Source organism: Argiope bruennichi, chromosome 3 (genome assembly GCF_947563725.1).
Source record: "Argiope bruennichi chromosome 3, qqArgBrue1.1, whole genome shotgun sequence".
NCBI classification, from domain to species: Eukaryota; Metazoa; Arthropoda; class Arachnida; order Araneae; family Araneidae; genus Argiope; species Argiope bruennichi.
Genome location: NC_079153.1, coordinates 16,809,147 through 16,881,235, shown reverse-complemented (window position 1 = coordinate 16,881,235; position 72,089 = coordinate 16,809,147). Strand labels below are relative to the sequence as shown.

At 29.3% G+C, this 72,089-nt stretch overlaps 1 protein-coding gene across 1 annotated transcript; it reads left to right on the top strand.

Annotated features, from left to right (window-relative positions):
• Positions 1–17,190: 17,190 nt before the first annotated feature.
• On the top strand, positions 17,191–58,598 carry LOC129962548 (leucine-rich repeats and immunoglobulin-like domains protein 1). The gene is made up of 5 exons (XM_056076308.1): positions 17,191–17,350; positions 36,089–36,363; positions 47,339–47,721; positions 51,032–51,180; positions 58,407–58,598. The coding sequence occupies exons 2-5, from the start codon at positions 36,094–36,096 to the stop codon at positions 58,547–58,549; spliced, it is 945 nt and encodes a 314-aa protein (XP_055932283.1). The 5' UTR covers positions 17,191–17,350; positions 36,089–36,093; the 3' UTR covers positions 58,550–58,598.
• The last annotated feature ends 13,491 nt before the right edge of the window (positions 58,599–72,089 follow it).

Genomic DNA, 72,089 nt, shown 5'->3' with positions numbered 1-72,089 from the left:
ATCGATACATCACAGCAAATCGATTAAACAAACATGGTAATTAACACTCGTCTTTCACAAGCGGCCGCCATATCTCTCTTTATTGTTTTTTCCCGCTGTTTTTACGGTTTCTTGATTAAATTTGGAACTTTTGCGGGGATTCCGTGACCGTTTCTCAAGAAGAATTCTCATCCAGTTTTGCTTTTTGATGTGTCAGTTGCATAGTTTCGCGTGCGATTGAGCTGTTACTTGATGACATAATTAACTTCAAATGCTTTCGACTTAAGTGCTTTTTTTTCCCTCTTTCATGTTTTAGAAATATAAAATTAGGTTAAGAGAAGGATGGAATGCAAATATTTATTAACTTTGTTTGAATGATGATATTATCTCAAGAAGGTAATAAATGACAAAAAATGTTAAGCATGCATTAATTGAATTTAATTGATGTAATTAGACGTTGGGAGTTTTTTTTTTGTATGATTTGGATGTCTTAACTTACAGACGATAAGAATTAATAATTGAATTACAAAGCTACTTAAATAATGACATTAAATTGTTTTTAAATGAAAAATTTAAAGCTGTACAGATAGTACTATAAATGTAAAGTTAGGTGTTTCTTTATTCATTATTTTGACCATTTTATCGTATTTAATATCGATATCGTATACACAACATAATGTTTTTTTGAGTAATGATGGCTGGCATTTGCAATAACAGATAAAGAAATGTACCACCTTCTAATTTAGCGTGGCTTGAAATATCAATCTATTAGATTTTTGGAAGAAAAAAAGAGAAATATTTATACCTTCAGCTGATTTAAAATGATATTTTAAGTTTCAGTAAAATTTACCAAAATATAACCTTTTACCTTTACAACCTTTTACAAATTATTCCTGATAATATCTATGTAGAATAAATGTGCATTTGAACTCGAGCAGCGCGGGGTAGTATTAGTCATTCCAGACTTTAAATTGCAGCGGAAACACTCCCTTGGAAAAAGTTGCAATATTCATTCCAGGATTCGGACATTTTTCGCGATTTTGCGCATGTGCCATAAACAGAGACATATTTATTAGTTTATTATTATTAGTTTATTTCGTCAAGAAAAGTGAGAGGAAAGAAGAAAGGAAAAGGTGTTTACATCCAGCAATAGGGTGAATTCAGATTATTCACGGAATTAAGAAGCGTAATAACCACTCATATATCTGCGTATCACACCTTAGCGAAGTACAAGAGCCAAAAAGTGCTAATCTCAGGATCTTAAAAAGGAAAATAGGTATCAACATTTTAGAATATCAATAAATAATGATATTTCTTTTATATTTATATATTACTAGCTTATATAATTGCAAAACATTTAGCATAAAATTAATAAATTATTAGCATTGTAGCACTTAAACAAGGAATAATCGATTTGATTATTAAAAGAAAATTTCGTAAAGCTTATTTTAGCGTGAATGCCTCATCATTTGAAAGTGATAGCAACTTTGTATGTATGTATATAGTATGGGAATATTTTATGTTACTAAAATTTTTGTCATAGTTTATATTAAAAACTCAGCCGGCACTAATGAAGATGTACTGTATATGCACTTCGGTCTCAAAGCTTGTTTGTGTTTTCATCCCATCTCGCCTAACCATAGAAGGATAGAATCAGAGCTAATCCAAACATCCTATTTATAGAATGAAATACATGAAAGATTCTGATAAATTCCATAATACTAATTAATATTCTACCTTGGTTTTAATTTTTCTAAATTGGAATTTTTGTTATTAATTAATTAGTTTTGTGAATCATACGCACTTAATTAATTAATTTCTTATTAGATTACCTTTGGTTCTCTAAAAATGCACTGATTTATATACTACTCATTAATTATACTAGATATAAATGTTAACTAATAATAAATGTTAAATTAAGAATAGATGAATGTGACGCGGAGAATAAAGACGGAAAATCGATAAAGTCAGATGTTATATCTTTTACTAGTTAATATATTCACAAAATTTATCTGCTATTGCTTGTGTGGCCGTGGAGATAAATATTTAAAAAAAAGATTCCAAGTTTTAGTCTGAATCATGGTAGCATTATAAATTTTAAGGCTTGACGCTCTTGAATATATTCCAAAAATAAAGACAATGAAAAGTATAATTGTAAAATAAAAATAAAGTTACAATTTGATTAAAATGAAGTAAAAATAATACTGAAAAAAAAAAAGAATTGGTGTGACTGATAAATTTATATATTTTTTTTAGCTTCTTTTTTCTCAAATTTTAAAATAGTTAATTTTTTAGCAATATTATGATCTGAAGTTTTTGGAAAATTTTAAAAAAAATGCTTTATTAATTTTTATTTAAAAATGCAATTAAAATTCTAAAAACTTCTTTGTTAGTGAGAACTTATTACGTAGTAAATTATTAAGAATCAAATTTGGCAGCCTTTGGTCTAACTATTACAATTATTTTACAATGAATAACAATTCAAAGGCATAGTTATATAAATACCAAATATAAAGTTCAGCAACCTGTTACACGAATAATAATTTATTTATCACCTGTTATATGCTTAACAGTTAAGTGAATGATTTTCTTTCTACATGCGTATCTCATAATGCAATTTACAGATAATCTAGTCGATAAACAATGTTATCAACGGCCCTTATGATTGCAAAGTCCCCTGAAATTATTTGAAAAGGTAATTTCCTTATTTTTTTTATCCCGTTTGTTTATTTATTTCACAATGACAGAATGATGAACAATAAAAAGGGAAATAATAATAATAAACATAAAGAAGAAAGGCGAAAATGGTTTAATAAGTAAGAAATGCAACTTCAGGTTGCTCAGATATCTGCCCCATAGCACATGAAAATTCGTTCTCGATGCAATAGCGGAAGGCGAAAACCAAAGAGTCCCATTGAGGAATCTTTGAGTGATGGTTGGACTACTGTGTCCGCAGACCAGATTCGGTGCAAGGTTGACCAACCGTGTAATGTTTCTTTTTTCTTCCTCACGTGTAAGGCTCACTTTTGCTTTCGTGATTTGTTTTTCTTCGATTTTAATTATTAGCCATTGTAAAGTTCTGGTTTCGCTTTTATGTTGCCTCAAAAGAAGCTCCTCTGCTTTTACATTCGCTTCATTTCATAGAAAGTCACATATCGGATCAAGCTATACATATTAAACTGTATTCAGATAATAACAATATTTGCAACGTTGCTCCTTTCTGAACTGATAGCTGTCCCTGATTGCCATATCAATATTTTGGTGTAATTTTGACCGTGTAGCATAAAGTCGTCTGAAGAATATTTAAATGTTTCATAACAGGAAAAAGAAAAGACCGGGATTTAGATTTGATAAATATTCAATTGTGTCATAGTGAAATACGGGAGTAGATATAAGATACTGTTCATCCCAGTCTTCACTCTCACTTAACGGCAATTTAAATAAAGAAATCTAATTTAGAAATTTTAATTTAAAAAAAAAGATATCCATTTATGTGACATTATTACATAGTATTATTTAATACGGCTTCGATCAAGTAATTATGAAAGTATTCCTATTTTCTAAAAGAAATTTATTTAAAATTAGAAAACGGAGCTGATTCATGATGATGGGAAACATAACATACTAAAACATACTACGTAACATAATTTTGAACTCCTTTGCTCTTTTTATTAAAGAAACGTAACAAGTTACAGCTCATAGTAATAAAATATGTGGTTAGATACTATGCACAATTTCGATTATCGCATGTCTGTGACGAATTGTAAATTGATAATATTTGAATTTATATTGTATATACGGAAAATTAATCTAGCTTGCAAATGTAAGGATAAGTGATGTGCAAGTTACTATTCATATAACTCTTTATTAAATGCAAAAATAATAAAAGAAAATCTTAACGTTAAATGAATTCGTGATTTTTCAAGTGAAAGTTTTTATATTCCATATAAATTAATGAGAAATTATATATATATGTTAATGAAAAATATAATAAATATCATTTACTGATAAAACACGGAAAATAAAAATCAAGAGATGCTTTTTAGACAAATATTATTTAATTTTGGTGCTTTTATTAATTTAAAAGATGAAATTTTTATTTTCTTCACGCCGCTTGAAATATGTCAATTTTTCGTATTCATTATTATTATAAATATAAAAATGGCTGCCATCCTGTATGTTTTAGAAAAATTCGCTCTTTTTCATCTGTTCATATTTCATTAATATATAACAGCTTAAAATATTTTTTTTTTTATTTCGGAAATGTATGCTTCATTTTTTTCATTTTACCATCTGTGGAGTTTCTACCCATCAATTTTTTTCTTTGAAAGTTTTTGACAGCTGTGTTATTGTCAATTTTTTCAAACTATTCAAGAAAGAGAATTTACAACACATATTCTTAGTGAAGTAATATTCAAAACAATTTTTAATTTTAAGCATTAAATTTTTTTTTTTTTACTTTATGAAAAATCAAGTCTTTTTTTAAAAAAAATCGGGACATTCCATAATATAGTGAAATCTGTATATAATGATATTTATTATAGGGAGCTAAAGAACGTAGGTTATTATTATGTGCAGTTTAAATATATAAAGTTCTACACTTCTAAAATTTTTATATGAGCTTCAAAATGAAAGAATCACTAAAGAAATAAGCCATATTTTCATACATTTCTATTCCTTATTTTGCGAAACTTTGCAACTGATGGACTATATCTAACTGCGACAGTTATAGAAATAAGCGCTTGTTCTACTTTTTTGGGATGCCCTGATATTGACATTGATATGAAATTTTGTATATTTCTTGAAATTGCAAAAGTTTTTAGCTTCTTGAAATTGTTATTTTGACAAAAATTTGGTAGTTTAACCACATTAGAAATAAATAGTAATGAGAAAAAGGAACCAAAAAGAAAGTATTAATGAATCCGGCCTGAAGACTTTTTTAAGAGTGACCCTTGAAAAAGCCTTCAAGCCGGATTCATTAATTCTTTCTTTTTGATTCCTTTTTCGCATTTAAACTGAATATTTATTTCTAATTTGGTAATGATTCATAATGATTGTCTTTTTATTGATAGTCTCTTATTGTTTAACCATTTAATTTTGAAACTTCTGTAAAACATACTATTTGTTGGAATTTAAAACCGTTAAGAAGGAAAGAAAAATACAAGGAATTTGTTTTAAATTTAAATATATAAATCAGTTACTTCGCGCTCAGCGATCTCATATATATTCAAATATAGTTTTGTTTATTATGAATTAAAAACAGAATTTAATTAAAGTAAAATAAGACTTGCAATTTAGTAAAGAATAAATAATAATTACTTGAGAAGAATTCAGTCCAATATAGAAAAATGAAATTTTCTACATATTGTGGAAGTTTTTATTAATAATAAAACAATCTCATAACATATTAGTAAAACACGTTACAAAAAATTGTACAACAAACTCTGTTTTTGTTCATAATTTATTTTATTCATATATTAATTTTCGTATTTATTCATATATTTTTTAATATTTATTTTTTATTCATAAAAAACCTTTTTATGAATAAAATAAACGAAAATAGCAATTGCTGAAATAGCTTCGTTATTCACGTGAAATCACTAAATATAATAAAAGAAAATAAACAAATTTAATAAATGCGCCAGTGCTTCTATAATGAAACATTTTTTTATATAAAAAAGAAGAGATAATTAATTAATCTTACAAAAATTATACAATTGTATTGAATTAAAATTGCGAAATGGATTTAATTCAATCCGTTATATTTAGAAATTCAAATTAATTTGGATGATTATTCAAATGATCATTTGAAAAAAAAAAAAAAAAAAAAAAAAAAAAAAAACATGATTAATTCCGAAATTGTAATTTGAAGTTATTTTAATTTTAATAACATTAGTATCAAGTTATCTATAAAAGTATTATAATGTTTTGAGAGATGAGAACGCTTGAGTTACATTGTATTTTAATGAACGTTTTTTTTTTTATATGTACTGAAAATCGATAATTTATTTTTCAGTGAATTATAAAATCCTATTTTCCTCTTACTAAGAAATTGTTCACTACATCTTTCTGGCAAATATACACATTTTGTGTTCTTTCAAAACACAGTGAGGAAGATTCGGAAATACCTATACATCCTATACAAACGTAGTTATGTAAAATATACAATCCTTATTTCAATTAAAAGTCTTTTATTCAATTGTCAATGATTTTAAAATCGAATCATTAGTTTTTATGGTGTCCGTTTCTGAAATTTTCTTTAAAATTTGTAAATTTGATTTTTATAAAATTAATGCCATCTTTGCTGACATTGGATTTAAAACCAGTCATAGCTTTTGAAGTTTACATAACATTAAAGAAAAATTGAGATATATAGTGTTACGAAATTTCCGGGTTCGTTTGGATAGTGGGAGTTGTATGGTGTAGAGAACACTCAATCACCAAGCGGCAGTAGAAAATAAAACAACGACGTTTATTTACACGAAGACACACAGGACAGCACAAAGACGAAAACTATATACAGCACAGAAGACGATTATCTTCAGCCGAGACGTGAAGCAACAACAGCAGCATATAACAAAATTCTCTACTGCAGACAGTAGCGCACAGCTTAGTTCAGCACTAGCTTGATTCCGTCCCTGGAAGACCAGTTCTTCACCGTCGCTTTCGACTACTCTTCGACTCCACTGGTCCACGACTACGACTACTCTTTCGCTTCCGATTACTCTTCGACTCCGCTGGCTCGTGACTGCCCAGCAGAAATAGCAGAAATAGCACAGATTTGTGGAGTACCCGCCCGATGTGGGCTACCTCCAACATAGCAAATAGAGATGGCCTAGCTTGACATAAGTTTCCATAGACTGTGACGTCTCCAGTGATGGTTGAAGGAGAAATGAAGCAATATCGACTGATGAAAAGTCGCATGGCAGGTGAGGGAGAGAGGGTGAGATGTCTCAGCCAATAGCAAAGCAGACGGTCAAGGGAGTAGGAGAGGGTGAAGTAGGAGCACTTTTGGTCTTGAAGTGGGGCCGGAGCCGGATAATCCATTGTACCTGGGGGACCAATCAGAAAGCTGGGTTATTGTAGTGGGATTTCTTGAATTCTGAGAGGACTTAGCCGATCAGCGCGTTAAGGATGATAAGCTTTTTCTCTTCTTTGTCATTTGTTTTTCTTGCGAGTTTCACTGCCTCCATTAATTTGGGGAATTCCTGGAGTATTTCTTTGAGTTCTCTTATAATTTGCAGGGTTTCTTGGAATGATGTTATTTCTTCATTAGCCATTGAAGTGGGCACCGTGTTCTGTTTCCTGGGTGTTGAGATGGGCTTTGGGTCTTGTCTTGGTTGATTTTTCTTGGTTATTTCAGCGTATGTAGTTTTCCCGTTGGAGGTTATAAGTTTGGGGAATTTTGAGCATCCTTTCCAGGCAGCTGTATGGCCAGTTTCTCCGCAGTTTACACAGACTGGATCTTTAATTTTTTCCTTGATGTTACAGTCCCTGGTGACTGCCCAGCAGCTGTGGCTTCTTCCTTTTATAGGTCTCAGAAGGGGGGGGGACTAGAAGCCTCTCAACCAATCAGGAACGTTCGAGGCGTAACTCGGTTCCTACGGGACGGATCGGGAAATTTTTCGATGTTTCGGATATAATCTATTTTGGCGCCAAAGCCGCCAAATTCGTCGCCAAGTCGCCAAACGGTCGCCAAGTTTGTCGCCAAGCTCTGGGACCTCCTATGGAACCAACTATGCTGGGAAGCAGCATCACAGGTTCGTAACAATAGTTTTTAATCACTGCACACATATTTTTATTAAGAAATAGTTACGATAATTATCTAGGGCAATTTAAAACTGTTGAACCTTTTACAAAAATCCATAAATATTTAATGAGCTATGGTATAGAGACAGACGGACAGTAGACAATGAAAAAAAGTTTCGAAGGGGAACTGGTGGAAATATATGACAATTCCTGCACTGAAAATGTTTTGTGTGTGTTGAAGTTTGAGAAATGTCCATTTGCCATTAGAGGATATCATTAACAATCTGGTTATTCACGTCTATATAGCATACCTACAATATAGATACAAGATGTACAATCAAAAGAGAAAGTAGTAGTGTCATCGAAAAATGTCGGGAGAATGAACATTCCTTTGAACATAGCTCCTGGAAATCGTTCTATAAAGCAGATTTAATGCACCAATATTGATAATTATTTATATGCCGCCAAGAGAATGGAGCCAAATGGACTACTAATTCGATTTTATCCTTGTGATCCAGAATAATCATACAGAACGCCTCTAACTTTCAAGGATAAATTTTAAACTTTCTTCCATATTTCCTGTATAACTCGTATTAATGTATAATTGCTCATTAACAAATTAAACATTTTTCTTAAGTTATTCATCAAAATTTTGCCAAAAATGAGACACAGTATTATCTTTAGAAAGTTGTACTATCTATAGGGTATAAACCGCTATAGGCTATTAAGATGATGCTCTTAACATATGATGCAATAATTTGCCAAGGTTTTAGCATCTCACTTATTTCATTGGAAGGTTATTGCTCCGTTGCGTCTAACGTTTCTTTCTCTTCTGACCAACTGCATTTTTAAAGAGTCACTCTACAATTTTTCAATAATATTATAACAATCAATTTTAATAATAAAAAAAACCCCGGATAACAAATAAGTTGATAAGTGAAAAAAAAGTTTTAATTTTCAAGTTTAATTTTCTTTGCTTCTTTTTGAAAATCGTTTATTATGACACCATTCGGAATTGTGGAACAACACTTTTAGGATAGAACCTTCTTCTTTTCGTCTATTCGATGGATAAATAAGTACTTATAAACATTTTTTGACGATCCAGAATTTTTCGACAAAATCGATTTTCTTTAAAAAACAAAGCAAATATCGATTTGAAGTTTTTACTATATTTTCCGTTTTGTGTAACATGCACTTAAGTAGAATGAAAAAAAAATTCTTAAATATAAAAAAAATTAAAAATTATTTTTCTAAATTTTTGCTGATTTTATATTTAGCCTTGAGCTAATTATCATTATGTTTTTATATTTAATTTTATTATATCTACTATAATTATCTGCAATAATAGTAATTTTTTGCAAACTTTTAATTTACACTTCTTTTCTCAGATCTGTAGCTTTTTATTTAAATGCGAAAAGTGTAAAATTTCCACCTCCTTCAATCCCCTCTCCCCATTTGACATTTCCAGCTACACGCTAAGCGGCCAGTTTTGGATAACTGATTGAACAACGTAGGCGTAACAGCTGTTATGCACTTTTTCACATTTTGCTATTTTCCATGACAATTCGACTGAGTTAATAGAAAAAAAAAATGAAGCATTTCCAAAGATGTTATAACTTACAAAAAGTAAACATCACCCTACTTTCAAATAAAAGAGGGATGCTCATCTTATATTTTCTTTAAAGACAATCTTATCCCATGCATTATGTACCCATAAAAAATACAAATTGGGAATGAAATCGCATAAATATAGAGCAAAATTAAAACAAGCAAAAATCAATTTAAAATATTTCAAATAGAAAAGACTTATAAAATAAATAATAAAGGAATATATTGATTGAATACATTTATTTATGTCCAGTCTCACTATTGCCATTTATTTTGATGAAAAAGTACATATTGTATGATTCCCGAACTTTAAATGATTATATTTCATTTTTGTTGTATTATTTTAATAAAAAGAGGATTTGGTATTCAATCAGACATTTTTTTTCTAGCTGAGATTTGAAGTTCCAGCAAAGTAAAGAAAAGCTCTCATGAAACAAGGAATACGTTGACTTTAAAAATGATAGTTTGCTTAGCATTCTACTAGTATTTGTTCTCTGCGATATTCGATACAGAGACTTCAATAGACTTCCATTCTTTATTGAATAGAAATTTTTTCCCTTTGTTTCTTTCTATGATAGATTTCTTTTCAGATGCTGGATTGAAAAACAGAGACATTTTTTTTTTGAAAATTTTACGTACATATAGGGTACAGTTCCAATTGATTTTCTTTTTTTGGAAAGGATTTTCTAATACCATCAATTTTATTCATAAATTTTAATTCATGTGAGTATTTATTTTCGTGGCAAACTCAATAAGTGAATCTACATTTCGAATTATTTTCAACCAGCGTTCTAAATCATTTTGTGAAACAAGAATTGATCCGATTTTAAGATTAAAATAATTCATAATAATAAGCAATAGTTAATAATTTTGCAAATGTTTAAATATTTCATCAAAATATTATCATCATCTCCATCTCTCACCGAGTCTTTCCTTTTATTTTATTTCTGGATAACTATTGATTATGTAGCTATTAGAAAATTTTTATACATTTTAGTTTGCTATTCATGAAACACATTCTTCTTCCAGAAGGTCTTGAAGAATGTTGACAATAGAAGACAGAAATGCTTTTGCTTATGACTTCTAAAGTGGAATAAGGTATGAAAAAAAAGGGTGAATATTTCAAATGCTAATTCTGTGAACTAAGCTGCAGTATACTAGATATCAGGAATCCAGGGAACAGATTCAAGAAAACTGGTATTGTTAAAGACAAAAAGAATCTAGGATACTGTCTAGAAAATCAAAGACCTTACAAAATGTACAAAAGACAACAATTCATTACTTTTCAGTTTTCAAAAGAAGAGTACATAAATTGGGATCTCTGTATTTCACAATCCAAAGTTTGGAAAATTCACGTTTCAAGCACAAAAATCATGTCTACTATATCCGAATTGTCCTCAAGGTATAAGCAGAAAACTATACCGTTCAGCAAGCTATATTTAATAATGTACTATTCTAGATTATTCTATTCTACTGTAGATTATTATTACTATTATTGCGATAGATTCTATTTATGGTAAGGATTTGATGTTACATGAGCTGAACAATGGCACAATTAATATGCGCACAACAGCCCTTAATGCCTTTTGTGAAGTCTAATGCATATTCTGTAAAGGTCCGAACAATTAAATAATTAAAAATACACCCTAATTACAGCTTTAGAGTTTGAACTTACACAATGTATGTTGGAGAAAGCTTTTAGGTCTACGGTAGAGTGCTTACATAGACTGACAGACTGGATACAAAGATTGGATGCAGCATAGATTGGATGATACATAGACTGGTAAAGTACAAGAGAATGTGCACGGTAGTCACATTGGGATGTATGGATATGTGACTTGAAATGCATGTACATTATCATAATATAATTTTTAGATGTGAAATAAAATCTTGTTTAAGCAGGAAGAGTATAGTGACTTTTATAATAATTTTGAATTTATTAACATGAAAAACAAACACTGAATTCCATGAAAAAAACCCCTTTTATTTGAGAGTAATATTTACAAGTAATATACCATATTTTATATTTTATTTTATGTTTTGAAAACAACTAGATATAAAAATTTAGAACCAAAAATAAGTAAGAAAATAGATCAGATGTTAAAGACAAATCAATATATGTATAATGGGTGCATTAGTGAATTGATTGTATGTTGAGATAAATCAATATATATATATGCATTGTATTGATAAATTAATAAAATTTGAAAGAAATTCGATAAATAATGGATAGAATAGAATAGAAATATCAATATATGATAATGGAATTATGTAAAAATATGAATATATAATAGACAGAATGTTGTAGAAATATTAATATATTGAATGTTGAAGGGAAATAAATATATAAAGGTTCGACAGTTATTGAAATATATATATAAAAAATGTATTGAATGTTATAGAAAAATAGATATGTAGTACAAAGAATGTCTTGGAAATATCTTGTAATATAATATCTTGTAATGTCTTGTAAAAAGGAACGAATTATCAAAAAAAAATTCGATCATTTATGCAAAAAGTTCAATATATAATGGATTGAATTAGAAATTCCTCGACGGAATAGAATATTGGTATTTTTACTTCGAAAAATTGTCTTTTTCTACAGCTTAAAAATTTTTGACGACTGATTTTTACATATGAAAAACTCTTATGCAAAATATAAATGTGTGAAATTAGAACACATTTTTGTTTTGAAATTCAATGTTTAAAGTAACCATTTTAATTTTATATTTTTAATGAGATCCTTCCAAATTTTTCAAATGTCTTCCAATAATTTCTTTTCAAAAGCCTATCGAAGACAAAATTACTGCTAAATATAATTTGAAACAATTATGAAAATTTCAATTTTTTTAAAAAAATAAATAACTGGTATTGCTAATAACTAACATCGGCACAAATTTTATCTAATTTTGGCAAGCATCATATAGTTTCGCCATTTTCTCGAAAAACGCCAATGACAATTGTAAACTGCAAGTTCTTCTCTGCAACAAATAGTTCTATCTAAGACGCGCCCAGACACTAAAAAAAGAGGAAGACACCCTTCCTCTTATTACGGAGGGCCTTTACACCTCCTTTCGACCAAGAAAGGAGACTTTGGAACCATAAAAAACACAGTTTCGAAGCCACATTCGAGGCCCGAAATCCAATTTAAGAACTCAGTAATAAACTTTCCCGCCCTCGTTTGGTGACGGCGTGTGGTGGGGGATGGCAGCCCTTCGAGAAGGAATTTTCCGAAATTTAACAGTTTCTGATGGAAAGTTTTTGTCACAAGTTTGGACGTTGCAGGTGACAGAAGTTTTATGGAAGGAAGGCCTAAGTGCAAAATTCGAAAGGGGAGAAAGTAGTTTTTAAATGAAAAGGGAACGTGGTGATAGAGATGGGCTTAAAGAATGCTTTTCAGTGGTTGAAATATTGCCCCAAGTTGTGAAAGCAAACGATTTATTGCGGCAGATAAATATTATTTCTTAATTTAAAGATTCGTTTTATTGGGAGAATATAATTTTGTCTTCATCAGTTAATATTCATTTTAATATCGGCGCAGATGATTTATTGTGGTAGATACATATTATTTCTTAATTTAAAGATTCGTTTTATTGGGAGAATATAATTTTGTCTTCATCAGTTAATATTCATTTTAATATCGGCGCAGATGATTTATTGTGGTAGATACATATTATTTCTTAATTTAAAGATTCGTTTTATTGGGTTAGTAAAATATTATCTTCATCATTTAATATTCATTTTAATATCTGTTCATTGTGACAGATAAATATTATTTAATTATTTAAAGATTCGTTTTATTAGGTTAATAGAATATTGCATTCATCATTTAATATTCATTTTAATATCGACGCAGAAGATTTCATGTGATAGATAAATATTTCTTAATTTAAAGATTCGTTTTATTGGAGAATAGAATACTGTCTTCATTGTTTAATATTCATTTTAAAATGAATTCTTATAGTTAATAAGCTGGTGCGTGGTAGTTAGACCACATTATTTTGTCTAAATAGAATGCAAACAGATGTTATTTTTAATATAGAATTAGCAGAGTTAAAAAATGTATGGAAAATAAATGAAGAACTACAGCAACCTCGTGCGAGCAACGTAGAAAGTGTCTACCAAGAAACCCTTAAAGAAAAGCGAGTAGACATTTTATTTTTTAATAGAAAATAAAATTTATTTTATTTTTTATAGAAATAAATTTCTATTTCTATTTCTTTCTATATATTTAAATAATTTTTTATTAAATAAATAGAAAATTTTTATTAAATAAATTTCTATTCTAAATTTTTATTTCTATTTCTTTCTATTTATCTAAATAATTTTTTATTTCCATAGAAAATAAAACTGATTTTCTCCTTTTAGCTTTTGTGTTTTTAGATGACTGCATATAAAATTGTAATTCACTATAATAATTTGCCAAAAAGAAAGCAATGAAAATTGTTATTTTTTTAATTTTGATGATTGTTTATACGCAATAAACATAAAAAGTGTATAATTAATTTGCTGATGCAGTATTTATTTACACTTAATAACTCTTTGCATCCTGTTTAAACAGTAAACGATATCCTCTGTGTGGGATATAAAAAAATAATTTGGTGATAAATTTAATGAGAAAACATTTAAATTTTCAGAAAATTTCACTTCTTTCGAAATTTAATTACAATAATATTATTCTATCAATAAAAATATTTAGCCTTAAGTTTTCAAAATTATATTGCTTATTTACAGGTGTATGATTTCACAAGATAGATGAAATATGAATTTAATAAATATCTAAAAACAATCTATAGGATATGTTTGCCAATATAAAATCATAAATTTAGTCTATATGAACAGGTAATCGTTGAATATAAGATCTATAATATTATTTACAATTATACAAAAAATTTCAAAAATAAAATAAGATTTTATGAAAGTACGTGTAAGTAATTTCTTAGATGTATGTATAATTATGTCTATATGAAGATCATCCAATAAATATTAAGTATATAATGCTATTTACAATTTGGCAGAAACGTTACATTGAATAAATTTTGATTTCAATTTAAATATGCAAGATCCATATCTTGGATTTATATCCTATTTATTCTGTATGATGGGGTATCCAAAGAATAATATATATATTGTACTTTTTACGGTTTGATAAAGAAGCTAATAAAAAAAATCAGGTTTCAATAAAAATCTATGTAATCATTTCTTAGATTTATATATTATTTATTCTATATGAAAATAAAATCCATTGAATATTAAGTATAAAGTAACTTTTTACGAATTGATAAAGAAGTTACTTTGAATAAAATGTGATTTCAATTTAAATATGCAATATTTCTACATATATTTCTTAGATTAATATCTTATTTGAATCAAAATTCATTTACACTTTCTCATAAAAGTGGCCAGCAAATTTACACTCAGATTTTATGCAGCTTATAATAAATGCGTGAGCATTTCCCGCTTATTGAAATATCTACTTTGATGTGTTTACTCGAAAATTCAGCCTTAATTTAAATAGGGAATTAAGCCCCGGAAATAATAGGAAGCTACAAATAACCACGTTTCGTGAATTCATAACCACTCCGAAAATGTCATCATCATTACTTTGAAGTCATAGATATTATCCTTCGAATTTCGCGGGGAGATATGAGTTCTCGCAAAATATACGACTTCCCATCAGGCTATGAATTTATTACGACCTGGGTGTGAATCGTTGATATTTATGGTATTTGAAGAATCCCCAATGTATAGCATCATAAGGCGATTAATGTAGTGTGTCATATGTGAATTTTTAAATGCTTTCCACAAAGCCTGGACAAAATTTCAAGAAGACTCTTTTTGATCTTGTATTAATGATGTCTACTTAGAAAGATTAGGGACTATAAATAGTTAAGATTTTCAAATTCATTAGGCTACTGATTACCTGCCGAGGTGTTTTTTGCATTGATCATTTAATTTCAAACTCTTATTTTAATTCTGGCCTATATATAACCCCGAAGTATATTTTCCATCTATTAGAAACAACATATTATGCAAAGCTAAATAATAAATTTTAATATTTGCATTGAATAAATATTCGTGAAAAGGTAGTAATAGACGGGTTTTTTTTTTTTTTTTTTTTTTTTTTTTTTTTTTTTTTTGCTTTTTGACAATACTTTTATTTAACTCTTTCACTACTTATCCGGCCCAACCAGCCGTGCAAATTCTGTAAAGACGAGCCGATTTCTGTTCCAAATGAGGGATTCAGGATGTAATGGAGGAAATCATTAGTGATAACTCGTTTGGCATCATACACTTTTCGTCTGAAAAATAAACTGGCTGGTAAAATAGAATTTATTACGACCTGGGTTGAATTGTTGATATTTATGGTAGTTAAAGAATTCCTCTTGCGTAGCATCATAAGATTAATGTTAATCGTGCTGTATGTGACATTTTAAATGCTTTTCACTAAACTAGATAAAATTTCAAGACTTGCTTTGATCTTGCATTAGAATGATGTACAAACAATGTTCTAAAGTTGTCTACTTTGAAAGATGTGAGACAATAAATTGTTAAACTTTCAAATTTAATGGGTGATTGGTAACCTATCGAGTTTCCTTTTTTTTGAATTTATCATTTAATTCCAAATTCTTATTTTTCTTCATGCAAAAATATAATTCGAAAGTATATTTTCCAGTTATCAGAAACACCATATCATACAACGCTAAGTAATACATTTTAATATTTGTATTAAACATTTATGAAAAAGCCTGGAAGTATGGATTTTTGTTTTTTGACATTATTATTTAATGTATTTGTTTTTACGCATTATAAACTTGTTATTATCCCTTTTTTACTTTATTATCTCTTATATATTTACTTTTGTCTTATATGTGCGTTTGTATTGGTTTGTACTTATATTCCCTTTTTCTGTTTCTCTTAAATTCCCTTTTCTCGCTTAATTTCTTTTCCTTGTCAAAATAGCAGTAAAAAGAATTTTAAAAAGGAGGGGGGACTAAAGGTTAAATAAAATAAGACGAATTAAGTTTCATAAATTTGAGGGGATAAAATTACATTTTTAAATCGGAAACTCAAATCTATTAGGAAATATATCCTTATTACTTTGATAATTGATTGGCAAGTTTTATTGATTTTGAATTAATGGTTTTGATCTAAGTCTGTGAGATTAGAATTTTGAATTCTTGGGATAAAGGAAAGTTTAGTTAGTTATATTATTTCTTTTTTTTAATAAAATTTTTTAGCAACATTATGTATTGGTTTCAAAAGATTTCTAAATTATGATTCAAGAAATATTCCAAACGATAAAATAATTTTGTTATCTATCGTATTTTATACAAAAATAGTTTTTGTTTCAAAATATTATATGTGGAAAGATTAAAAAAAACATCGGGTATATAAATTAGTTTAAATATAAAAAAGGACAATAACAACTTGTCTTCTAGTGTGGACAAATGTTTAATAATTCGAGAATAGTAAGTTTTCAGATAAAATTGCCCTATAACATACTTTTTCCCCCAATTTTATTAAAAAATAGTCTACTGCTTTTATGAAATTCAAATATTTGCTCAAAAGGACATCTTGGGGACAAAGGAGATTTCAAAATATAAATAATTTACTTCAGTTTCTTAGAATTTTAATAATACTCTCCTAATTTGCTACAATATCATAAGAGATTGAGGAATTTCGATATTAAATAACAGCAATAACATTACATCAATTTTCATTGTAACATTTTTAACGTCTAAGTGATCGAAATAAGGACCTTGAAGAGTCCATTCGTACGTCCATAATTCCAACTGACATTAGAATGGTCCATTCAGATGCCACTCATCACAGAGAACTAATTTAATTTTCTTGTGTCATATCGATTACCCACCAAATGGGCCCCGAGATCTACAAGGAACTGTGACAGTAAACACTGAACAGAAAAAAAAAATCTTGTTTCCTCCGTTAATCTTATTTTATTGCCGAAACTTTTTCGGAAAAGAAAAGTTGTAGAAAACAAAAGTTGCGCGTAAGTTATGTTATTTTTGTTTGATGATTATTTAATTATCGTTCATTTTTATTTGCCATTTCTAATTAAGGCATTAGAATAGACATTAGCTGTTATTATCCCAATTTTGGGTTTGTTTTTGATTCACGACTTAATTTAAAAAACTGTTTATCTTTTAGAAAGCTGACATATATTTTCGTAATTTCAAATATTTTTTTGCGTGTTATAAAAATATTCTGTTACACAGATAAAGAATTTTTATTTCATTATCATTAAAAGTTTTATTATTTAATTTTAATTTCTTCGTGTAAATTCGTTTAATTTCTTCGCGTTTATTTGGTTTGCATATAGAACCACAAAATTTTAATAATTAGCTATATATATATATATATATATATATATATATATATATATATATATATATATATATATATATATATATATATATATATATATATATAATCAATGATTAATTATATATATATGATTAAATACAAAAAGCAATTAGTTTAAAATACAAAAATCATTTACACAAGTGCAGATATGTAAATTCTCTTTCCCATTGTGATATAAAGTATAATAACAAAAAAGAGATGTGTCTCATAACTAATAACGTTATTTCTCAAAGAGTTTAATAAGGATTTAAAAATGAGAAGGATTTAATATCAGTCATTATAAGTCACAAGTTTAAAAAAGACATGTAATGGTTGTATTTTTAAAGACGGTTCATTTAAATAAATGAAATGAACAGAAAACGTAATGTATTTTGAAATAAATAAGTTTCAAATAATTAAGTAAATAAATAATGTAACAAAACTCTATGAATCCAAAACGCTGCTATAAATTCTTATTTGTTTATTTTTTAAAATTATTCTTACATTTCAGAAAAGAAAAAAAAAAGTGTCTGAACATCATTCAAGTTTTATTTCCATTTTTCCAGTGTCTTTTATCAGGATAATTTTAAGCAAGAAATCCATCATTGAAAATCATATTTTGCTTAAAAAAGTTCTTGCTTAAGAATTTGTAATTGGGACTAGATGATTATTTCCTAAATTTAATGATTTTATACTATCAAATTTGAAGCTCCGAGAAGACGAAAAGTGTTAATAACTTTATTATGCTGAATGTTCTTATAATGTCAAACTGTAAATTTATTATGGAATCTCGAACATCGGAGAGTTAAATTTAATATTATAATATAAAATTTAAGTATTATATCTATTTAACCTTTTATATCCCAGGTAGCAGTCTGTTGCACTATATTGTATAATATTTTGCGATATTCTATTATATTATTCAATATTTAACAAAATTATACAATGCTGAGAAATTGTTTAATATCTTATAATATTGTAAAATATATGTTTTCTACTAGGGTAATATCCAATTTTTTTAATTAAAATATTTTTATTTTGCCACGGTGGTAGTTCTAATCCCACGTGGTCAGTATATTTAACCAAGACCATGAGCCACTGATGCATAGAGATAACCCTATAAAGAGAAATGCCACCCTATAAAGAGAAAGCTGTTATATTAATCAAAGCTATACTAGAACATTTAGTTGGCCTTGAAGAAGCTTGACATAACATTAATAAGATAGGGTAGGTTGCGTTTCGAAGAGTTATCGGACGAAACAATACCAAATATATACCAACCTATTGAAAACAAGCAATCCCGGGAAATCTCCAATAGCCAGAGTGATCTTAGAAAATAATTATACTTACTGATCTACGACTATGATTCATTAACCATTTTAATCTTGAAAATGAAGCAAATCCTAATGAAGAATTTCAGAAATAGATTTTATTTAAATATCTGTAATTTGCAGGATTTTGCCATCAAGTGTTTATATTTATAGCTGTAAAATTGTGCGTCACTATCTTATTGCTTAGTTTAGATATATATTTTAAAATTTAAAGACTAGAACGGCTAACTTCGACAACCAGTTGTTTGCTTTCAATGTTAATAGCGTTAATTTAGTCAGACCAACCAATTTTAATGAAATGCATCTTATTGCAATAAAAGAAACTATTTTTTTAAAAAAATATATTTGTCTAATAAATATAGATAATTGTGATTGGCTAGCCATGCTTCAAAAATGGTGAATTTAATTGTAATAATCGTTCCCCTTGTTGAAGGTAGAATAAGTGCCAATGATGATGCATCTCGGAATCATAAGTTTCTTTATGAGATAAAAATTGATGAAAAGAGTACAGTGTCCGAATCTGGCCAATTCTGTTAATTATTCTCCCCTTAGGGAATATACAACTTTTGGAAATTTCTAAGAAAATGTGAATGAGAAAAAGGATGGGAAGCTGCTGATGATGTATTTGAAACTCATGAAAATTTATATGAAATAAAAATTGATGAAATCTGTTAAATTCTTATTGCTAGGAAAAGAAATGGAATAAAGTTTTTGCTACGAATAGAAGTCTATAGGAATAAAGTTCTTTATTCCTATACACTACGAATAGAACGCTACGAATAGAAGTCTATAGGAATAAAGTTCTTTCGCTAAAAATGAGGGAAAAGAAACAACTCTTTTCTCCCATAGAGGAACAGAGTGAATAAATGTTTTTAAGATTACAACCAATGAAACTAATTTTCTAAAAATGTACTTGTACAGTAAATATATAATAAATAACTATGATTGGTTAGCCATATTTTCAAAATGAAGAAATTAATTGACGAAATCGCTACGCTTGTTTAAGCTGGAACTCTGTAAAAATTTTATTTTGCAATATTTTTTTGGAATGAAGAGGAGGAGGTGGAATACGCGCCAATGATGATGCATCTATGGGTCATAAGCTTTCTTATCCTTATGAAATAAAAATTGATGATACCTGTGCTTAGTCGAAACTAGTACGGGGGACACAGTAAATAATTGTCCCCTTAGAGAGTATATATTGAATCAGTGATTTTGGAATTTTCTCTAGAAAACGGTAAATGAAAGGAAGTATGGGAACCCATTGATGATGTATTTAGGAATGAAAATCATATATACAAAATGAAAATTGACGAAATTCGTCAATTGCTTGGATTTATAAATTCCATCATGGGTTTTTTTTCACTCATAGAGCAAAACTACAGTGAAACTGTGTTTTTGAGATTTCTTTCGAAAATAGAGGTTTGGGTATGATGAGGTGCGTGGGTGGTCTGTCAACTATTGATGTCATATTTAAAAGACATGAGTTTTAGTGAGTCGAAGCTAGATAAATAGTTCTTTAATTTTCTTAATTATTTTAAACATTTTGATCATTAAAGTCATTGTAATATGATTTATTAAAACATTTATTATCATCACACAGTGAATAATCGAAAAATTACAAAGGTACAAACTTAAAGTTCCTATCACAACAGTTTTGTTTGTAATGTGTTAAAATTAGCTTTCTCAAAGTTTGAGGCACGACTATGTTACTCAAAAAAGAGCTTTAGTTTCAATTAAAACAAGCTGTTTCTATTTGTTTGCAAGTTATTTGCGGAAGCCTTATGTGGCTCACCATTTCCGAGGAAGAGGTCAGAGTAAATTACTCTTTTAAACAAGGTGAACATTATAATCACATTTCACCAGCGAGTAACTAAATTTCATTGTTTACGTTTCTATTCTTTGCTTAACCGCATTACTCTAATTTGTTCCGGAGTGAGTTTTTTTCTCTCACACAAACTGCCGTAAAAAGAACAAGGCGCTATAATTAATCTACAAAGCTTGCTTTCTGAAAGAAAGGAAACGCGCAGTGAAGATGCCTCGCTTCTGTACTTAAACGAAGTTGTAAATTTGAAATAGTTTCTCTTTCATTTAAACTTGTCGGTACATTTTTCTTGCCTTTCATTCCTCATATTTCATTTGAAATTAAAGCAGTTTTACTAAAAACGTTTCATATTTCATATAAGAAAAGTTGAATGTTTCATATTTTTTCAAAAAAAAAAAAAAAAAAAAAAAAAAGGTTGAAATTTAGCTTTATGTTGAAATTTCTGCATTCTTTGAAAAATTTACAAATGCAATTATAAATTCTTTTATATATAGAAATTTTTAATATTAAAATTTCCCACCATTGACCTGATGGAGTAGGAAGAACACGGTTGAAGAATTTTAATAGGAAAAAGAATGTTATAGATTTTATCAGATGAATCTGTGAAGGTATGTGACTACGCTAGGGATGATTTTTTTTTGAAAAACGTTCAAAAATCTGTTGTATTTTTTTTTATATTTGCATGAAAAAGATTGGGAAAAAACATCTATGAAACCAAAATATATCAATTAAATTCCAAAATTTTATTTATTTGGAAAAAAGGCATTTTTTGGCTTATAAAAATATAAAGCAATAATCTTCTAGTTTAGAGGTTTATCAAATGATTATCTTAAAATTTTACAGATAGCTTAAGGCATATATTATCTAGTTTTTGAGCTAAAAAAATAAACTGTATTTTTATCTATTTTTTAAATATTGGCATTCGACTGATAAGTATCACAGAATTTAAAATTTTTTTCACATTGTGAAGGCCTAAAACTGCCATACTTCTAAATGAAGAGATTATTTATTTTGTAGAACAGGAACTGCAAAATATATTGAGAAATTACTATACCAAATTTGAACCTAAAATATGCAGTTAATATTAATTTATTGAAGTTTTTCATAAAAAATTCTATCATGTTCTATATTTGAGAAAATAGCATCTAAAGATGCAAAACAGCATTAAAACACATAAAAGGCAAATATAAAAATCGTTGTAACTCCCCCCCCCAAAAAAAAAAAAATCCAACTGTTTTACAAATAAATCTGTTCAAATATTACGAATATTAAATAAATAAAAATTCATAGTTTTGCTAAAAATTGAATTTTTAAATGTAGTCTCTTATCTTAAGCGACATTTTTAAGAGAAAAACTAATAGGGAAATGTTCGCTGTCTTAAGAATAATTCAATATGGTCTGATTAATTTTTGGAGATTTTCTTTGTTTCTCAACATAAGGAAAGGTATAAGATATGAGATAAGAAATTCTTCAGAAAAGATCTAAATGCTCCAAGATCTGCTCTGGATTCTTACAACTGATTAGAAATATTAAGTGTTTAAAATAACATAATCCAATTTATAGATTATATATAAACTAAATATAAAAATATACTTTTAAAAATGGAATTAGGAAATATGATATTTTTAAAAGCTTGTAGTTTTATAGTAAATTTAATTAATAAATTGCAGTGTTAGCTTACCAATTTCTTTAAAATTTTTATGAGCATTTATATCAAGAATATATATTAAATTGTTATTCGAAGTATAAATGAAGGTTTTAAGTTTATTAAAGCAAAAATTATTCAGAATAAGGATTTAAGATTGTTTCATACATTATGTACAACCAACTGAAAATAATAAATGAATTTCCCAACTTAATCTTGTTTGCATTTTATTATATTTATAATCTCTACTAGCAATAAAGAAGTATGTAAATTTGTATATAGCATGTTAAGGATCTACAAAGCAGACTGTTTGATATACATAAGATAAGGAAACAAATATTTACAGAGTGTAAATATATATATTGGAATAATGTTTTAGAAATTTTTAATTTTATTTAAAATTATAATTTTAAACAATCAAAAATTTTGTGAGATTATGATATTTTTCCATGGACTCTAGAGGAAATATTGCTTCAACAAATTCATTTTTACATCCTTTTCAAATTTAAAAAAATATATATTTTTTATGATACTAATTTTTACACCACATTAAATTAATTTTTTTATATATATTTTGAGTAACTTCTACCTGAATTTTGAACAGGATTTTTAAAAAATGTTTTCGCTGGATTATCGAAAATGAAGTTCATTGCTGCAGTGTAATTGAAACCGTTTTCATTGTTTCATCAAACACTTAATAACGTGACTATTATTGAAAGTTCCTTCTTTATATCTGTGGTGAATTAGAAAGTGAAACTCTGTTATTTAAGAAAACAATGAACAATTTGAAATATATTACCTAATAATTTTTATTTGTTGGTTTACGGATGTTTTAATGAAACTATGATGTCATGGAATTCAGCTCGATTAAGAAAGTTCAAGTTTCTCAAAACAGAGCAAATGTGAGGCTATTTAAATAACTCAACTTTGATATCTGCCGCAATTTAATGTTTATAAATACTTTGTTGACATTCTGAAAATCCAATGATGTGTAAAATATTCAATTAAAATTAAATACAACTAGCATTCTGGGTGAATCGGCTAGGCGCCAAAAGGCGACTAATTGTAAATAAGTTTTGTCACTTTATTCAATAAGACAAGAATACTAAAATCCCCTTTCTTTTATTGTAAAACTCATCTACTTTTAGTCATAAGCGTAGATAATTTTATCATGAACTGAAAAAGAGAAGAAACTGAAAAAAGAACTGAAAGAACTGAAAAAAGAGAAAGACTTTTCCCTTATTTTTTTTAATGGTGGTATTCCTATATATAAACACCATTCTTCAGTTCTGTAAAATACAGCAGCATTACTTTAAATGTGAGCAGAATTTTAAATCATCTGAAGCTACTTTACATTTTTATCCATCCATACACAGGTAAATAACCAACTAAACATAAAGAGAAGCATATGATATGCCTCTTTTAGTAGCATATTTCACATAAGCTGCCGAAAATAACCCTCCACAAAGCATGCAAAACGCTCAAATATCGGAAAAATAGCCATTCTTCCCTTCAAAAGAAATGAGGAACAATGTTGTTGCTTTAATGTTTTCCCGAAAAATGTTCGCAAAGAAGCGTTTCTCTCACGATAAAACAAAGCGTGAGAATTTCACCTTCTGCTCCGCAGCTGCATACGAAAAATGAAGTATCATTGGCCTTTCGCTATTGACTTGTGCTATCTTGAAGAGCTTAAATTTCATCTTGGATCTAGTAAGGAAGTAGCAGTTTATTTCAAAATTAATTTCGCGAATTTTTTTGGCATCAAAAGCGCAGTAGAGTGTAAGCATAGTTCACAAATAATTCCATCAGTGAAGCTAAAATTCAAAAATGGGCAGAATTTAAAATTTGTATTTTTGCAAACGGTTACCATTAAAATTGACAGTACGGAAAATGATACGCTGTGTATCGTTAAACCAAGTTCAATATTTCTTAACATGGTTGTTATATTCAAAAGTTATGAATTATTTTAAGCACTATTCATAAATCTTATATGTTATGGAATTTCATATTTAAAATACAGATATGCAGACATCTACGATTGAAACTGACATTATAGAAAATGATAAGATGCGCAATCATTACGCCTAATTCAGTATTACCTAATATGGCTGTTATATTTCAAAGTTATGAATTATTTTAAGCACTATTCATAAATCTTATATGTTATGGAATTTCATATTTAAAATACAGATATGCAGACATCTACGATTGAAACTGACATTATAGAAAATGATAAGATGCGCAATCATTACGCCTAATTCAGTATTACCTAATATGGCTGTTATATTTCAAAGTTATGATTTATTTTAAACACTATTCATAAATCTTATATGTTATGGAATTTCATATTTAAAATACAGATATGTAGACATCTACGATTGAAACTGACATTATAGAAAATGATAAGCTGCGCAATCATTACGCCTAATTCAGTATTACCTAATACGGCTGTTATATTTAAAAGTTATGATTTATTTTAAACACTATTCATAAATCTTATATGTTATGGAATTTCATATTTAAAATACAGATTCGAAGACAGTAACAATTAAAACTGACAGTAAGGAAAATGATACGCTGTATAATCATTATTTCAAGTTTAATAGTTCCTAACATGAACTGGTATACTCAAAAGTTATGGATTATTTTAAGCACTATTTATAAATCTTATATGTTATGGAATTTCATATTTAAAATACAGATATGTAGACATCTACGATTGAAACTGACATTATAGAAAATGATAAGCTGCGCAATCATTACGCCTAATTCAGTATTACCTAATATGGCTGTTATATTTAAAAGTTATGATTTATTTTAAACACTATTCATAAATCTTATATGTTATGGAATTTCATATTTAAAATACAGATTCGAAGACAGTAACAATTAAAACTGACAGTAAGGAAAATGATACGCTGTATAATCATTATTTCAAGTTTAATAGTTCCTAACATGAACTGGTATACTCAAAAGTTATGAACTATATTAAGCATTATTCATAAATCTTATATGTTATGGAATTTTATATTTAAAATACAGATATGTAGTCAGTTACAATTAAAAATCATTCTGTAGAAAATAAAACGTTGCGTAAGTGATATATTCAAAAGTTATGAATTATTTAAAGCACTATTCATAAGTTTTATGTTATGGAATTTCATTTTTAAAATATAGATATGTAGTCAGATATGTATCGAGCCAGCGCCCTGGCATATAGGTAGCGCGTCTTCCCCGTGATCTGGGCGTCCTGGGGTCGAGTCCCAGTTTTGGACATGGTTGTTCTTCCTTTGTTCTATCTGTGAGATGTGTAAATGTGCCCTCCTGTAAAAAGGGGCTGTGCAAGCGGATGAGTGATGTGTGAGTAGCAAAATCGTACTCTTAGCCCTAGTTGGTGCTACTAAAAAAAAAAAAAAGAGAGACGCTTCCTTACCGGCTTAAATCGCTGTCTTCGTAACAGCGGGCTTGTCCATGGCAAGTGCCATAAGAAACAACAAGATATGTGTCGTGTAATGTCAATTAAAATAAGCAGTACGGAAAATGATAAGTTGTGTAATCATTACAGCAAGTTCAATAGTTCCTAGCATGAACTGATATATTCAAAAGTTATGAATTATTTTAAGCACTATTATATGTTATGGAATTTCATATTTAAAATGCAGATTTATAGACAGCTACAATTGAAATTTACAGTACAGAAAATGATAAGTTGTGTAATCATCACAGCAAATTCAATAATTCCTAACATGAACTGATATACTCAAAAGTTATGGATTATTTTAAGCACTATTTATAAATCTTATATGTTATGGAATTTCATATTTAAATACATATACGTAGACAGTTACAATTAAAACAGACAGTATGGAAAATGATATGCTGAGTAATCACTACGCCAAATTCAATAGTTCCTAACATGAACAATTCGATAGTTCCTAACATTCAAAAGTTATGAATTATTTTATACACTATTTTTAAGCCTTAAATGTTATGGAATTTCATATTAAAAATAAAAATTGCTAATTTTCTTGTACTTCTTCGTTATTAGATGTGCAATCATTTTCTAAGAAAGTGACCATTAATGACTTTGCATGTATTGACGAAAAAATTACCTGAAATTTTAATTTACTTAATTTTTAACCTGCAACAGAAACAAGGAAATATTATTACTATAGTTCTTCACTGAATTATTTAAATTAATTTAATTCCTGCTGCAAGATCAGTATTTTAGAAAGTGCTTGCATAGTTTGTACAGGCTAAAAATAGCAAAGAAAATTTAGTTTTATTAAAATACATTTATGATATAAAGAAGAAAACAATATCTCTTTATTTGTCAACCAAAAGAATTTCTCCATAATAAAAAATAGACAAAAAAATGCTTATGATAATCTGGAGTTTTAGGAGAATAGTGCTATTTTTTATATAAAAATAAAATTCACTTTATGATGTGTAATTAAATAACAAAATTACCAAATACACCAAATTTCAACGTTTTCCTTATTTTTCGCCAATAACTTCAATTGTTATCGCCAATAAAATAATTATAACAGGAAAATGATTAGGGTTTCGTCTTAATGAACAAAAAGTTATTTTTATAATGACTTTAGTTTAATAATTATATGGTTTAATTTGCTTTTCGTAGAATTTCAAATGATCCTAATCGTTGTGTAAGATCATTGAAGGTTATCGTATCTCGTTCCTACTGAAGAAAGAGTTCTCGGAAGAAGGGAACACTATGTAATTTTTTTCCAAATAGGCACGCAAACTGATGAACGGTATTTTGGGAATGGTAATATAAAAAACCATGATGTGAAGGTACATCTGTTGTCACCAAACAATAATGGGTAGAGAAATATAAAATCCCAAGGGAAGTGCTTAAGTAGTTGCAGATTACAGAAATTTAATTTGAATTTCTTTAAATTTTGCTTATAAATACCATAAAACAAAAAGAAGAGAATTATGATGTTTTCATGACAATTAATAAGATAATTAATTCCTTTATTAATTAAATATCTCCATGTATTAAATCTATTTTACTAGGTTCCAACCCTATTAAATGAAAATATTACGATATTTCAAACCCCTCATATTATTTGTCTTTGAGTTGACACTTCCAGGTTTAAATTAATTTTATTATCATTCGTTTAAAACTGCTTATAACGTTTGAAGATACTTCGCTTAAAACAGTTTCATAAAAAATCGTTTGATTAAACTGTCTTGCTCATTTTAATTAAATTAGAAATTTAATAGAATAATATTTTAAATACTTTATAGAATATTTTACAGAGAACATTTTTTTGCTCTATAAATATAAGATATGAAAATATTATCATCGCGAGCAACATATGATATATCACTTATTTCCATATAATTATTATTATAATAATATTAATAGGAAATCAAATTTGTAATCTCCACTATGAGACGAATGCCCGAACTTCATTCATTAAATATGATATTTTTGTGAAAATTCTTTGTTACGTCAGTCATTTAAAAATTCTATGATTTAATGATTCTTGCATATCGAAAAGAACCTTTTCTTACAGTTAAATTTGCCTAATAAGAAGAGTTAACTAATGCAGTTAAAAAAAAAAGGAACTCACTTGAACTGAAAATTGTAATTTCTATATATTCCTAACAACATTTTCTAGGCAGTAAGTCTACTAACAATAAAATACCAATTGAAATGAGAATAAAATCAAACGACTTCAAGTTTCTAATCAGAGGCTAATCGATAATCACAAGTTTAGCATAGTGGCAGCGCGTCTTCCCCGTGATTTGGGCCTCTTGGGTTCGAGTCCGGGTTTAGACGGGGTTGTTTTTCATCTGTTCTATCTGTGAGATGTGTACATGTGTCCCCGTATACAAAGGGACTGTGCAAGCGAATGTGATGCGTGAGTGGCAAAATCGTACTCTTGGTCCTAATTGGCGCAACTAAAAAAAACAAACAAAAAAAAAAAAAAACAAGAGACGCTCTCTTTCGGCTTAAAATCACTGACTTCGACCAGCGGGCTTATCTATGGCAAGTACCATCAGAAACAAGAATATAAGTTGTCAAATGCAGGACAATTTCTCAATTAAATCATCGCTGTGGGTTAATAGAATTTGGATAGTTCTACTTTAATCTTACTGAACTAAAGAAACATTATTAAATATTGTTCGATTAAAAACGTGATATATTCAACAATAAATCAGACGAATAACGCATTTTAATCAATTAAAACAGCGATATAGTATAAATACAATATGAAATTACCTCTAACAATTTTATCAAGGTAACGTAGTTTTTTTTAATATTTCGATAGCAAATGCAAAAGGAACATTTTATTATATTTCATGATTTTAAAGGTTCTGATAACAAAACTACGAGAATATTTTTGAAGGTTGATAAATATTCTTGTTTCATGTTTCAAAATGAATACTGATTGATAAATTGGAATTTTATTAACTGATATTTCTTAAAAAAGCAGATAATAGAACGCAAATCACGTCTAATAGGATAGATAGTGGGAAGTACACCACCTGTTGTTTCTGATGAGAAAATGTATTAATTTTTTTAAAAATCTCACATTAACACTGCACTGGAAACAACAGTCACTTCTACAGGTGAATAATTTCCCGTTATTTAATACATTTTTAATTTAATGATTTTTTTTATCAGGTAACTTTAAAATTCTTAGATTTAAGTATTATTTCTTGAGAGCTCTTGAATACTATGATTTGGATTAGTACTATGAAAATAAAATAAAATAAAATTAGCGCGTCATTTAATTTACAAAATAGTATTATTTTAATTAAGAAAATTCTTTTTTTATTTATTTAATTATTATACCTTTAGCTTAAAATTCCAAAAAAAATCTAGTTTGCATTTTTTTTTTTTTTTTGTGGAATGAATCATTATTTGTTTAATTGCACTAACATATTATACTTTATTAATTTTAGTGTATTGATTACAGCTTTAGTAAATAAAATTTTATATGTGGCTATATTTTTAAAATATGATTGCATTTATTTGCAACATTTTATAGTTACATAATTATATAAATTTTGTATAATATGTAACATATTTTCTATATATTTTGATTATTTTAATAAATCTTTTAATTTATATTAATTGAATGTACTTTTCAGACTGAAATATTCTGGAACATGGTTTATGAGATTAAAGGCTATTATCCGTTTTAATAATAGACCTGCTAAAATTCAATCATTTTTAATAGTCCAATATTCATTATTTAACCATTTTCTTGAGTTAAAATTTATCAATAAAAATCTGCAGAACATTCATTTTTTATTGATTTTTTTTTATGTTTTATTGATTAATGCTTTGTTTGATATTTATTATTCAATATTAAATTCATTATAAAATTACGTGGATGTAAATAGGGTTTAATTTTTTTCTTATCGGAAAAGGCCGAAAGTTGCAACAGTTAAAGAATATTTACCCCTCCCCCCCAAAAAAAACAAAAACAAATTTGAACTGAATTCAGAACTTGAAATCGTATTTAATAGTTAGGCTTATAATTTAATTTATAGTAATTCCGACGTTTTTGATAATTCAAAGCCATAAAATCTTTTTTAATATAAATTTATTTATTGAAAATAAAATAGGAAAAATGCTTTATAAATATCCATGAAAATATAAAATTTGTCATCAATATCAACTAATGGATATATATTACTATCTCTGGTCATGTATATGCGATTCGTTATTATTTTATAGTTTTACATGCAAAAAATGAATAAGAAATTTTGTATTTAAAAAGTTTTAATGAATATAATGAAAGGATATTAAAATGTGACCTTATAATATTTCCGTAGTATTAGTTTGTTAAAAATTTAGTTCGATATTATTAAACAATATATTGGCGAAGGATATACACCAAGATTCTTTTAAGCACTATCATTATTATAAATAAATGAAAAATTTAGTTCTATATTATTAAACAATATATTGGCGAAGGATATTATAAATAAATGAAAAATTTAGTTCTATATTATTAAACAATATATTGGCGAAGGATATTCACCAAGATTCTTTTCAATCACTAGCATTATTTTATTTCGTTTGTTTTATTTTCTTAATCACTAGCATTACTGCAAATAAATTAAAAATTCAGTTTTATATTATTAAGTACTATAAAAGAAAAATATTAATCAATTTTTTTTAATCACTAGCATTATCTAATATATGAAAATGGAATATTGTTTGTTCGTGCCTTATGCTCTGCTGTCCCGTCCAAATGATTGCGATGAAACTTGGACAACTTATTTCTTGCACTTGCACGAAGGTTATAGGCTTAGTATAGTTGTCATATCTAAAATATAAAAATAGATTTTTGTTTCTTCGTACCTTATACGCTATCGTCCCGTTCAACCGGTTGGGATGAAACTTGCGCAACTTATTGCTTACACTTACGCGAAGGTTATATTTTCAAATCGACAAAAGACAAACAGTAAACGGCAAGCGGCACATGTCATTCGGAATTAATCGCACAGATATCAAACAAAATAAAATTATTATGATTGATGAAAATCAATTTTAATGAAATTAAATCCAAAATATTTAGTGCAAGCGCTAATTTTGTTCTTCTGATTAATGAAAAGTCATTTACACAGGATATTGTCTTTCAGCCTACACAATATTTTGTCTGCGGCAAACCGCGCTTATTATTCAGAGTTTAACTTATACATACAAAATATAAGTATTATTATCGATACCGATCAAGTTAAGTTGTATATATTGGAAAATTGAATTATTCTAACTATCATTATACATTATTCTAATTAATTATAAATAAATATTTGTTTGTTGTACCTTATGCGCTGCAGTACCGTTGAACCGACTGCGATGAAACATAGTCAACTTATTGCATGCATCTGCGCGAAGGTTATAGGCATAGTAGAGTTATCATAGCTTCATATCTAATACATAAAAATGAATTTTTGTTTGTTCGCACCTTATGCACTGCCGTACAGTTCAACCGATGAAACTTTTCCAACTTATAGTTTGTTCTTGCTCGAAGTTTATACTTTAAAATTGACAACTGACAAAAGGAAAGCAATAAATGGCAACGGCACATATCATTCGGAGTTAATAGCAGATATATCAAACAAAATAAAATTATTATGATTGATGAAAATCAATTTTAATGAAATTAAATCCAAAATATTTAGTGCAAGCGCTAATTTTGTTCTTCTGATTAATGAAAAGTCATTTACACAGGATATTGTCTTTCAGCCTACACAATATTTTGTCTGCGGCAAACCGCGCTTATTATTCAGAGTTTAACTTATACATACAAAATATAAGTATTATTATCGATACCGATCAAGTTAAGTTGTATATAATGGAAAATTGAATTATTCTAACTATCATTATACATTATTCTAATTAATTATAAATAAATATTTGTTTGTTGTACCTTATGCGCTGCAGTACCGTTGAACCGACTGCGATGAAACATAGTCAACTTATTGCATGCATCTGCGCGAAGGTTATAGGCATAGTAGAGTTATCATAGCTTCATATCTAATACATAAAAATGAATTTTTGTTTGTTCGCACCTTATGCACTGCCGTACAGTTCAACCGATGAAACTTTTCCAACTTATAGTTTGTTCTTGCTCGAAGTTTATACTTTAAAATTGACAACTGACAAAAGGAAAGCAATAAATGGCAACGGCACATATCATTCGGAGTTAATAGCAGATATATCAAACAAAATAAAATTATTATGATTGATGAAAATCAATTTTAATGAAATTAAATCCAAAATATTTAGTGCAAGCGCTAATTTTGTTCTTCTGATTAATGAAAAGTCATTTACACAGGATATTGTCTTTCAGCCTACACAATATTTTGTCTGCGGCAAACCGCGCTTATTATTCAGAGTTTAACTTATACATACAAAATATAAGTATTATTATCGATACCGATCAAGTTAAGTTGTATATAATGGAAAATTGAATTATTCTAACTATCATTATACATTATTCTAATTAATTATAAATAAATATTTGTTTGTTGTACCTTATGCGCTGCAGTACCGTTGAACCGACTGCGATGAAACATAGTCAACTTATTGCATGCATCTGCGCGAAGGTTATAGGCATAGTAGAGTTATCATAGCTTCATATCTAATACATAAAAATGAATTTTTGTTTTTTCGCACCTTATGCACTGCCGTACAGTTCAACCGATGAAACTTTTCCAACTTATAGTTTGTTCTTGCTCGGAGTTTATACTTTAAAATTGACAACTGACAAAAGGAAAGCAATAAATGGCAACGGCACATATCATTCGGAGTTAATAGCAGATATATCAAACAAAATAAAATTATTATGATTGATGAAAATCAATTTTAATGAAATTAAATCAAAAATATTTAGTGCAAGCGCTAATTTTGTTCTTCTAATTAATGAAAAGTCATTTACACAGGATATTGTCTTTCAGCCTACACAATATTTTGTCTGCGGCAAACCGCGCTTATTATTCAGAGTTTAACTTATACATACAAAATATAAGTATTATTATCGATACCGATCAAGTTAAGTTGTATATAATGGAAAATTGAATTATTCTAACTATCATTATACATTATTCTAATTAATTATAAATAAATATTTGTTTGTTGTACCTTATGCGCTGCAGTACCGTTGAACCGACTGCGATGAAACATAGTCAACTTATTGCATGCATCTGCGCGAAGGTTATAGGCATAGTAGAGTTATCATAGCTTCATATCTAATACATAAAAATGAATTTTTGTTTGTTCGCACCTTATGCACTGCCGTACAGTTCAACCGATGAAACTTTTCCAACTTATAGTTTGTTCTTGCTCGAAGTTTATACTTTAAAATTGACAACTGACAAAAGGAAAGCAATAAATGGCAACGGCACATATCATTCGGAGTTAATAGCAGATATATCAAACAAAATAAAATTATTATGATTGATGAAAATCAATTTTAATGAAATTAAATCCAAAATATTTAGTGCAAGCGCTAATTTTGTTCTTCTGATTAATGAAAAGTCATTTACACAGGATATTGTCTTTCAGCCTACACAATATTTTGTCTGCGGCAAACCGCGCTTATTATTCAGAGTTTAACTTATACATACAAAATATAAGTATTATTATCGATACCGATCAAGTTAAGTTGTATATAATGGAAAATTGAATTATTCTAACTATCATTATACATTATTCTAATTAATTATAAATAAATATTTGTTTGTTGTACCTTATGCGCTGCAGTACCGTTGAACCGACTGCGATGAAACATAGTCAACTTATTGCATGCATCTGCGCGAAGGTTATAGGCATAGTAGAGTTATCATAGCTTCATATCTAATACATAAAAATGAATTTTTGTTTTTTCGCACCTTATGCACTGCCGTACAGTTCAACCGATGAAACTTTTCCAACTTATAGTTTGTTCTTGCTCGGAGTTTATACTTTAAAATTGACAACTGACAAAAGGAAAGCAATAAATGGCAACGGCACATATCATTCGGAGTTAATAGCAGATATATCAAACAAAATAAAATTATTATGATTGATGAAAATCAATTTTAATGAAATTAAATCAAAAATATTTAGTGCAAGCGCTAATTTTGTTCTTCTAATTAATGAAAAGTCATTTACACAGGATATTGTCTTTCAGCCTACACAATATTTTGTCTGCGGCAAACCGCGCTTATTATTCAGAGTTTAACTTATACATACAAAATATAAGTATTATTATCGATACCGATCAAGTTAAGTTGTATATAATGGAAAATTGAATTATTCTAACTATCATTATACATTATTCTAATTAATTATAAATAAATATTTGTTTGTTGTACCTTATGCGCTGCAGTACCGTTGAACCGACTGCGATGAAACATAGTCAACTTATTGCATGCATCTGCGCGAAGGTTATAGGCATAGTAGAGTTATCATAGCTTCATATCTAATACATAAAAATGAATTTTTGTTTGTTCGCACCTTATGCACTGCCGTACAGTTCAACCGATGAAACTTTTCCAACTTATAGTTTGTTCTTGCTCGAAGTTTATACTTTAAAATTGACAACTGACAAAAGGAAAGCAATAAATGGCAACGGCACATATCATTCGGAGTTAATAGCAGATATATCAAACAAAATAAAATTATTATGATTGATGAAAATCAATTTTAATGAAATTAAATCCAAAATATTTAGTGCAAGCGCTAATTTTGTTCTTCTGATTAATGAATAATCATTCACACAGGATTCAGCTTGCACATCATTTTGTCCGCGGCAAATCGCATGTATTATTCAGAGTTTATCTGACACGCACAAAATATAATTCTTATTATCGATGCCGATTAAGTTAAGTTGTTTATTATGGAAAGTTTCCAATGCAAATAGTAATTTTTCTATTTATTGAGTGAATCGACAAACGATATTTCGGTTAAACAAGCATACGTCGTGTTGATTGTTTCGACAAAAATTATGTCTCCAAACTTAATAGATTTACCAATACAGCAAGTAGAAATAAGCCAATTCGAACTTCATAAACAAGCAATAAAGCAGATCGTTTATGAATTTCAAATTCACTTGCTTCAGAATCTCAAGATCAAAGTGCAGCAAGAATCAAAAGACAACGTTTATATGCTACCTAATCAGGTACATCGGAATCAAAAGTCCAATATGCAGCAAGAAGCGAGGCAACTATTCTTAAGGCAAATTTGATTGGAGAAGGAGTGCTCATTCAACGCATTCCCATTATTTTCACCAACATGCCTTTTGATTTGAAACGACCGCAGTTCCTCATTCGACGTGTATTCTCAATGACCATCAAAAAGGTGCAAGGTCACTTCAAGTTTGTGGATTGAACCTAGAAAATTATGTTTTTCACAAGAATCGGTTGTATACTGGATGTTTAAGATTCGGACAGATTAGAAATTTATTTGTTTTTGCTGAAGACGGAAAAACAAAAAAATATTGTCTACCCTAAAGCAATTGAATAATAAAGTTAAAAAAATATAATAAATATTACGTGTACTTCTCCTTTATATATTATAAAATTTCAATTAATGTATTCATTGACGATAAGAAAATGAATATCATTATTTCTATCATTCTTGATTAAACAAGACAACTATTTCCAAAATTATTTCTTCTGCAGCAACAATGCGCCGCGTACCAGCTTGTTATAAATAAAATAAAAATTTAGTTTTATATTAATAAACAATATAAAAAAGAAATATTTACCATGATTTTCTTAATTATCTGGTACTATTTCAAATCTTTCTGATTTTCTATATAATGCTTAATAAATGAAGGATGCTTTCACTTATTAATTTAGCACATTAATATGTGAAATCCACCTTTAGCTTTTAGATTTAAAAAGCGTAATGGTGCATTATTTAGTAAATTATGTAAAGAAGCTAAAGTCCGATCTCTCTGTGAATTTTTTGACAGAATATTTGGCCTATCATAGTCTTAATCAAAAGACAATTATAAGAAATTCATTTTAACACGGGGCAACAAAAATTTGTATCATTATAACTAATTGAATTAATTAAAAGTTTCAATGGAATCATTTCAGAAACTATGCTGCTGGCCATAACATTGTTAGCATGTCTTATTGGAGCATCACAAGGCATCTGCCCACCTGAAGATTGGATTGAACCTTACTGTACTTGTCAGTCTCACTTTGGCGACGCCGTGATGACATGCAGCAATTTGTACTGTCCAGACGAGCTGTTGAAACCCTTGCAGATGGTCTCAGTGAAGAAGTACCATATATTCTCTCTTCAGATTGAAAACTCGAGTTTGTTGTACATTCCTCATAATGCCTTCAAAGGAGGAAACTTTGAGAGGGTAAGACGCCTTATTACTTGCAAATAAAAGCTTTGAGAGGGCAAGTTATTTTATTACTTTCAAAGAAAAACTTTGAGACTGTAAGATGCCATATTACTTACGAATAAAAACTTTGTTGAGAGGGCAGGATGCTTTATTACTTGCGAATAAAAACTTTGAGAGGGTAAGACATCTTATTTCTTGCAAATTAAAATTTTTAGCTGTAAGATATTTTATAACTAGCAAATAAGAGGACAATAAATTTCATATAAAATAACAGCGAGAGAAATAGGAATAATGCTTTTTTGCTAGGAATCTCGTTCTTTGATTTAAAATTACCCCATATGAAAAGAAATCAAGGAATAAGAAAGGAAATAACTGAAGGTTATTTTATATGAAATTGATGAGGACAATAAAATAAATATAAATTAACAGTGAGCAAAATAGAAATGAAGCTTTTTGGCTAGTGATCTCGTTCTTTACCCCACATGATTTTAAATTACCCCACATGATTTTAAATTACCCCACATGAAAAGAAATCAAGGAATAAGGGAGGAAATAAAGCAATGTTATTTTGTATAAAATTGAAGAGGATAGTGAATTAAATATAAATTAACAGTGAGCAAGATAGGAATTAAGCTTTTTGACTAAGGATCTCGTTCTTTGATTTTAAATTTCCCCACATGAAAAGAAATCAATGAATAAGGGAGGAAATAAAGGAATGTTACTTTCTATGAAATTGAAGAGGGCAATTAATTTCATATAATATTACAGTGAACAAGATAGGAATAGTGGTTTTGAATAAATGTCATGTTCTTTGGTTTCCTAACTATTCTAAATGCATGTGTGTACGAAAGAAAGAAAAACAAAGTTGCCCCCTACTTTTTTTTTTACTTGTAATTTTTCTTTTGCACTTGCATTTATGATTCCTATTTATTCCTATTAGAAAAAATAAATAATATATTTTGTTCCTCTGCCATTGATTTAAAAATAAAAAAAACATTAAGTTGAAAAATTTAAAAACATGAAATAAGCAAATTACGTATAGTTTGGCTTTGAAGAATCGAGGTTCAAAGAAAATAGAAATAAAATAATGAAGATATAATCAAAAGTGTGACTGATGAATAATTCTCTATGATGCAAATTTAAGTAAAGAAAGCATTATTTTGCTTATTTTTGAAACACTAACATATTAGTTTTTAATACATTTTATATCAAGGCAAATGTACTTACTTAATAATCTAACTATTTGATTAAATTTGGGAAATATTATGAAAACAATCTCAAGCTGATTTTATTAAGAATGCTTAGTATTAATTTAGTATAAAAACCATTTAGTGTAAGGAAGTTCTGTATTTCTTTAGTCTTACTTCTAAATAAATTCAGATATCTGTCATTAAATAAATATTGATCTTAGTAAACATAAATTTTAATGCCACTATGAATATTTAATTTTTGATTTCCTTTCACTTAATACTCATTTGATAAAAACAAAATGATTTACTTAATTAATTTTTACTTCAAGAGTAAAATTTGCATATTGGAGAAAATTGCATTAAACTCTAATCCCAGAAATAAATTTAGGTATATTTTTTTCATTTTTCCGAATAAAGTTTTATAGCCAGAACATTTCTTTAAAATAATTTATATGTTGAGTAAAATTAATATTTCAGGTTTTAAATTATGTTTTTCTTCACTCCAAAAATAAGCTCATAATCTCATTAAGAATTTTAAACTGTTAAGGAAAATCCAAACTCTCTTAAATTAAGATTTTTGTTTCTATAGATTTTTAAATAAATCATATGCGTCATATGTCATAGCATCTTAATTAAATATATCATAAGAAAACCAAAAAAATTGCTGCTCCATGTTATTTCTTGCAGTGGTAGAAAAGATCATTCGGGAAATGCTCATGGAAAAAATGATATACGATACCAGCAATATTATATATTATGCCATTAATGTGTAATATACAGGGTGTTGCTGAATTCGACAGACAAATTCAGAGAGCTGATAGTACGACGTTTAAGGGGTGCAAATCGCAAAAATATAGGGAGTCGGAGAACTGTTGGAATCAATAAAAAATTAATAAAAAAATAACAAATGGTGTTTCAACTATGATTTTTTTTAAGTGAAAGCACTTTCGTAACGGCTATTTTTCATGTAAGTAACATGCCACTCTGATGAACCAGGGGTTGTAAATTATTGAAAACGAAAAAGCAGTTTAGGACATTTATCTGCAAGACTATTAAACCTTTAAGAAAAATAAAAGCTTGAAAATATAAGGAATTGTATACTGTTTAATTTGATATAAGTCTGTAGTGTGAAAACTGAGGAGGTTTTAAGATATTCAAGAAAAACTAAAATGTTTGCCGGGAAACAACACTGTGATATCGGCACCGATGTTTACAGAGGATGTTGCCAAATTCGAAATGTAAATTTAGAGAAGCGATAGTAGGCATTAGGGAGATGAAAATTTATCATAAAATATTGGGTCGCAGGAGACGTTTATTCTGTGAAAATCGCAAAAACAGACATCGAAGTAACAATTATCCTGGTGAAGAGAATGACCCTATGAATGCGAGGATTTGGAACAAGGTAATCGAGAAGAAGAAGCCTTCTCGTATGTGGTGAAGAAAAATAAAAACAAAGAGCATTGCAGAATTGATATTTCGAGGAGTATAAAAGCAGCTTATATTCATTAAAGAGCAGTGCAGAATTGAGAGTCAATAAGTTTCATTCGCAAACAACATATCAGATTTTGCGAATGACGAATATGCGGATATGCATTTAATTTACGGCCGAGCGGATGGTAATGGGCGCTTAGCAAAAATAATATACCAAGAACAATATCAAAGTAGACGTTGTCCCTACCACAGCACCTTTGCAAATATTGATTGACGGATCCTTCAAAATAAAGAGGCCAAACGCAGGGCAAGAACGCAGTGTGAGCACACCTGAAACAGAAAACCGAGTTTTGCTGTGCTTTGCCGAAACCCATCCACAAGCACGCGATCAGTTGCAGCTGAATTGGGTATTGGGCACAAAATGGTGTGGAAAATCATGCGTATTGGAAACATGTACCCCTTCCATTTGCAGAAAATCCAATTCTTATGCCATGACGATTTCCCATGTCGGATGGAGTTCGCACGCTGGATGCTTGGTGCCACACAGGAAGATGCACTCTTTCCTGCAAGAATCTTATTCTCAGTTTAAACCTTCTTTACTAGAGGAGGCGTCTTCAACACGCACAATGTACATGTTTGGTCATCCGAAAATTCCCATATCCCTCTCCCGTCGAACGTGCAACATAAATTTAGTATAATTTGGGAAGGAATTTTCGGAGATCATCTGTGGGGACCGTATCTTATGCCCGAACGCCTCAGTGGCGCAAAGTACCTTGTTTTCTTGCAGCACATCCTTCCGGCCATTGCACGCCAGAACATGTTGTTAATTCATGATGTTGCCCCAGCGTATTTTTCGAATTCTGTGCGTAACTACCTAAATGATATATATACTGGGAGGTGGATTGGAAGCGGTGGACCTGTTGATTGGCCTCCACATTCCCGGACCTCAACCCCTTGAATTTCTTCTTCTGGTGCCACATGAAATCTCTTGTTTATCAGACACCTTTAGATACAGTGGAAGATGTCGTAGCAAGGATCGTCGTAGCTGCTGGAGAAATCGCAAGCACACCTGGTATGTTTGAGCGCGTCTGGCGGTCCTTTAAACGTCAGTGTCGGTTGTGTAATGACCTCAGCAACATTCAGCAATTTTTATAAAAGTTTCTCATCGTCTCCTTTCTTATGTCATAATGGCTGTGCTGTAAATGTATGCTGTATCTGTATTCCACCAAATAAATTTTCACCATCGTTTGCTACTTTATAATTCTTTGGAAATTCTTATCGCCTTGATGCCTACTATCACTCCTCAGGATTTTTTTGGTAGAATTTTGCAATATATTCAGTAAACATCGGTTCCGATGTTGCAGCGATGTTTCCTGGCAAACATTTTAATTTGTCTTGAATATCTTAAAACCTGCTCAGTTTTCCCACTATAGACTTATATCAAAGTAAAGAGCATAGAATTCCTTATATTTTCAAGCTTTTATTTTTCTTAAAGTTTTAATATTTTTGCAGATAAGGGTTCTAAACTATTTTTTTCATTTTCAATAATTTACGACACTCTGCTTCATCAAATTGACCTGTTACTTACATGAAAAATAGCCTTTAAAAATGTGCTTTCACTTAAATAAAATTCGTAGTTGAAACAAAATTTGTTATTCTTTTATTAATTTTTTATAGTTCCCAACAGTTCTCTGACTCCCTATATTTTTGTGATTTGCACCCCGTAAACGTCGTTTGGGATCCCATGTTGTATGGTAATTCTTCATCCTCTTGATCTCTTGATACCTACTATCACCCCTCTGAATTTGTCGGTCGAATTCGGCAACACCCTGTATAATATACACTAATAACAGCAAAGATATAAACTGTAACTGAGATAAACAGTTTAACTATATCACATTTTAACTCTCAATAACATTAATTGAATCATCATTTTTTATGAATTTAACTGATAGAAAACGAGATTTATTTTCAAAAAGAATTATAAAAAAATTCATTTTCTTCACATTTTTATAATGTACCATTCTTAGAATTAAAAATCTTCTACTTTTGTAAATTAATTAATTACTGAACCCTTTTTAATATCAGCATCTTTAAGAAAATCAAACATAATTTATACATAATATATATAAAATTTATATAATAATATACTATGAATTTTACAAAACATATATAACTTAGTTTGTAATTTTTTTAAAACTGTATTTTTAAAATTTAAGAAATTTTATATGTTTGTATAAAAATTAAGATTTAAAATTTAGTTTTAATCTAAAATCTTTTTCGTAAATCTAAGATTTTAGATTTCTGCTAATTTAGACCATTAAGTATTTGAGTGTAACCCAATGATTATTTCGTATAAATAGATTACATATATAACTGCAAACATTAAACATATCACGTTCCAATATTTGTTCCTTATCGATCAATACTAAAATGTTCCAAGAAATCATAAACCATAATCATATCGATGAATAAAATTAAAAGTAAGCTGAAATCTGCCTACTTAATTTATGAAATATAGCCCTAAGAATTAAAAAAGAATTTCAAGAATTGAAACGAAGTCTTTAAATCTCAATTTGCGAATAGAAATTGCGAAGGTAAAATTATTTATTCGATGCTTTACTGGATGTTCTAATAAATTCATTATTGATTTGATTATCGAATAAATAACTTCAATATTTATTTCAACTTCACGTTTTTGTTTCCAATGACTAACGCTTCTTGATCTGTATATAAAAGCCTTAAAAATAAATATATAAAATCTAAATTTTATCATGAAAGATTTCACCTGAATTACCATGTTAAAGAACTGGTGTTTCTAGGTTTGGTCTTTTGTTAGACTTCCAGATAAATATTATCCTCATTTAAAAGATGTTCTTTGTGAAGTTGAAAGCAAGCTATTATCATGACGAAACGGATATGGTCTGAATCTGTATCTATAACAAAATAATAACTTCAGAGCTTAACCGATTTCAATACCTTATTGTTTCAAAATATTTCTCTTTGAAAGAAATTAGAACCATAAACAGGATAATTGGGGTTTTATGCATTCATTTGTAAATAAAGTAGTTGACTTTTGTAAATCCTTTGTTAAAAATTTCGAATAAACTAAAAATATAACAAGTGCTACATTCTCTGTACTACGAATGCTGATTTTGTTATGATATTTATGAAAATAAAGGGGATAGATACAACACAATTTACTCTGCGAAAATGATTTTATTTTATTAGTTCAGTACGAAACTAAAATGCAGAAAATTTAAAACCAAGCAAATGAACAGGCAAAATTACTTGCGAACATCTTTTACTAGGATATATTTATTTACACCAGCTTTCATCCTGAAAAACCTCAATAAATATAAAATAAATAAGCTAGATAGAACTCTTGATTCAAATTTATACAAGATATTGATGAACTAACGTAATAAATAATATAATATACTAAAAATGGAATGAAAAATATTTTGAAAAATAGCATGAGCCTTAGTCCTTTTGTACAGGATAAAAAAAGAACTATTAGTCTATGTATTATTTTGAATGGGAAAATAAATTAAAAAGTATCAAACTGAAAAGAAATTAAGTATGCAAGAATTTCGCGCAATAAGCGAATAATATTTGATGCATTCCTCTTCTTAAATGTATAAAAAAGTTGTTTAGTAAGAATTATGTTGGCTTTGTAGTACAGCCTAATGCTTATAATAGAGAATGAAGAATTGTACTATCGTTTGAATATTTCTTTGTAGATTTCTGATTAATCCTCAACAGCATATTAATACACTCAGTTTTTAGTGAAATCCAGATAATGCTTAATTGCAAACTGATAATGTTCTTAAAGTTTAGTTTAGTTATTTTAACGTCCCGTTTTAAAGCAACACTATGCATACTTTGGGACGGACTTCCTAAGTTTGAACGGTCAAATGACGAAGACGACACCGGAGATGGCATCCCTCTCTCCAAAATTTCAGCGGAATAATGTTCTTAAAAGAAAGAAGATAGAAGGTGTAAAATATTAAATGTAGATTACTAAATGGACTATATGCATTACTTTTTCTATAAAGTTTCGACGAGTGCTGGTTCGTTTCTTAAACGATGAAACTAATTAATGATAAACAATATTTAATTAACAGTTCAATACTGTTCATGATTGAACGCTCACCATAGAATGCCAACTACGCAACGAGATGAATAAAAAGCATAATGAACAAAAAACAGAATCTATACGGAAGAATGGTTGCCACAATTGGCGCACTATCATCTGACATGGCGATATTAACAATATTTTTGCTTGATATTTAACAGAAGGGATATGCGCCATCGGTAGAAAGAGTTTAAAGAATCTCACCATGCAGAATATCCATTGTTATTGGAGCCCAATAAAAAATCATATTTATAATCGTTTCAGATGAGCATATAGTTCCTTTTTGAAGAAAGATTAAATAAAAGGAATAATTATATTAAGATATATTTCTCAAAAATTAATACAGTCTAACTTTTTATATAGTCCATTATTCTCTCTATTTACATTTAAGAAAATATTCTTTACTCTACAACATTAAAAAATTGCATCCTTCTGGAGCAAAACTGATCGAGTCATGAAGCGTTGGAAATCATTATTTTAGAGGAATTTTACAGCTAAACTCGCTATCACAAGAGATAAGAGTTGTAAATTTAAATGTTCCTATGTTATATTATGTTTTTCAATCGCTCCTTAAAATAAGTTTAAGAAATTAGCATCTAAAAACGATTCAGTTTCAGTCGATTTTTCATATATGTTTTAAAACATCAAATATTTTTTTTAAAACATGACTAATAAGACAGCTAGATTTTAGCAAAGTTAGAGTTTTTAACATTTTAAGAAATGCATTTACTGACGGTAACAACAAAAAATATTTTTTTTTCTATCCTTTAAAACATTTTTGTTATTGGAACTATATGTCTATCTTTAATGGATTAGACGTTAGCTTTTGGACCAAGATAAGAGTGGACCTCTTGCATATAAATCACGTGCTCTGTTGTGCAATAAATAGGAACACCACATAATAGATAAATTGTATCTTGCTCTATAAATACACAATTGTTCGACGAAATTAATTATTCATCTAAAAGATAATGAAACGCCATGCAATAAATAGAAAGATGGCATCTCATTTCTCAACTATACAAGGCCCAATAACTATAATTGCTCGACAAAAAGGTAATGCAAAATTTAACTATCACCAGTTGTTTCTATTTAGACATACCTGGACAGTTGTGACTCTGATTCTGAGATTTAATAGTTTCTGAGCATTCTCCACTTTACCATATTAGTTTTATTGCACTAAGTATAAATTGCAACATTAACTTCTATAGAATATTTTGCTTACCCCATATTAGACTGTTGTCCTATTTATAGGGCAAGTCAACCTTCTAACTCTCCGACCCGCCCTAAGGCACACGGATTTAAACCATAGAACTGAATGACCGGACCGCCGCAACAGCAATTGGCGGGAACTGTGGTTGAGTCCTAAGGGCCGTCACCGGCCACGGTACAACCCTCCCCGAAGGAAGTACGTCCCGTCATCGGTGGGGGGAGTCAGATCCCCCACCTATTATTGTACCCTCCAGGGTGGCGAGATCCAACCACCATGCCGGAAGCATCTCATCCTCATTTTGAGGTGCCCCCCCGAGGGTCCTATTTATAGGACAGTTGAATTAAATGTGAATAAAATAAAAATAAACAATTAAAATCTACATAAAACTTTTCGTAAATTATTATAAATAGATTAAATATAGCAAAGTAGTGGGAAAAATGGAATTTAAAAAATAATTAATTAAAAGTAATTTATTTAAATTCACCCCAAAAATACTGTCAAAGTTTTAATCTCTTAAATAATAATAAAATTATTATTTTTCTTTAACAAACATATATAGTTTTAAAGTAGATCATCAGTGTTGTTCAAAACATTAAAAATATCCATGAAAAATATAAATATTACAGGCGTTTCCATTACAGGCGTTTCCAAAAATGACTTGCGTTTTCCATCTGTCCTATATATAGGACAACAGTCTGATATCCACCTTTATAACAAATCGCCGATACATCTAGATCGCATTCCTTGGATTCAGAGAACTTTTTTATCTTTTCATGCTAGGGAACAGGGGTCAACAAAAAGTTGGAATGTTCCTTGGTATCAGTCCTCTTTATGAAATTCCACATATGCTTGTGAAACTTGCCTTTAGTGCTTTCTTGTTTGTCATTAGTTCAGTTGCTGCTTTATTTTGTAGTTACGAGTTTGCTGACTGTTTTTGCTGTTTTAAAATGGCCAGGAAATTTCTAACAGCGGATGAAGCTTTTGAATATTTGAATTCTCTATCCGATGAAGAATTTGATGATCCTAAAATGACAATTATTCCACCGGAGCCAGATGCGATCAGTAACGAAGAAGAAACAGACGATTTTTTTTCACAATTTGTAATACAAATGAAACATGTGGTGATCTTGAAATTCGAGATACTGCTGAATTATAGGGGTTTTGTCAAATATCTGTGAAGAAATTAAGTTTGATACAAAACCCCCTAAATGGAAAATAATGTGAACCAGAATTTTCGCTTTCATTATGATGTTTTTCTTCTCAAGACCATCAACATATTACCGATACGATATTAGAAAAAACTTCCGCTGAACTTTTTCACATGATGGCTAATTTTATGATATCGTATACAGATACAGAAACTAATGGAATTGCAGCTCAGAAGAAAGATCATTCTTTTGAAGTCAACGAAAGTGTCACCGAAAAGTTTATAGGCAATGTTGTTTACAGAGGTTATAACATTTTATCAAGTGAAAAATGTGTTTAGAAAATACCCCGGACACTGACACAACCTTGGTGAATAGAGCTATGTCCAGGAAACAATACAGTGACATAAAATATTCTTACATTTGAATGACAATTCGGCCATTAACAAAGAGAATTGTTATTACAAAATTAGTCCACTTTCAGAGAAACGTAATATTGCACTGCAATAATTTGGAATATTTTCAGAAATTGGAATATTTTCAGAAAATATAACAATTGGTGAGAGAATAGCACGATATTTTGGCAAACACGATTGTAAGATGTGCATGAAAAATAAACCTATAAAATTTGTATTATGTAAATTTGTATATTTGTATTACAAATTATGGATGTTGCCATCCTATAATTGATATCACTTCATTATTATTTCTTATCAATAGTGCTCATCAAAACTTTTTGAAGCCACTTTCACAATGTGTTGTGGAATCTTTGTTGTAAAAAATCCTAAATTTCGCAGGATATACATGGATAAATTTTTTACTTTACATGGGTAACATCAACATTTCTCAGGTCAGGAACAATAAATTACCTTAATGAAACTATTCCGATAGCAACATTAGGCAAAGAGGTATACTGCAGAATAATAAAAAACTTCGTCTCCTAAATTGTGTGCATTTCTTAGTAAAAAACCTAAATGGTCGTCAAAGACGATGCAAATTAAAATCTTGCTAGGAACAAGCCTATTACAATTTGAAATATTTGTGATGCTATACCATGTAGAGACTATGTAGACTATGTAGATACTATGTATGCTATGTAGACTATACTATGTATGCTATACTTTGGATTTCCATTTATAAAATCCTTTTTGCAAGATAATTCAAACTTTGTAATTTTTAGTAGGGTATTGGATCATTGTCCTATTTATAAGATAATCTATATTTTAAAAAAGTATTAAAATTATTAAATTTTTTGTGTCATATATGTAAGACCCTTGTATTAATCATGTCTTTAAAATTTTATGTTTTTCCTATGTTTGTTTGTATGAGTGGTTTAATATGGGTTTGCTTGCCGCCTTTTGTGGCTTGAAATCATGGGCAGTTTGCATACAATACACAACAATTTCAATTAAAACATAACATATAATTCAGAAATCACCAAGGAAATATATCTAGACACATATATTATTAAGAGATTTAGTGGGCTTCAAGCATTCTCAGGTTTAGAAAATTAATTCTCATTGTCCTATGCATAGATTGCAACACTAAATTCCATGGCATATTTTGCTTAACTTGCCACTTTTAGGCTATAAATCATGGGCAGTTTGCATGCAATGCACAATCATTTTAAGACTGAAAGATAACATAAAAACCAACTATCACCAACGATATCTATTTAGACAGCGATCTGATTGTGACTCTGAGATTAGTGGATTTTAAGCACTCTGTATTTTACCAAATTAGTTTTATTGCACTATGTATTAGATTGGGACACTAAATCTATGGCTTATTTTGTCACTTTTTGTAGCGATCAACTTATGGACAACTTCAATTAATTAAATGCATTTACAATTACATTATGTTTTTTTTATAGATTCGCTTTTTTCGATCTGAAATAATGTCTCTCTCTGACATTGACATCGCATTTGAAGGTCTCGAGGAAACGCTTGATGAACTGAGGGCTACCGAAGCCAATTTTGTGACACAATGGGACTGGCAGCAGCTACGACGTATGAACAAACTACGCCTCATAGATATCAACATGATTAACTTGGGATCAATAGATCAGGTCTTCCCACCTTTGAAAAGCCTGAACGCTTTGGGCATTACCAAAGCTGGTATTTCTTACATTGTAGACCACGCCTTTGAAAATCTTTCTGCCCTTCGAATTCTCAGTTTGGTGGATAACAATATTGAGGACATCACGAGAAACATGTTGCCAAATCCTGCTCCTGAACTTGCATTTCTGGACTTCAGGTAAATAAGTGTAGTTATTTATGGTTATTCTTTTCTTCTACAAATTAATTTATATTCTTTGTTATATTACACAAACTTAGGAGTATTGATTATTATTTCAATACATGCAATAAATTAAATGACATCTGAAGTGTTTAAGCAAGTCCAATTTATTTTTGTTTTTTTATTAACTCCCATTTTGACTTAACTATAGGTTTAAAAAAATCAGAGCTCTGTAATTTGATGCAGCAGTAAAACTGTTTAATGTATGAGAAGGACTTAGAATTAAAACAGTGTTTTTCAAGTTTCGATCTTGTAAATATACTATATTGAGAAATATGGGATAAAAAATCTATCGTACTTCATAAAGGGTGTCTGAAAATTAACGTAAGATTTGAATTAAAAGCATGTCCAATTTATAGTAAAGTGTTGGCAACCTTATTAAAACCATTTGATAACTGATAATTTAGGGTTAGTAAAAAAAGGAGCATTACACGATGGAACAACGTGTTAACGCAAGATTTGAATTAAATAAAAAACATATTTTTTGTTAAATTATTCTATTTTTATTGAATTGTAAAGTACACAGAATAGGATTATGTATGAAATAATACAAAGGGCAAATGGCCTCCATGGCTTTGCTGGCACATACGCACTCTTTTTCCATGACTTTTTTTTGCATAAATGTAGCTAAATTTTGTTGATACATCTTGAATTTCCTCTTTCAATGCACACGTACTTATGGGCTTGTTGGCATAGATCTTTGGCTTCAAATAACCCCATAAAAAGAAATCCAATGGTGTTAAATTACACGATCTAGGGGGACAAATCTCATATTTTCGAATTGTGGCCGCCAGACATTCATTATTTTTGAAATATTGTTCAACAATTAAAACACGTTGTTCTGTCGTATAACGTTCCATTTTTACTGATTCAATGATTTTTAATAGGCTTCCCGACGCTTTACAGCACGAATGGTGGCAAATTCAAATCCTACGTTAATTTTGGGACACCCTTTCTTAAAAAAAAACTTCGAAAAGAAGAAGAAGAAGGAAAAAAAAGGGGGGGTATACTAATACTGCTGAAGAACAATTATATGAAATGTAGTATTTAGAACTTCAGAGATTTTCTTCTTTTCCAGTTATACTAACCGCCAGTTTAGATATTGATATAAGCTAACAAAAATAACTGATTTTATGCAGTTTGAGAATGGATGTAAAATTATTTCGAACATTTAGATATTTCTATGTGTATAAAGAATTTCAGTATAATTATACATATGATAATCCATTTCCAGGAAATGATGGTTTTTTCTATAATCAGTTTCAAAACCCCATTTGATTCATACATTTTAAATTTAAATTTAAAGTCCTTATCCACATAAAAGTATTTCTATTATCAAGAGTTGCATATAAAATGAAAAATTACTTGAGAACAAGAATATCCGAAAAAGTTTAGGATATTTATTGAGTGTGTTGCTTTAACTCTATTCGATGTGTGCTGAAAGGAGAAGTTTGAGTTGTTTGCTAAACTGTGAACTGGTGATGAAAGTTTGTTGTTACGAATCTATAGAAATTCAATATACAATTAGGTAAAAGGTATGTTTTCCCACTAATATTAACAATTTCTAGTTTTCTTGCATTTTCAGTAAAACTAGATAAATTGTATTTGGGCTGTTTGAAATCTCTAGCTGTCGGACACTGGTATGCAATGTAATACAACAAACTATACTGAAATTTTAGCTATCTGCTACCATTTCCTGGTTTGTTACTGCAGTATTCGTGATAAAACATATTAAAATCGAACATCATCCCTCATTGACTTTGTTGAGTATATTATGGAATGACTGAGTAACATTAATAAAAGACAAAATCATTAAGGAGATCATCTATCAACAGTTCTGGATGGTGAGTTGAGGATTTGTCTTGAAAGTTTTTTAGAAAGACAATCTGTTGACAAAAAAGAAATGATGAACCAGATAAATGGATTTACCAGTCAATAGTTCATGAAAAACATCATTAATTTCAGAAAAAAAATTATGAAAATATTACGAATGTTAAGTACTATTGAATATTGAGAAATTTTCTTTAAGTACGTTGATCTGAGATATAATAATCTTTTAGCATTATCTTAAGAGGATTCATTATTGGTGGTGCTGGATTTGTTAATCATTCATGCTGTGTCTTGTATAAAGTCATTTAATTTAGAGCAATGAATTTCTCATTTAATAAGTGCTATAGCAATTATTGAACCTTTGAAAAAAATTTTGAATGGTGGTGATTTTGTTACACGTCCCAAGAACGATAGAGATGTATGGTCTATGAAATTGTGCACCCTGAAGAAGTTCAATACTAACAATAGATTGTCAATAAGATCCTGCCGGGAGAGGCCCAGATAAATAAGAATGTGATTAGGAGAAGCCTCTTCTGTAAAACAATTGGTTTAGACTTCAGACCTTCAGAATATTTGATAGCCCTAATATGCTCCCTGAGAAGGCGAGCAAGGGTAGTCAGATCCTGCCTGCTACAAGAGTCATAGATGGGAAAAATGAGCAGTTTCGGTGCCCTAAGAGTTGAGCACCAAAGATAGAAGTCTGACTTTTATCTCACTTCTAAGGAAGTGATTTTTATCTGATTTTATTTCGGATCTTAATCTCACTATTTATGATAAGGCTCACCATATATGGAAATAAGAAGTTACCAAGTGATTAAGAAGGTTTTCTCTTGCCTGAAGGGTGTAATAATGATGATGTGATTATGTTAGTCTCATTTTTGATTATGTATTTTGCTTCCAACTGGAGATATCTTTGTATGGGTCAGAGATTCAACTTTGTTAGTAATCGCAGAATCTGTATTATTATCACTGCTATTTAATCATTCAGATTCCGGATCCATAAGCATAACGAAGAGAAGTATATTATTAATGGAAATATCTAGCCAAGCTCATGACAAAATTGAAATGTAACCTTTTCTCTTGATCAAAGCTATCTGAAAAGAACTTGAAGTAAAAGTCTGATTCAGCTCCTTTGTGGTAGATTGCCTTTCTAGACAATTTTCAAAGGAAACTATACTATATTGAAATTCCGTTTAAGGAACATTAAAAAAATCAGTCCGATTATCATAAAAAATTCATTGCTAAAGCTCGTATAAATTTTTCAAAAAGATTAGATTAGAGCACGTCTAAAGATTCATATTTCTTTGAAATAACATATCTTATTTTGGTAAACTGCTAGTAAGTAGTATAATTTTAGACAAATTTAATATGTCCTATTTTATCTGAATCTATAACATACATTACATAATTTTTAAGGATATCATCCTTTTTTTTTCAGCAATAACGAGATAAAGACAATACCGAAAAACTTTTTCACTAACATGCCAAAACTTGTTCATGTTTCTCTCACAAACAACAAGCTTATTGTTTTGCCTGAAGATACCTATTCATGGGCTATTCAGCACTTGGAGGCTCTACTAGTTGGAGGTAGGAGTTTTAGAGTTTTTTTTATATGTCTAAAATAACATGTGGAACATATAAAACTATGTTCTATTTTATTTTCGGATTTTTCATTATATATTAAGTTCAGACTATTAAATTTTATTTTTAGATTCTTCTTTATCTGAAAAATAAATATTATGAATTCAGAAATATTTTACATATACATTTATTGATCACAATTTGTTTAACAATGCTTCTGGAAGATATGTTCTATACGTACGATATGTTTGTTCTATAGCTGGTAGAATTCGTTATTTATATAAACAAGTGAGAGTAATTAATGATTAAATTGGCATGTAATTCATATAAAAATTATTCTGTGTGCACTCAGGTATCCCAACGATTGTTTATAAAATTTAAAATTAAATGAAACATACAAGAACAAGATATTTTTGCAGTAGAAATGGGAACAGAAGTGCACAATAGATGCTACTTGGAATTCGTTGTCAGTAAATTAATCAAGAAATGAATTCAATGGATGTCAAAGATTGAACCATAGCATACGTGACATGAATATGCAATTGGAGTAGTTGACTGATTCTCGTGTGACTTCTCAGAAGCAAGTAGTAATGTTTAGTCTTAATGGCAATAACCATCCATGGTACAGCTCTTCTCGAAGGAGATATGTCCTGCCATTAAAGTGAAGTTAAATCGATCCCACTATATTCACAAAGAAAGAGACAAGCAATTACTAAACTGGACTCTTCTTGTCTTGTATATGAAATGATCGAAACATCACAAATTTAGATGAAATCTTATTTATTGCAACACAACAACCTTATTACACAAACATCATTACAAATCGTATGCAGTATGCGGGACAATACCAATTAAACTGCTCGGACAATACCAAGTCGTATGCAGTATGGTAGATACCACATTTACCATAACAGAACAATCCAACTGTATGAATAACAATCATAATAACAGCATTACGTCTTAAACAGCATGGTAGACATACATTTACTATCGCGCAACAACCCAATTGCATAAGAAACAACATGAAAATACGCAGTACGATCAATCACTATTGCGAAACAATCCACTACATTAACAACAACTAACAAATCGTGTGCAGCTTGATTGATACAGATTTACTATCTCACAACAACCGAACTGCACGAACAACTTACTAATTGCGCGCAGTATGATAGGTATCCATTAACTTATAGAACAACAACCGAACTGCTCGACAACAGCATTATAAGTCGTACGCAGTACAATAGATATACTTTATCACAGCACAATAAACCTACTGCTCGACAGCATTATAAGTCGTACGCAGTACAATAGATATACTTTATCATAGCACAATAAACCTACTGCATGAAAAACAAACATTAAAAGTCTTACGCAGAATGAAAGATACATATTTACTATAGCGCAACAACCGAACTACATTAATAACAACATGCAAGTTATATTCAGTATGATAGATACAATTTACCATAGCAGAACAACCCAACTGCATGTATAACAACATCACAAGTCGTACACAGCATGATAGATGCATATTTACTATTCACAACATCCAACTGCATGTAAAGCCACATACAATTCGTGAGAAATATGATAGATACATATTTACTGTAGCGCAATAATTTACTACATTAATTACAGCTTACAAATTGTGTACAGTATGATCGATACATATTTACTATAGCACAACAACCGAATTGCAGAAACAGCATTACAATTCGTACGCAATATGACAGATATACATTTAACATAGCACAAACAAAACCTCCCGCATGAAAAAAATTACAGCGCAACCGCATTAATAACAACATTACAAGTCGACGCAGTATAACAGATGTACATTTACTGTAGTAGAACAACCCAATTGCATGAATAACAACAATGTAAATCGTATGCAGTATGGTAGATACATATTTACTATTATACAACAACCTAACTTCATGAAAAGCAACAACATATATATATAGTGTAGTATGATAGATACACATTTACTATAGCGCAACAACCGAAATGCATGATAAACAACACGCTAGTCGAACACTTAATGATAGATGTGATAGATACAGTATGATAAATACTGTGATCAGAGATAGATAGTATTTAGTTACTGATAGATAGATAGAAACTGTGTTTAATTACTGATAAGAAACAAATCTTTTGAAAACTTAAAATGAAAAGTGAAGAGTTTAAATAATTCTAAAGCGACATACTTATTGCCTGTTCCAATTCACGTATTTCTGTTGTTTTGTGATTTTAAATCTATATTTCGTTATATCTGAATAATACGTTTTATTTGATCTATTCTTACCTTTTATTTGATTTACAATTAAGAGCTCCTACAATTTCTCTCTTATAGTTTGCGACTCTATGTGCTTTGGAAAAAGAACTTATCACTTCATGCAAAAGAACTTATCATTTGTTATATGCCTCATAATAACGTTAAATTTGTTAATGACTTTATGAATCCCCCTGAAAATAGTTTTTCTTGTCATTCTTAAGAATGCAAGTAATTCAGTCATCCGTTTCTCAACAAATCTCTGATTTCACACACTTATTATAATTTTAACTCCGAATAAGATATCGCCACTGCTTTTTTGATACACAAAATGCACTAACGTTTGAAAAATTAACCTTTTATGTAGAAAACTGCTGACATCGTAAAGTGTAACACGTTTTCTGTAGTAAGAAACTCGTCTTTCTTCTTATGCATCGCGGGAGATTTTATTCCTAGCATTTCGAAACGGCGCAGCGCTACAAATTAAAAACTTTATCGAGGCATGAAATTACTCGAAACGCTGTTTAGATCATGTAACTGTCAAGTTAAGAATGATAAATTGTGTTATAAGGGCGTGATTTATACTGTCTCAGCCAAAAATTCTTCCCTGAGTAAAATTAATGACCTGTTTATTTGCGTTACATGAAGCAAGTTGGCCTGGATAATATATCACACCGTATTCATCTCGTCTGTTATATTTAGAGGCGCGAATTGAAATCGTTTTTCCTTCCTAATGCAGAATGCGCACTTTTGTAATCAAGTTTCACAAATCGTCTTCATGTTTTGTGAAACCTGCCAAGTCGGATAATAAGTAAGGAAATGGGTAAGATGTAAATTCATAAGAAACGATTCCAGAGTTACCAGCTTGGAGATGCTTTTGTCTCGTTTCAATGCAGTGGAAGTTCAAAATTATGAATAGAAGTATGAATTTTAGAAAAAAAAATTATGTTTAAAATTTTGAATAACGTTTTATACTTGTTTGTCACTTTTGAATAAATGCATATTTAAAACGTCCGAATTTTAAAAAGCTCAGTTTTGTTTACTTATATTAATGTCCCGTTTTGAGGACTATATTGGGATGGAACTTGAATGGAATTTTTAGCTGCAGTCAGATGATGAGATCACGCAAGTATATACCCTCTTCATACTCCCTTACTTCTAAAAGACAGAAAATGTTCGAAATATCAGTATTTAAAATTCGCTTCTCTCTGTTACTTTGCAATTGTTTTGATACAAAGAGATGTTAAATCATTAGCCTTTAGCACATAAATTGGAGCCACTGTGGCAGATAGTTATGAGCGAGGATCGAACATGCGAAGCTAGATTCCTTAGCCGCGTAAATAACCACTAGACAAAAGTGAATACCTCTATCCAGACGCTGTTACCTGGCTTATGAAGCTAGCGCCACACCACCATGTCACCGCTGCATTATATTAAAAAGTGGGAGTGCTCTTCCCAAAACTTTCTCAAATAATCTCTAATAAAGGTGTTATCCCACAGAAAGCCTTGCATGGCATTGGCGTGCAATAGTTATGAAATATTTACTTTTGGCGTGAATGTAGCATTTTTAATGAATCTATCATGTGAGCTTTGGCGAGTTATTTAGTGATTAATGCCTAGTATACAGTTAATAATATCCGGAAATCAAATCTGTGTTTTCGACGCGCTTATCCCAACTGATTGAAACAAAAATTTGGCACAGAACTACATTTTTAAGTCACAAAATACCATACCAAATATATGTATTACATATTAAATATGCAACCCCATACCCATTTGATATATTTAAATCATCGCGTCTTTGAGTTGTCATGTTTGTATGTTTCTGAAAGTACAGACCCTACAGATGGTCCATCTATTTTTGGATTTGATACAAATTTGAAAGGTGCCTGGACTAGATGAGAGATACCAGACGTTAATTCTGTGCATCGATTTTTTTTCATCTAGCTCTGTTCATTTTGAAGTTATCATATTAAATTATATTCGAACAGCTGGACAGACGGTCTTCCTCTAAGCGGATATTGCTGAAAATTTGATAAAAAGCTACACATTAAGTATAAATCCATCTACCAAATTTTATCCATCTAAATCAAAGCGTTTTGAGTTATCTTTGTCACAGACAGTCAGATATTTTCCAGAAACGTGTTTTTCGAACTCAGAGAGATCTAAAATGTGAAAATACGTCAAAATCGTGAGTTCGATTTTTTTTTTTTGACGATTACTATATCTTCTCCATGCTACGTATACGACAAAGTAGAAAACAAAGAAACAGGGGTAGGCGGGCATCCTCATTGATACATAAGCAATTACAATTGCACTTAAAAATGAATTTATTCATTTATAAATTTCCTCATTCATACTATGATTATTTATAATTATCTAACTTAATTACACTTTTATCTTTCAGACGCTTAATAGTAATACAGGTAGTGAAATTATTAGAAGGCTAATTAGATTCAGCGTTAATTCTCATATGAGCCATTTTTCCATTCATAGTCGAAATAATCGCTTTATTGTTCTCACAGAATGCCGCAGGAGGTATCATACATGATAAATTTACATTAGATTTCCATGAATTGCTGGTCGTTTCTCTTCTCTTCTGTTTAATTCTTGATTGTTCGTAAAGGCGTTAAACAGAAAATTTTTAATTCCTTTTATTCACCAAATATTTCATTCAAATGTTCGCTTTTGAAAGGTCAGAATATTGTATTTTAGAATATATTTTGCGCAATTTTATTTTGATAGTGTTTGGCAACAATAGCAACAACAGCAGCATCAGAAAAAAGGAAATAATGAAGTTCAAAGCCAACAAAAGTTGTGTCAGTAATTCACAGAAACAGAATAAAAGAAATCGTTATCAATGAAAACAACGATAATATCAGACAAATATAATAATTTGAAAAGTTTGATTTTTATCTTTGTTTAGTGGAAGAATGGCTTTTGAAATCAAATGTTTTAATACACAGCATTAATATTAAAGACCATAAAAAAGCCTGAACATTTTTTTGTTGAAATATAAAGTATATATAAAGCATTATTTCCAGTTTATATAAATTTTAATTCTTATTGTTTATAATTCAACTGATGCTGATAATTTGATGCTGGATATAGATATTCGTTTCAGTGCTTGTGCCAAAGCATTTTTCTTCAAGTTATGTATTGAAAAAGAATATTGCGAAATTCTGGAAAGACAAAAAGCATTTTAAGTTGTTTTATGAGTAAGAAGTTAAGAAATATGATTTATTTTCAGTGTGTGCTAAATAAAGAAAACTTAAAACGAAATATTTCCATCTAGAACGACTCAAGGTGGCTTGCATTTGCATGTAAATGTATAATGTGCCCCATTTTACAGAAACCTTTGATCACACATTGCTCATTTGAAAAGTTTAACAGTTAGTAATTAGTAACTGTTAAACTTAGTAAAGTTTAACAGGTTTATGGATGACTCTTGATGCGTTTCAAGAAGTGTTCTGACGCCTTCTTCAGTTTAGAAATTTGGTGCTTTTTTGATATTGTTACGAACTATTTTAGAGCTGGTATAAAATGCTTCTATATAAGGTGAATTTTCTTCTATATTAGGCTATCAGATGCTTATGCTTCAGATAAGCATTTGGAAGCTTATGCTTCTATATAAAGCTATCACACTAAGGTGAATTTTCTTCTATATTAGGCTATCATATGCTTATGCTTCAGATAAGCATTTGGAAGCCTTATGCTTCTATATAAAGCTATTACACTAAGGTGAATTTTCGAAATTATCAGGTAGATATAATGTAACAAATTACAGTAATGAACTTCATTATATATATGCACACACACACACACACACACACACACACACACACACACACACACACACACACACACACACACACACACACACATCATAGACACAGTATGCGAAAGATCAGTCTCTCACCTCCTTGATAAATGTTAAATGGAAAAAAAATTCGGCAGCACATTAGCTGGAGAAAACATCGCTAATAAGATGAAACTATGCTAATTTAGCTAATAAGATATAGAAAACTATATTCAAATATGGTGTTTAACTATGGATCCTATCTTAATAAGAGACCTTTCCAAGCCGTTGGTTACGTTTTTCAGTATATTTTACAAATTTATAAATAGGTAAATAAACTTTTTGCAATATTCGACGTAGTGCAAAATAAGCATTTTCTGGCACATGGTAAACTCTCATTTCGAAAATATTTTAATTCTTAACACACTTATTTAACAAGTTTTGCTTGATGTTCGTAGAATCAAAATTCTGTAATCGATATTTAATCCCTTCTTAATCAAGAAATTTGAAATTTTGTGTATTTATTTGTTCTCGGTGATTAAATGCTTTCAGATAGTTTCAGAATTTAGTAATCATTTAATACACTATTTTAATTCAAGTTTTATTCTATTTGACTTGTGTTATGAGGAAGAAAATTATGAAATAATTGAAAGGCAGAAAACCATTATATTTTTCACACTTAAAAATTAAAGAAACATTGATAAAAATATAAAATAAAAATAGATATTTTTTCAAAACATTTAATCTAACAAAACTATTTATGTATACTTTCATTTGATTTATTTCATGTTTGAAACATTAAATATTATAATCGATTTTATATTCATCTTTTGTATGCTACGGTGTTTAAATTTCGTGCACTGAAGTATTCTAGACACAATATTTTGATATTTTCATGACATATTTATTAGCAAATAAATTATGCTAATTAAATTTTGATTTCACATTGGTTTTATTACTTGATGGCTAATTTGGGGAAAAAAGGATTTGAAGAAGAATCAAATAAAATCTAATTCTACCGTTTATGTTTGATTTTAAAAATGGTTTTTATTAAATTTATTATTATATTTATTTGCAATAGCACTTTCAATAATTACTACAAATTGATGATATTAAAAAATAATTATATTTTGCACATTTTTTACTTCCTTTCTATAGGTAACAAGTTTGTTTGCGACTGCCGAATGCGTTGGCTAATTGGTCGCCGACGTCCATATGAATTTACAGCCACATGTGCATCACCCAGATCATTGGCAGGACAAAAAGTAGGCAGTATAGAATTCAAAGAATTCCGATGCTGATAAAGAAGATAGAACATAGATATAAGAATAAAAGCTTCTGAACACTGTATCTTGAATTCATGGTTATTTAAAACTACAAATTTATCAAATAATTTGCATAAAAATGTCAATTAATCTAACAATTTCAAAGAATAACTGTACAAATGAAAATTGTTGGAAATACTTCTAAATTTATCGCCATTAAACTTATTTAGAATTTGCAACATTCACAGTAATTTCCTCTCCTTATCTTTTCATGTTATAATTTTTTTTAACTTAAAAGAAATATGCAACGTCAGAAGGTGATAAAAAATTCTATTTACTAATATTGTTTCATTTCTGTAAGCTTTGGATTATAATAATTACTTATGATTATAACACTTTCTTTTACTATATGAGGAAATAACCACTGGGTATAGATTTTAGGAAATTTTCTCGGATTATCTGTAATGAAGGCGTTATTCTAACCCTTTCCTACCGTAAATTGTAGTTTTTGTGCTAGACTGTGAACGTCATGAGTGCTCAGATATTTATTTTCACAGTTCCACACATTAGAGTTATTTATTTCATGACATAAAAACAAAAACTGAATAAGCATTATGAGCGTCTTTTCTTCGGCCGATTTGAAATCAAAATTTGACAGAAATAATTTTAGCTAACAAGATGACATATCAATTTATTTAAATCATGATTTCGAATTTACATGCATGCGAAAATGCAAACGACAAATACTCAGCCTCTTGAAGGATTTAGTTCAAAATTTGTTATAAATTGCACTTTAGATTCTAAATCTGTGAACCAAATTGTATCCATATAAAATTTAGTTTTCTTTAATTATCGTTTAAGCCAGTATTCGATCAGAACAGACTTATTTCATTAGAATGAACTTTGAATAGAATTTGATAAAATTTGCAAATTTTATGTAAAAATATAATTTGATGTCAAAGGATAAAATGATGATATAGATGATAAAATGAAGATCTGAATGTATGTAAGCTTCTGAAAAGAAAATCTGAATGAAACAGTATGCTTCTGAGCTTAAACGATAGTCACACAAACGATAGTCAGTCACAAGCTGACATAATTTCAAAAATTCGTTTTTTGAACCGTTGCCGGTCTGAAATGTGGAAAATCATCAAACTTTTCAGACCGAATTCTTAGACTCCTATAATGCTTTCTTCCTGTTGATGATGATGTTTCGTATACGAAAAAGTAATAAGTTTGGAATTACTATTTTAAAAGTAAGTGCCCAAATGAAACCATATTTCAAATGTATCAAAATTTATATCCACCAAAAACACAGATTCAATGTACTATACGATCAATATTTAAAGTAAAATTGGATTTTAAATTTGAAATTTACCTATTCTATCTTTGATACTCAACCATTAAATCATTGAATCCTTGAAATTTATCAGAATATCAGATTGTTAGAAATTAGGAAACAAAATGGATGACAAAATGAAAATATTTGATTTTACATTACGTTGTCATGAATAATAATTATTAAAAAATCGTGCAAACCTAAAACCTAAAGTAGCAACTTTTGGTGTTATTTCAGTATGATGTCTGAATTATTATAGAAAAAATACTGATGCTGAATATAGAAAAATATTGTTGGTGAATATAGCAGAAATACTATTGGATAAATACTAAAAGTAAAATATCTTAATAAAATAAAGCTTATTTTCAAAAGATTATCATAGCTGATTTTTACGTTTGTTTGGCAGCAGAAATTCCATGAGACGAAATAGTTTGATTCACATCTGATTTAATGCAAAAATAAAATAGACATCGTAAATCATATCCATTGAAGCACATTTGGCGAAATCAGACATCTATAAATACAGTTTTCAAAATTTTTGATTGGTGATAGTAACGAATTTGATTGACATACACCATTTTTTTTATCTCTCATCATGAATAAAAATATGATGCTTATTGATGAAACTAATTAATTTAGTTTAGCCATGAAATCCATTAAATGGAAATTTTTCATTAAAAGCTTCATTGTGGTTGGGGACACGTTAGATTCATTTTTTACGCCAAAATAAGCATTCTTGAATCCATTCTAAATGTTTAGGTAATTTTTAATATCGCCTCTTTATATGCTAATTTTGATAATGAAAAATACCATTTATCTTATCAATCAGTTATCTTATCAATTCATATTGTCTTCAATCATTTATCTTGAATAATGATTGAAGACAATATGAATTTCTCTTCCGTAATGAAATATTCATAACCAATATTTATATTAATGATGTAATTTTACACAACGATATCCATTTGTAATTTATCTTAGAAATATTTTATACCGAAAAAAGCTCTTTTTTTAAGCTTTATAAATTGAAGAAGTTATTTTTTTATTCTTTAGAGATTTTTAAAGCTGGGAGTACATCCTTTTCCCCCCTAGAGCTACGGTTCCATTCTAAATCTTGTTGGGAAATCCTGTATTTCAATGTATTTGTAAATTACTGACAGACATGTGTTCTCATTCTTCAAATTTTCTAATATATTTATATTTGTTGCCAATTTTGATGGGTTATATTTCGTGCATTGATACAGAGTCTCAGTTTCAGTGAAATAGGAATTGTATTAACTTGAATGTCTAACATACAGGGTGTCCCATAAATACCGCCCAAACTCTGTACAACCAGATTCCTCGTTTGGAGTATATAAAAAAATGCCCAAAGAACTGTACCTGCACGACGCATAGGTTTCGAGACAAATACGAAAACAAAGTATAACGTCACATCTTGTGCAAGTTGAAAAACACTGTAGTGGACACATTAATAGAAATATTTGATATCTTTCGAGACGATGATGTTTAAAATGTTCGGCGGGTATGTTGCATCATGCATGTGTCTATTTCGGTACACAATCGTGCTAGATCTAAAACCAGATGACTTTCAGAAACGCACGGACTTTTGTGAATGGCTGTTGCCGCAACATAATGCAGATAATAGTTTTATTGCTCATATCTTGTGGACTGATGAATCATGTTTCATTTGTGATGGGGTATTCAACCATCACGATAGCCATATGTGGTTCCAGTTCAATCCTCACTCAATCCGCCTGCAGAAACATTAAGAACTCTGGTCTGTAAATGTGTGGACCGGCATACTCAGGGATCCAATGCTTGGACCATATCCGTTTCCTGAACGGGTATCAGGACATTCCTACTTCATATTTCTCCATGATATGTTGCCCAATTTTCTCGATGATATTCCCTTAGATTCAATACTTCAATTCTTTTGTTCCAACATGATGGTGCTCCGGCGAATTTCTGTGCTCCTTTTTGTGATGGTAGGCATCTATTCCATGATGTGCTCAATTCTGCATATGTATGGACGGCGAACACTTTGAACTTTGTATTTTGCAAATAGTGCTGTTGATGTGTCAAATAAAGTGCTTTTTTTTCCTTGAACTGGATATGACGTCAGACTTTGCTTTCGTATTTTTCTCGAAAATTATGTGTCATACAGGTACAGTTCTTTAGGCATCTTTTATGCACCTCTAACGGTATTTATGGTACACCTTGTATAAAACATATTTTTGAATTACACTGGGTTATTTTGAGACCATATAGAGCATCAAATTATTGTTGGAAATAGAAGTAACGCTTGATTCACCAGATATGAGGACATATCCAAAAAGTTAGATGCCTCATCTCCAAAAGCTATAAAAGTGAGACAACTAATCTGATTTATTTTAGAATTGGCTCAATTTTTCAATATGGTGAAGTTTGGCACTACCTACGGCATTTTTTTCGTTTAGTTCATTTTCTATTTCGAATCAGTTTTGAGTTATGCAAATACATTTCTTCAAGCATCTGAATTTGTGAACTTTTACAATAACATTTTTCAGTAATTTAAATTATTTTTATTTAAGGAACCTTCTTTATCAGTTGCTTCCTTTTTTCTATGCTTGATAGGGTAATGGTGTGACAACATGATTCCTGATCAAAAAATGAACCAGCAACCTCGCAAGATAATACTTGAGGCCATCGCCACCATTTATTTTTTATTTTTAAAATTAACTTTAATGATAAGTTTTTTTTATATAATCGGATAATTTATCGCATAAAAAAATGCAATATTTTAAGAGTCCCGTGAATGTTTAAATTCATGCCTTTGAAACAATTACGCTTGTTTAAAAAAATGTCTTTTGTTCATCGCCTTCTTTATTTTACGAAGACAATTAAATTATTAACCAAAAGAAATAAGTGCTTTTTTTTTCTCCCGAACAGACGCGGACTTTTATTCAATAATTTTTTTAATAATGGAATCCATTAAATCTGATTGTTCTTTATTTTTGTTTTATTTTTTTGTATCATTAGAAAAATTCTTAAAACAATTAACGTTGCAATACTCCTAAAAAAAACAAAAAAACAAACAAACAAGGGTATTAGCAGAAACATGTTGAAGCAATTCAGACTATGTGTAAATACAATTTAATTAGGAATATTATTTACATCACGACTATGTTTGGAATTTTTTTTTCGAATCGGGAAAGAAATATTGTCTCGCATTTTATGAAAACAAAGCTACACGTCTGCTTTGATGATTCAATACTTAATTAAGCAGAATGACAACCTAATTTTGCTAATGTAATGGGGATACAAAAGACAATTCAATAAAAATGTTTTAGTCCAGGAAACATCGATAGATTTCTTTAAAAAAAAAATGAATTTTTATTCACAAAAAGCTTTTGTAACAGCTTGCGAGTTAAAACAAAGTTTTATTTTACGAACAATTCAATTCAATTATTTAATAATTTTAAACTACAGAAATATTCTATAAAAGTTTCAAAATAGTTTCACACGTATATTAAGTTACAGTAATTGATATTAGCAATTAATATGGCTCCCTCAGAAAAAATAACAGCTTTATGTTCTGTCAATCCAAAGTAATTACTTGAGAACATTGTTCTTTCTTTAACAATAAAGTTTTGGTACAACAACATTTATTTTCATGCAATTTTTTTATCGAATAATTTAAATTATTAAAAAATTATTTTTATTACACCCTATAATTTTTTTTCTAAAAAGTCTGAAATCTTCAAAAAATTTCAAAACTGAAGTAATTTGTACTTACCTTTGATTTCAATATTTAATAAACAACAACGCTCAGTATCTTCATTTAGCGTTAATAAATATTTCATCATTGCTACATTACTTGAAAAAAATTATGAAATTATTTTATGTCTAGATATATGAGCTTATTAAAAGGATGACATATTACGAAATGAATAGTCTGAATTGCACTTTTTTGTGAAATTAATTAAATAATTGATAAAGTAAATATCAACCAATTATTAATTAGTATTTTAAGAACACTAATTAGGATCTAATATGCAGACACATTGAGGAAAAAATTTATCAAAACTTGATAAGAAACATCATTTTAGTTTTGAACAATGTAAATTATATATTTAAAACGTTAATTGGGGAACTTTATGCTTAATTAAAATTGAATACATAGAATGTTAAACTTCAGTCAATATGAAGAGAAAAATAAAGAGAAGTTTCTTGGTAATTTTTGAAATATTGATAATATAGCGACATGAGGGAATAATTATTTTCGCAGTAATTTAAAATTTTGTCATTAGTTATGTAACAAAAAAAAAAAAAATTCTACTTATAGAACAGTTTTGAGAGTAGGTATTAATAATTAAAAAAATATTTAGAACTTTTTTATTTAAGTTGTTAGCAAATACTTTAATGCTTGATTGGCAAAATAATTTATTTGTTTTATTTTTTATTTTAAATCGGGATGATTTTAATGAAGGAATTTTATCAAGTAGATGGTTCCGTAAATTCCTAAATTTAGTTAAAAAAAGAATTTTTAAAAATAAATTAATGTTGAATTAAATTTAGGATTTTCATTAAAAAGGTAGGTTGTGTATACATATACCGGAGGAGTTCAGGTTCGAGACCCGATTCCACCGAAGAACCGAGGTGTAAGTGGGCCTAGTGCACTCAAAACTCATCGGAACCAAGCGTCCTACCGTTGAGGTGGTGTGGAAGCTTGGTAATAGAGGGACTTTTTTAAAGTTCCGTTCGGCATATAAAAGTCAACAGAAAAGAACAAATGAAATTATTATTAAAATTTAAAAGTGGTTAATTTTAAATTGGTTATTTTTCGATGTGGTATTTATCACACCGGTACACTAGATTTCTAATCTTCTCTTCAAAGAATCTTGCCGTTCGTGATCTAGGATGGACCTTAATTTATGCTACTTGGAAACTACTCGTTAGTCTAGAAGTTTTGACCTTCATGATGCTTCTTAAATTTGGGGAAAAGATTGAAATCCCTCTGCTCTACGTCGCGTTTTTGTTCCAGGGGAACAGATATTCAAATCTGTGGTGACAAAAGATTTTGTTCAACAAGTTTTTCAAATGTTTGAAAAAAAACATACGATGTTGAAATCCCAGACAACGAGCTGGAGGACCATCATATCAAAATTATGACTTTGGAGGATGAATGTTTGTTCTAATTCAGGTGCTGCCTCATCAGCTAACAGGGTTTAAAAATTACGAGGTCCGTCCAAAATAGCTTTACTGTTATTTTAAAACTGAAAGTTTATATAACTAAAATAAACTAAACATAACTTTAACGACATAGATATCAATATAAACAAATATGCATAGATATATCTGATTAGAATGTTATTCTGTACAGATCTGTGTAAATATCTGTATCCGAATGTATTCTGTACAGATCTGTGTAAATATCTGTATCCGAATGTATTCTGTACAGATCTGTGTAAATATCTGTATCCGAATGTATTCTTTACAGATCTGGAGGGAAATAATATATATAATTTTTTTTACTCTGTTTTCCAATTTTACGAGAAAAATATTTAAAAATTACGTTTCAGGAAAAAAAAAGAATTATAATTGCATTAAAGTAAAATTATGTAATTTGTTTTCTTAAAAATTTGAGCAGACTTTCTCAACATAAAGTATTTGCCTTATAAAAAATTAATAATAAAATAGCAAAATTGTTAAATGACCATCGTTAGACGAATTTGAAACCAATATGTAAAACATCCCCATTTCATGTAACATATGCACAATCTGTGTAATATAAACACTATTGCTTAAACCCAACATTCAGAACGTTAATCATAGAAATATATCAAGAAGATTCTCATGGAATATATTTTTATTCTTCTGCGAGAGTGCCAAACGGCACATCACATTCCTTATGATAAATTAAATAATCTTACCAGAAAATTTACTAAAATTCATTCAGGTATAATTCAGTTTGTATATTTTTTATTGTAAATACGACATCATCATCTGTAATCTTTTTTATTATTATTATTATATCAAAATTCCATTTAGGTGGAATACTGAAGGATCTGTAAGAATTGTTTACTGTTATTCATTTTATAAGCCAGGCACTTGTTATCATGGAATTACTGAAATAAATGCATTTATTGAATGTGAAAAGATATTCAAATGCTTATGAATTGAATAATGATTCTAAAATCTGTGTTAGATACTTTTTTTTTAATATTTCTCAAACCTCAATGTTGATATTAGATTTTGACGTGCATCCGTGAATTTTTGTAATAAAGAAGATAATACCCTACGGAATGGAGGATAATACTTTATGATGATTCTACTTCATTCGATGGATGATAATATTTTATAAAACCAGTGAAAAGTATAGGTACAGAGCATATGATTTGCCATATTAAGATAAGTTCCGATGAAATAGATTTAAAAAAAAGAGGTTGGAAAAAAATGAATTTATTGCAAAAGTTATGTATAAAAATGGTTACTTTTCGGCAGAATTAAAGCAAAGAAAAGCATTAGAGCCTTTATTTCAGTTATTTACGTTGTATGACTAAAACTATTTAATAACCCACTATTTATGTTTCATCTCTACTCAATGGCCGACGTGAAAGATAACGTTTCAATTTTTTTTCATGTTTGACTGAAAAGCCATCCTAAACAGGAGGACAGTTTTTGTTTCAAGCTCTGTTGGGCCATAAAAAATTTAACAGAAAACAAAAATTGAAATTTATGTACAAACATGATTATTTTTCGACTTAATCCACGTGAATATTTTGGTATTTGCCTTGTCGATGGACGGTATTTCTGATCCTCACTTCAAGGAACGTTATCGTCCCTGATCTGTGATGGACTTTAACGCTCGTTTATTTGAAACAGTTCATTAACCTAGAAGCTTTGGTATCGTAGATGGTTCTCCAATTCAGTGAAGAAATGAAAATTCCAAGTCTCCGAGTTCCGTTTTTGATCGAAGGGGAAACAGACATAAGTCTGTGATAACAGAAGATCTTGTTAAACTAGTTGTTCAAATGTTTCGAAAGAAACGGAAGATGCTGGAATTCCAGACAACGCGTTGGACGATAATTATTTCAAAATTATGATTTCGGATGGTGTATGTTTAGACATATCTGCTCGGATATGTCTAAATTGAAAACTAACTAACTAATATGTCTAATTAAAAAATAAACTAACTAAATAAAGTAAAAAAACAACTGGGATAATGCCGAGTTTCATTACCGAGCAGAATTCCTGGCTTTATCATATCACTGGCAGCAAGAAGATATCATCAAAGAGGATATCGAAAAAATGATCCACCAATATACAAATACTTTGTTTTTCATGTGATCATGTTGAAAACTATTCATATTTTTACAAAACTTTTGGTAAAAAATTTATTTTGTTCTCCTCTCTTATTTTTTATGGCTCATCGAAACCTGAAAACAAACGGCCCTTTTATTTAGGGCCGCGTTTCACTCAGATGCGAAGAAAAAGGAAATGTTTTCTTTCATGTTGATAATTTAGTAGAGAAGAAATATAAGTACTAGGTTAATTAAATTGTATTGTTTGCATAATGGAAATATCTGAAAGAAATTCTCTGAATGCCATCAAGTGGACTTCACAACATAGTGAAAGAAAATCTATGAATGACATCAAGTAGATTTCACAACATAGTTGATACCAGAGAAGAAAGAGTTTCCTGAAAATTCATGTTCTGACACCTCCCTCAGTTACAACACGAGGGATTCAAAAAACAAGACCTTGAATGGTGTGTGGAAGTTTCTCACTTATAGATATTTAGAGTGCAACTGGGAATCCATTGAATACTAATGCGAGAATGGAAGCAACTCTTACCAGTATCTAATATCATGTTCATGCAGATATGTGGGATTTAAAAGGTAGATTCATATTACAAGGCTTTGAATGATATATACATCGACAGCTTCAATCATTTCCAGAAATCCATTGGATTCCAACACATCAATTGTAGAAGCAACGATTATCTAATATCCATGTTTACGCAGCCATGTGAAATTTAAAACATATTCAAGGATATTTAAAACATGAAAGCGTGTTTCTGATCTACAACATGTATGCAAAGCATATAAACACTGACAAGAACATGCATACACTGACTGTTGATACAGAACGTGCACATATATTACAGTTAGAAGAAACCCCAAAATCTTCTACAGATACAGTAAAACTTATCCAAAAACATAAGAAACAACTGCCAGCATGTGCTCTGGCAAAAAGTAAAATGCTGTCAAACGGTCATTGAGAGTATCAAATATTTTATTATTTGAGTTCTTATCTTTAATAGAGAAGTAGTGAATACAAAATAGCCTTTTATTTCTTTTAGGTGTAAGTACACACTTGAAGATTTTTTTTAAATTTTAACTTTAAAAATCCAATTTTTTCACAGTAGGTTATTAATATATGTTTAAACTCATTTCAGTGAGAAAAAACCATATTACACTAATTATTAATTAATTAAATAATATTTAATGAGCTAATTAGCCTATTTTTTGAAACATGATATCTTAAATTCTAATTTGCACAGACACATAATTCTAGTTGGAAATTATGCCTAATATGAGTCTTCATGTTGTCTGCCTCAATCAAGTTATAAAAATAGATAGTTATTTTTTTACAATTTTTTCATCAACGATGAATAAAAAAAGCGAGATTTTTTCTGTCATTTTAACTTTTAAACAGCTATTAAAAATTGATTTCTATAAATAGTACTTTGATTGAGGCACAAAACATCCGCTATTTCATACAGATTGTTTTGATATATAAATAACTGTATTTAGTTAATTTATTGTTGAGTTATGATTGTTTGAATGAAGCAACATAGTGGGAAAATATCATTCTTCATAAAATGAGTTTTAAAAACACCGTAACTAGAGTTTTCAATGAAAGTAATTCAAGAAAAATATTTATAACTCGAGAAATCTTTGGAATATTGACAACATCTTGGTATCGTTTGAAAGCTAAAGGATCAGAGAACATTATTAAGCAATAAAAAAATATTCGATATTTTGAACGATTTTCGAAGTTTCAAGTGTGTACATACACCAATCAATATATGCAAACTATGAACCGTTTTTGAAAGTTTTGTGGAACATATTACTCAGTTTGATTTCTGGTTTGATCTGTTTTACAAATCAGATTTCAAAGACAGACAATGAACCAAATACTTGTAAATAAATTTGTTATCATATTTATGTTAGAAAATTAATTTTGAGCTTTATTATTGACTATTAATTGATTATTATCTGAATACATCGCATGAATTCCTGCCACTTCAAAATTTATTATTCGAAACATTTTTTTCAATTAATTTTGCTTTAAATTATTGGGAACAACTTTTTTTATAATCATTAATGTATCTCGTCACTAAAATGAAATTTGGATTTGAATTAAACTCCTACACTTAAAAAATTTAAACTCCTTCGCCTATTTCAGATTCAATTTTAAGAATTCAGATTAAGAATCAGCAAATGGCCTTATGGTTGTCATGGATATTCAATTTTATATTCAAGAACATTAAATAATTTCAAATAATATATCGAGTTATTTAATTGTTGTATTTGAGTCTACTATGACTAACACGCATACTTCGTTGAAGGTATAATGATAGACACGTGATAAACAGTTATTTAAATACTGCTCAATCTTTGGCAAAACAAGTTAGTTTCTCAAAGTATCTGAAATTTGTCACAGCAAGATCTTAATATCATAAAGGGCATAAGTATGTGAATACAATACATGCATATTTCTCATAACTTTTGACTTTTTTTGAATGTGTGCAAACATATAGGCTTGTATTTCACATTAAGGTAAATGGAAATATCATTTACTCTCAGAACTTTTCCAAAAGGAATTTAAAAACTGCACATTCAAAATATCACATATAGCTACAATCTTTAATAAAACAAAAAATAAGAAAACAAATTTTCTATACTTCAGTTTTTAACCAAATATATTTATAGATACTTTTACGAATTTGCTTTACTATTTCCAAAAAGCAAACAAAACAGTAATCATTTTAAAATTTTCTTGAGTTGGACTTGAAATCGCAGTATTAAAAAAAAAATCAATGGTTTGCATCTGAGCTAGCAAAGACAATAACAAAACTCATAAAAATCAAAGAAATTTCAAAAGGGAAGCTCACATTACTATTTTCTGGTATTGGATTCTGGAGAGTGCAAACACTATTAAATTTGCAAGTTGAAACTACTCGAAAGCATACTTTAAAAATCTTGATCTGAACAAAATTAACCTTGCAAAATTTATACTTTGAATTTGACATCATTTCGTTCGGGCAAGAAGAGAGCATCAACATCTAAAATGCCCTCCAAATCTTTCGGATTCGAGAAATTCTACTTCTATCTATGATCAGAACCACAAATGCGAGTCGGTTAAGGAATCCATAACAGTTTGGACTGCAAGAGAAAGTAGCCGTTTCCCGCCATTTCGGATAAAATGAAACCCAAAGAAAAGCGATAAACCGGATGTTTTTCGCTTTCCCGTGGCTCTAGCAAAGCAGTAAAACTTTCCCATCCTTGATTCTTGACATTCTGAATCTGTTTCGCAAAATTACTCATTCTCCTTTTCACTTCGGGTTTATCACATTTTCTTGATTAGTTCTTTTATATAATGCATTAGAATCCTAGTTTTTCTCATAGAAATTGATTTTAAATTTAGTTATTATAGTGAGGTATTAACAAGAGAACAAAGTTAATGATTATAATATAAATCAGACTTTAATGTTAAAAAAATGGAGAACATTGTAACACTTTTTAAACATTTTAATTAAAAATAATCCACTGTTATTAAAAATTTACATAATTATAATATAGTTAGAGCATTCATAAGTACGAATAATTTATTATTCAATGAATGTAGAACACATTTTAAAAAGTGTCATCAATTTTGGAGTGACAGCACTAATTTAAGTGTCCGGAAGAAATATTTGATTGCAAATGCTTCCATTATTATTACGAATATGTAATACTGCTTTATCACTCAGTTAGTCTCCTAATAAGCAAGAAAGAATTACAGTTATTTTTAATGGCGGATGCATGGTTGCTTTTTCATCACCCATGTCTCCAATCCTAGCCAAAAAAATTAAGGTATTCGGCTCTCTTTTAAGAACCGAGATCTGCACATTCTTCTGGAAAACTCCATGTCCTGTTGGAAAACATTATCCAACATTTCAGGTTTCTTCCCTTGTATACTCTCAGGATGAGATTCGTAATAATTTGAACGGAACGTGTCGGCAAATTATGATTCACCTGTATTTTTCATCACATTGAAAAAAAATATCTGATGACGAATCATTTTACTTCGCATTGACCTGCTTTACATTCTACTTATCTATCTCCCACTGTGCCGCCTCAGATTTCAGATTGAAAAGTTTCCGGTGTGATGTTTGGGTTCTCGCTACCCGGATGGATACAGAAATAGTGTGGAGCCGATTATCAACTATCCATGACAAGGCATACCTCCCACGGGAGGGGTTGAACCATGGCTGGTAATGAACTTTAGACTCTGGCAATGAACTGTGGTGATGGTCTAGTCATTTAGATTAATTCGCATTTATTCAGGGTCAGTAGGAGTTGAAAACTGGTGATGCCTACTTACCAAAACTAATTTCTTTTGATGCTTTTTGACGAAAATTTTAAAGATGAGTATAATTAACACAAATCAAAGTTTGCATTGATTTTTGTCTATTGTTTACAATAAAATATTTGATATATTTTATAAAAATGGGGGTCAGCATGACGAATAAGAAATTGAGAGTGGGCTCAGAGTTATTTTTATCTTTTGATAAAAGTTGAATATTGCGAAGTTGTTATCAAAGCAAATAATTTGAATTTCCCAAATAGATTATATTAAATAAATAATTCTATAAATTCCTCATTTCATTAGAATGATTAATAATTTTCATCAAAATTGATATTCTTTACTGTATGACGTTGACTTAATTTTGAAACTCGAAAAAATGTTGAGATAATTCCTCCAATTACTACAGATTAAAATTCTTTTTCACAAAAAAAAAAAAGATATTTTAATGTCATTTTCAAATAAATGCTTTAGACTAAAGTTGATGAATAAAGCCATTATGACCACATAAATAGGATGCGCTTCTCTATCGAGATATCGCATTAAAGTCGTAAGCTTAATACTATGTTTTCTCAAATCCAGGAAACATAAATATGTTTTTCAAAACATGGATAGCATATC

What these genes read in the sequence shown, in the direction of transcription:
- LOC129962548 (XM_056076308.1), top strand. Translation starts at nt 36,094, where the DNA reads ATGCTGCTGGCCATAACATTGTTAGCATGTCTTATTGGAGCATCACAA. An exon ending in CTTGCATTTCTGGACTTCAG is followed by an intron (nt 47,722 to 51,031) that starts GTAAATAAGTGT and finishes TTTTTTTTTCAG; the next exon opens with CAATAACGAGATAAAGACAA. An exon ending in GGAGGCTCTACTAGTTGGAG is followed by an intron (nt 51,181 to 58,406) that starts GTAGGAGTTTTA and finishes TCCTTTCTATAG; the next exon opens with GTAACAAGTTTGTTTGCGAC.